Source organism: Dipodomys spectabilis, unplaced genomic scaffold (assembly GCF_019054845.1).
Source record: "Dipodomys spectabilis isolate Male_0828 unplaced genomic scaffold, ASM1905484v1 ptg000024l, whole genome shotgun sequence".
Taxonomy (NCBI): Eukaryota; Metazoa; Chordata; class Mammalia; order Rodentia; family Heteromyidae; genus Dipodomys; species Dipodomys spectabilis.
In genome coordinates, this window is record NW_024870701.1 from 20,352,679 (window position 1) to 20,424,767 (window position 72,089).

At 38.0% G+C, this 72,089-nt stretch overlaps 1 non-coding gene across 1 annotated transcript; it reads left to right on the forward strand.

The window, feature by feature from the left end:
- Nucleotides 1-26,748: 26,748 nt before the first annotated feature.
- LOC122104482 lies at nt 26,749-26,872 on the forward strand. The gene has a single exon (XR_006146942.1). It is a non-coding gene; the product is annotated as a U6atac minor spliceosomal RNA (small nuclear RNA).
- The last annotated feature ends 45,217 nt before the right edge of the window (nt 26,873-72,089 follow it).

A 72,089-nucleotide genomic window follows, 5' to 3' on the forward strand; every position in this document is an offset into this window, starting at 1 on the left:
ATTTTAAAGAGTAGTTTATGAATACATGATTCTGATCTTCATCAGAGTCATCCCCTTCAACATTCCCACCTTCTCCCCAAGGGGAGCGCTCTACTGCTTGAGCCACAGTGCCGGTTTTTTAGTGGTTTATTAGAGATAAGAGTCTCACGGAATTTCCTGCCCAGGTGGGCTTTGAACCACGATCCTCAGATCTCAGCCTCCTGAGTAGCCTGGATTACAGGCATGCGCCCGGCTTTACCATGAATTCTTGACTGCATTCTCTTCCCCCACCTTTCCATTTTTCATTCATCTATGCCTCTCCCCTTGGCTCCATCCCCATGGACCTCTTTCCTGGTATTCATTTTGTGGGGGACTTTGCCCTAGCCTTTCTCAAAATATAGTACTCTTTGAGCTCTCCAATTCTTATCACAGACTACCTTTTGTTTTTATCCTCCTCCCCTTTCAGTGAGTAATCTTTTTTATTCTTATATCCAGCAAATCAGGAGCTATCAGCCTGAAGTTTCCATGTTCTTACATTCAAATCCCTTAAGGAACCTGCATAAATATTCTTCTCCCCATGTTTCCCTTCTGGCTCAGGTGATTAAGTGTCTCCCCTCTGTCAAAGGGACTCTGCATCTGTGCTCTGCATCACAAATCCTCCTGGCTCCCCAAGGGCTTCACTTTATCATTTGTCCCTTTTTTATCCTATACCATGAACTCTTTTCACCCAGTTGTTCCCATTTGCATGTGAACACATTGCCTCGTACATCTTAAGTTGCCAGTAAAAACAAAATAATATAAAAATCAGACTCCCAAGACATTGGAGGTTTCCACAAACGACAGTACACTTTCTTTGCTTTCCTTCTCATCCAAACCTGTTCATAGAATTGCCCAACCCTCTTGACTTCAGCCTTTCTCAATGTCATTATATGTCTTCTCAACTAGCATCCCACTGAAATTGTCCCACAGCGCAGCAGGAGTGAACATGTGCCCTTTATCCTGTGTACTTTCCTCTCCTGACCTTCAGGACACAATCTTTTCTTATTTTCCTCTCACCTTCCTGGGTATTCATTCTCAGCCTTCCTTACTGCCCTCCCCCTGGCCCTCCGAATGTCGAATGTCTTTTTGAGGTTTCATACTCACACTTTCTCTATTTTTTTCTATATCCTTTTGCTTTATGCCCACAGCTATAATTGACATTTATACTTTGCTATGTTCTATATTTGTATCCTTACTATAGTCTTCCTTGAACCTTAAATATTTTAAAGAGTTCAAGAAAACTTACACTGCCCTATATTTTGAAGCAAATAGTTTTTCATTGTTGTTGGGTTTTTTTGTGTGTTTTTCTTTTTTTTTTACATTTTATGGATATATGACAGTTTCCATACATACATATGATGTGCTTCGATCATATTTGCCCCTTCTACTGTTCATGTTTTAAATAAAGACAGACAGTTAAGGGACTAATTAGGAAGGAGGGAAGTTTCTTCAGTTGTGTTAAATCTCTCCAAAGATGTCAGGGACATAAAGACTGGGCATTCCAAGTTGGCATCATTGCTCAGAGGCAGCAATTCCAACCATCATAAAGAGTTGATAACGGTACACCATACATTGGAATAACCACGTATTTCAGTTGTTTTGTACAGCTCAGGTGAATTGCACCTGCAGAGACAGAGATGTGTTTCCTTGAGGAATAGTAAATCAATGTATCACAGAGGCCATTTTGGAAGTATTCTATAACCCAAATTCCTGTACAGCAATTCAAGTTTACATCTAGCTGGGTAAATAGTTTTTACTCAATGGTGCTTGAAGCAATCTGATCATAACTCTCTCCACTCCCCTGGTGAGACATGGCTTGGCTTCCTCTATTTTCTTTCCCTGCCCCTCCTCAGGAACAGCCCTGTTTATTTCTCTTTCAAAATTATTTGGCGAATTATTTCTCTTTCAAAATTCTAGTAGTCATTTCTGATTTGTTGAAACTCAACACAAATAGGGCACTTGGACTTCACTTTGGTGCCATATTCTCTCTTCTTTAATTTAATTTTATTGTAAAGATGCTGTACAGAAGGGTTACAGTTACATGAGTAAGGTACATTTATGAGTATATTTATTGTCAGACATTGCCCCCTCCATTTGTTTTTCTCCTACTATTATTCCTTCCCTCTCCCCCTCACTCTCATCCCCAGCAGAAGTTGTAAAGTTCATTTCCAGCGTAGTGTCCTGTGAGTATCATTGTTGCAATGGGTCATCCTGTGTCCTTGTTTCAGCATTTTGTTTTTCCCCTTCCCCTTCCCAAATTAGATAGGGCATTGAGTCTCTGTCACTCACAGAATTGAATTATGACTTCCTTTCAAATAAAGTAATACCAAAGGGATTATTTTCCTGTCTACACCTTTACATATTTACATTTATATTAATACACACAGGTGTCAAAGATGAATTTCAAATTCAGTCTGAACTATAAAACAACAGAAATATATGTTTGCACATTTATTAAAAAACTAAACATTACCATCTTTAATTAAGAGCATCTGCCTTAACTCTGACCACCTATGGTTAAATCATATTTTCAAGTTTAGTATTCATGCAGAAGACCAACCTAGCAAATGTTACCATGTGTTAGTTGAGAGAACCATGTCAGGAAGAATATAGACATTAATTATGCAAATATTCAAGTTTCGCCCTTAGAAATATAGATTGCTCCTTTTTTCATGCTATAGACAGTGATTGTGTTTGGTGATTAACTGTGATCTCTCTTGCTTGCTCTCTCTTCTCTCTCTTTCCCTCTCCTCTCCCTCTCATCATTTGCTTATTATTTTCCCACAGATAACCAGAGGACGGATATTTGCCGTCAAGATAGCTCATGCCTTCAGTAGCTCAGCAAGGCAGTTTGCCCGATGCCTGTGATTCCATTTGTCACAGGAGCCTTTATGAGGGAACAGAAGATATAACTTTGCCTCATTTTTCATTTCCTGTTATCTCTCTGATTTCAGTCTTCAGCTGCTCTGTTTTCCTGTACCTCAACTGGAGCCGACATTATCAGAACACCAGCTGCTACCACCCCTGCAGCTGGGGCTCTTGTCAGTAGTTTCAGGAGGAGAATGCTTCCTTCCAGAGCAGCTGGGAGCTCCCTCTGGGCCTGAGCAAACCATATTATTATAGTAAAGTCTACAATATACAGAACAACTACTAACTAAGTAATACCAAAAGAAGAAACATTCCTGAATTTGTAAAGTATTTTTATTTTATGGAACACTTTCCCAAGTATATTCCTGTGGGCCTTCAGAGAACCCGAAGACAACAGAAGTGGTACAGTTGTGCTTGCTTGCATTCCTATGGAAAGCAACCTTTGGGTATCCTCCGAAGTTAGAAATGCCTAGCCTGTAGTATGATCCAAGCACAAGAGACGGAGTCGGCTAGGCAATCATGAGAAACTTGGACAGAAGATGCACAAGGGGAAAGTGAATGTTGGCTATGATGAAGAAAGGAAACAATAGCCAGCTGTTCTGGTTTAGGTATAATACGTACCTTCTCAGAATGAAGCAAAGGGAAGAATGGACAGAAAAAGAGACAAGGAATAAGGAAACGGAAATAAAACAGATCCCTTAGGGATTGTTTGAAACCTGCATTGTGAAGAAGAAGGAAGAGGAGGAAGAGGAAGAGGAGGAGGAGGAAAAGGAGGAGGAAGAGGAGGAAAAAGAAGAAGAAGAAGAAGAAGAAGAAGAAGAAGAAGAAGAAGAAGAAGAAGAAGAAGAAGAAGAAGAAGAAGAAGAAGAAGAAGAAGAAGAAGAAGAAGAAGAAGAAGAAGAAGAGGAGGAGGAGGAAGAGGAGGAGGAGGAGAGGAGGAGGAGGAGGAGGAGGAGGAGGAGGAGGAGGAGGAGGTGGAGGAGGAGAAGGGGAGGAGGGAGGAGGAGAAGGAGGAGGAGGAGGAGGAGGAGGGAGGAGGAGGAGGAGGGGAGGAGGAGGAGGAGGAGGAGGAAGAAGAAGCAGCCCAGGCTTTTCTTTTTTTCCTTATATTTTCTGGGAGCATATTTCTTCAGCCTGATAAATTTATCCTTGCCTTGTGGAAACCACTCAATCATCCTCCCTCCTTTGTAACTTACCTCTTCCATGGTCATAGATATCTTAATTACTGACTGTCATTGGTTCCCCAAACCATAATAACAGGAATAATAAGGATGGAGAAGAGGTCTTGATCAGTCTTAGCTCTTTCCCCCAGACTATCCCCCTTCCATCCACAAATCCTCTAGTATTTAGTGATGATACTAACTTTGATATTTCCTACACAGTTGGCTGCCCTTAAATGCCAGTCTTGATCATAGGCTCATATTTCTGAATCCAATAGGAACAAGTGTCTGGATAGTTTCTGTCACTCCTGGAAGTAACCATGCTAGCCTAAACTTGAGGGTTCTAACTAACTAGAAATGATCCTAATTCTGGCCTCCTAATAATCATTCATCTGATATAAATTTTAAAATCCTTGCCATTCTTCAACCTAGTATTTTTCCTAACTGAAGGCATATCTTGCTTGATTATATTCATTGTAACATTCCTTTAGTACCTGGTTTTACTCAACAGTTTGAATTTACTGTAGAATCTTTCTTGCCAGCACCTTAGTCATCCTAAATGGGATCTGAGAACCTGATTTCTGGTACTGTTTTTTCTCCTCCTCTGCCTCCTCCTCCTCTCCCTCTTTTCCTCTTCTTCCTTTCCTTCTTCCTTTCCTTCTCCTTCTTCCTCCTCCTCCTTCCTCCTCCTTCCTCCTCCTCCTCTTTCTCCTCCTCCACTTCCTCCTCCTCCTCCTCTTCCTCTTCCTCCTCCTCCTTCTCCTCCTCCTCCTCGTCCTCGTCCTCCTCGTCCTCCTCGTCCTCCTCGTCCCTCCTCCTCCTCGTCCTCCTCCTCCTCCTTGTCCTCCTCCTCCTCCTCCTCCTCCTCCTCCTCCTCCTCCTCCCTCCTCCTCCTCCTCCTCCTCCTCCTCCTCCTCCTCCTCCTCCTCCTCCTCCTCCTCCTCCTCCTCCTCCTCCTCCTCCTCCTCCTCTTCTTCTTCTTCTTCTTCTTCTTCTTCTTCTTCTTCTTCTTCTTCTTCTTCTTCTTCTTCTTCTTCTTCTTCTTCTTCTTCTTCTTCTTCTCCTGCTTCTTCTTCTTCTTCTCCTGCTTCTGCTTCTTTCCTAGTCCTTTCAGCCTCCTGAACTCAAGCTTGACTATTTGATATGAAAATTAGAGGTCATAGCCAATGTGATTACAAGATGATTCACATTTCTGTTTTATTTTGAGAACAATGTGCCATAGAATAGGTTAGGTGATGAAGAAAGACACAATTAAAAGTGTGTGGGGCAGGGAGAAGGCCATTAACGAACCAGTATTCATGAAGCCTTGAGAAGTTAACTCCACACGTATGATAGGTTAAGCCTGGCACAGAGCCTCCAAAAGGATATCTTAGTCTAATTGCACTGGGTTATAATGCAAATCTTGCAGATAGGTCAGCTTATCACAGAATGCAGCTGTGAAGAATGGGAGCTTCAAGATCAAAGTGCTGGCAGCATCAGTGGTTGGTTAGGGCCTGTACCTGGCTCATACTTGGCTGGCTTCCCTCTTTATCCCCACATGACAGAAGAACAAAGGAGCAGGAGTGGGGGGTATGAGTCTCTTTGATAAAGTCACTAATCCCATCCATGACTTTAATCACCATCATGCCTTTAACATTTCCCACAGACCCTATCTCCTAACACCATCACATAGCAGGAGAGGATTTCAACATGAATTCTCTAGGAACATGGACATTTAGTCTAGAGCACTAGACTTCTATTTCAAGTTCTTAACATTTCCCTTCTCCCAAATCCACTGGCATTGTTATCGTGCATTCTGTCATCCATTGCACAAGATAAGGCTTACGATTAATTGTGGTTTGATACACTACTGCTACTAAAGATATGTGACAACTTACCATAGAAAATGTCTCAAAGGAATGATTCTTGGACTTCAGCAAGGTCCTGAAGCTATGGATTGTTGATGAAGGAAAGATTATATGCCTGGTGTTATAACCCTGATGAGACTAGACAACTGAGGGAGAAAGATTGAGCATGGAGTGACTAGAATTGGGTCTTCCACAGAAACAACTATAACTATTAGAAGCTTCATTCTGTGATAGCTGCTCACTTGACATTCTCTCTGAACCTGAAGGGACTCTCAGTTTCCAACGTGGCTATTTATCCCCTCCAATTGCTCAATCCAAAACCATGTTTTGGACTTTTCTTGGAGCTTCTGGTAAGTTACTATGCTGACTTAGAGCTGTACCTCCTCAAGTGTGAAATGCAGTAGATAATTTTAGGTGGTGAACAATTCTGGCAAATAAAATCGAATCACAGAGCAAGAATGTTTTTTCCTTCTCAATTTTCCTTTGAACCTTCGGATGACATCCAGGATAAAGTATCAGTCTGAAGTTGTGCATCTTTAACACCACTGTAACACTTGCTTTTTCTCATTTCTTTACACACACACACACACACACACACACACACACACACACACACACAATGTATGCTTGAAGCACGGAGTCTTTTACAGACAATACTATGGTCTTAGAAGTTAAATGATTTTAGTTACATTGCACTTCTTTACATTCTTACTCTCCTCTTACAGAAAATAATACAGTCACGTATTTGATCTAGTGAAATCAAATTTCCCTATACAAATGAATTTCTGAGTGAGCAAGAGCAACTGAGTTTGAAGAAAATAAGTAACTGACATGGGGGAACGCTGACAATAATATGCAAATAATAATAGTAATAAACTAGGACGTGGTTCAGACTCCCAACATTTTCTTTGCAGAATTGCTCTCTCCCACCTTCCCTGGTATTTTGTTACCCTTTTGCCCAAAATAATGATTCAGCCGAAGTGTACTTTGATTGACTTGACAGTAAGTAGATATCTCTCTGGTATTCCTGCATTTCATGGTGATGCTACAAGTCTTACTAAAAGCTAGGCTCTACACAAGGGAATGAGCAGTTTCACATGGGAGCGCTTTGCGTGGCAAGAGCCAGCATAGATTGGGGCATGAAGCGTTGGATGGGGACCATAGTCCTTTTCTAGTTCCCTATTTTCAGCGTCTTCCAGGCACAGGTTTTAGGGGAAAAGAAACTGGAGTCCACAGACCATGTATTTGGGTAATTGCTTTCTCAAAATGAAATGGCATCTTCTTTTTATTTCCATTACTCTCACCTAATAACACCAGCATATTGTATTTCCCACACTGAAATCCGGGTATAAATCTTTGCAAGCACAGTGAGGCCTTGTTGGGGTTGGTTGTTGTTTCTGAATAGAGTATAAGGAGACATAAAATGTAAGTGAATCAAGCCCTCAGCTAGCATTTAATTGATAAGAACTAAAGCTAATATTAGATAACAAATAAATGGTCTGTTGCACAGGCATTTAATTAAACACCAAATTAATGCAGTAATGACCTACTGGAACTAACAGCCAGGAATGCTTTACTGCGCTCAAGCATCTGGACGCTTTCACCTTCCAGTTCCCCCTCCTCCTTCCCCCGCCTCCACGGACAGATACATTATAAAGAAATACATTCGCTCATATCCTATGTCCTCATGTTTTCATGTCCCAACTCATCACACATAATAATCTACTTTGCCCAGAGAAGCTTGACTATTTAGCTGACTCTCTACGTACAATTCTCCATCATATAATGCCGTATCTCAGCATTTGGGACTATTTGAAACCCTAGTCTTGTAACCCTTGGCTGATTACATGCTGCCTTGAAGATTAATTGCAGACAGTGTTTTAAGATAATGGTCTCAGGGCAGAGCATGCAAAATCATGAAGAGGAGTTGAAGAATCGATACATGGCTTTGTCTGGGCCTATCCGGGATCTTTCAGTCATACAATAAAACACATAATAGGTAGAGGAGATTAACTCCACTAAGATTTACTCCATTCACCCCTGGTGAGTTCCCAGGGCTCACCAAGGCTGAACTCTTTCTGCCGTCTTCACATTGACTAATGTTCACAGTTAAGAGTTAAATACTGAGTGCACTTTTACTTTTTGTAAACATTGGCCACAAGTGTCCAACCTGGAGGCTACCTACTTTGCACAGTAGAGAAAACTTCTGTCTTCTCTGTGGACATCAGGCAGAATCTTTTAGTGTCACTTTCCAGGTATCTCTGTTTATCCCCAGGTGCAGCAACCACCCACGTATGTATTGTTTCCATGCTAGTCTGAAACCTGAGTATAAGTGACTTTCCTGAAAAATTCTCTATGATTTTAATACAGTATAATTCTTCCCTTATTTCCTCTGGGAGAGAAGAAAGTAAACTTATCTTGGGTGGCATAGCATATATGGAGCATATGTGGAGCTCCCTGAGCTGAAAAGTTCTTAAATAGAAGGAGCTTTTAAAGATTATGCAGGAATTTTCCCCCAAACGAACACCCATCAACTTTACTACCATGATGAAAGTATCAAAGTGATTTTTTTTAATTTCATTTTTTTGTCGGTTGTGGGGCCTGAACTCTGGGCCTGGGTGCTGTCCCTGAGCAGTTCCGCTCAAGGTGAGTGCTCTACCATTTGAACCACAGCACCACTTCTGATTTTCTGGTGGTTAATTGGAGATAAGGGTCTCACAGACTTTCTTTGCCCAGGCTGGCTTTGAACTGTGATCCTCAGATCTCAGATCCTGAGTTAGCTAAGATTTCAGGAGTGAGACATTGGTGCCCGGCTATCAAGGTGATTTTAACAAACTGAAGTAAATAATACTTGGACTCTAGGAAGGGCAGTATACAGTGAAAAAATTCTAATGTATTTTATTGTAATATTATATAATTGTTATTAATGCATATGTAAATACAAGTCTAGATACATGTATAGGTATAGACTCACAGGTTTTGGAGTTAGATATACTTTTTTTTCCTTTGAGACAATCAAGATCCTCCTGCCTCTTTTCCCAAGTGCTGGGATTATTGTGTATACCAGCATGCCTAGAGAGAGAGAGATCTTCTTTTCTCCTCTATAAGTGTCTCCTATCAATTCTAATGGATCTCTTCTTTAACATGAAAACATCTCTTCCTTTCTTTTTTTTTTTGGGGGGGGGGGGGTCGGTCATGAGGCCTGAACTCTGGGCCTGGGCGCTGTCCCTCAGCTCTTCAGCTCAAGGCTAGCACTTGAGCCACAGCACCACTTCCGGTGAAAACATCTCTTCCAACACCATCTTCATCCAATTTCTGCATCTCCCTTTTGGGTTACTCACTGCCTCATTCATCCTCAAAACTTTTACACAGCACTTCACACATTCCTGCCTCTTGATGAGTCTAAAAAGCTAATCGTTATTTCAATGGATCCTTTTAAGACTTCATTTCCTTTTGTAAAGAGACTGAGAGTAGTACACATCAAATAGGGAGGTTTCTGGAAAAATTCAAGCTGAAGAGGGACTATGTCAGAGATGTGAAGTACATGGCATGCAGTATCTTTTAGTAAGACCAAACAAGGCTAGCCCTGCATGCAAACAGCAACATTCTTGGAGTCATCAAAAGATTATATCCATCTATTATATCCCATGACTTTGGTACTATTGGCTTCAGAGTATTGTATGAATTCTGGGTGATAAAAAAATAATAACAGCAGAGGCTGGGAAGGTGGCTCAGTGGTAGAGCTCTTGCCTTGCATGCATGAGGCCCTGGGTTCGATTCCTCAGCACCACATAAGCAAAAAGAAAAAAACTGGAAGTGACGCTGTGGTTCAAATGGTAGAGCACTAGCCTTGAGCTGAAAAGCTGAGGGACAGCGCCCAGGCCCAGGGTTCAGGCCCCACAACTGGACCCAAAAAAATTAATAATAATAATAACAGCAGTGAATAATAGTAATGCTATTGAGGACTTCCCATGTGTCAAGAACTGTTCTAACCTTGAAGAAAAAATTAGACTTTGAAGATCTTTTATGCATGCAGGTATGTGTGTGTGTGTGTGTGTATGTATGTATGTATGTGTGCCCGTGCATGTGTGCATGTACTAAAATTGAACTCAGGGCTTCATCTTCTCAGCTTTCTTGCTCATGGCTGGTGCTCTAACATTTGAGTCATACTTCAAGCTGTAAGAAAAAATAAGCTTAAAAATAACATTTTAAAATGTTTTCTTTTCTGGGCATTCTCTTTCTACCCCATTTTCTTGTTGATTCATTAATTCTAGGTTTATCTTGCTATAAAGAGAGATAAGTGGCTCATTACTATAATTCTAGCTACTCAGGGGGTTGAGATCTGAGAATCACAGTTCAAAACCAGCCTAGACATAAAAGTCCCTATGAAAGTCTTACCTCCAATTAAGCATTGAGCTGTGGCTCAAAATGGTAGAGAACTAGCCTTGAGTGAAAGAGCTCAGGGACATCTCCCAGACCCTGCATTCAAGCCCCATGACTAACAGAGAGAGAGAAAGGGAGAGAGACAGAGATAGAGAACCAGAACAGAGAAAGAGGGAGAGGAAGGGAGGGAGGGAGGGAAAACAGGTGGGAGAGAGAGAACTAAGTAAATGAGTTAACCATAGGTTTCTAATTTCTCAAATCATCCTTTACACTAGTTGTTGAATGTAACGCTCTTCTCACCTCTGTAAGATCAAATGAGAATTATTACAACTCCTTTTAAAATAAATATTTGAAGTACAAAAAATGTTTAAAACTCACACAGAAACTCAAAGCTACCTTTTAGGAAGAAAAGTTGACTTCTAGTACAAGGTGTTTTTCCATGTTGTCCCTTATTTTGAAAGGCATTACACACACTGTTAAACTAGCTGGGAAAAGGCACTCATGTAATAAAGTTCAAAAATAAATAAAGAAATATTAAATTGTCTCCTCTAATTTTCATTCTCCAGTCATATGTTTTATCCCAGGATAGCAAATTGTTTACAAGCAATTACAGTAATTAAGCATAAATACACCCCAGTGAGGCAAATATTATTATCCACTTTTTAACAGATGGGAAAGCAGAAGTGGAGAGTTCAGAATGACCTGCACAAGGCCAAATAGTGTGTCTGCGGCAGACAGGGAGGGCTTGGAACCTCTAGCACCTCCGCTTTGTCCTCAGATTCTCTGGTGATGCTCCCTCTTTAAAGAAGATTTGACATTCAGAAGAAGGGAAGAGAATATAAATGATGAAAATGGTTGGTGGCAACGGCAGGGAGAGAAATGCCAGAAGTAACGACCACAAGAGAAGAGATGGCTTAAGAGATGGGATGTGACAACACAGTAGCTCCCAGGCATGAGACAAAGTCTGTGATCACTCCGAGTTGCCCATGTTTGGCAGTGGAGGTCATGAATAGAAGAATGACCTCTACAAAACAAGGTGACCATTTTTTTTTTTTTGTTCTCCCAGTTCTGCACCTTCAGAATGAGCCTGAACTTAGAAAATGAAGAGAACTGAAACCACCAAATAATACTGTGCACTCACGATAGGACACAATCACCCTTTCTAAAAGGATTCAGAATTTGTAAGTCAAATGCACCGTTGAATTAATATTAAGAAAATTACATCCAGGGGAAAATAATGAAAGACAAGAAGGCTAACTTCTCATGCTGTGGCTTTCTGCCCCATTATCACATTTAACAAACAGTTGAATTCAAGCAGAAAGTGGGCAGCCAAATTGAGTAAGACAGGAATGAAACAATGGTGTGAAGCGTTAACCCAACACAACCAAAATGAGAAATCATCAGGAAAACTTGCCACATTCCTGAAATCCAGAACAGTGAAGCCAAGACACATTTTTTGATATTTTTTCCCCCTGTGGAAGTCTTTGGAGAAGTGTTAACCCTCTCGGTCATTACTTATCAATGTAAGGTAACTGTGGCCAGCAATAAAATAGAGGAGATTTGAAAGCCTCCCTCAACTTTATGAAGCTATAGGGAGAGGAAAAAAGAGTACTTAGACCCCCATTTCTGCAGCAAGTTATTTATGACTTTGGTTATTTCTAGGGAATCATATAGCCACTACATACTGCCTACAGGAAAGGGAGAGACCAGCAGAGATAAAGATAGAAAGAGGAAAAGCAGTCCTTAATCGTCAAAGTAAATGGCCTGTACCCATCTCAGGGAAGCGTGCTGAATGTGTCTGCCATGTCTGCTTTTCCCACAGGAGGTGAGATGGTATTAAGAACAGTGTGTATACTGTTGGAAAATTCTTTGTACCAAAAATGTCAAACCACATTGAAACAAGAGCGGGCGATTTACTACCTATAATGAAGTAATTTTAGTTGGTTCCAATAGATTGGTAAATCTATCGAGGAACAAAAACAACTTATGTCAGATAAAATGCACAATTTTAATTCTTTGGTATAGTGGCTATGCAAGACACTCAAAATTCTGTTTCTGTTTGAATAATTTAGGCCCTAGCCTGTCTCCTCTAACTCCAAACACTAATGAAACAATAAATGTTCTCACAAACTACCAGAATAATAACTGATCAGGCAAGAAGATAAAACATAATAGACCATAATAGACCAACATGATAGTTGAGCTATGTAGCCTGATGCCAAAAAAATAATTCCCCTTCAACAATGTCTTTAGATATTAATTGGAAATGATCTCAAAGATCAAAGATTATGACTGGAATGAGAGACCTGACTGGCTAGTCAGGTAATTGTGGCTCACGACTATAATCCTAACTACTCAGGAAGCTGAAATCAGTAGAGAGTAGCAAAGACAATGAGACTCCTTCTCCAAAATCACCAGCACAAACCTCCAACTGGAAGTATGGGTCAGATGGTAGAACACCAACCAAGCACTCTTAACTCAGCATGTATGAAGCCCTAAATTCAAGCTCTCATACCAGCAACAAATAAATAAATAAATAGAAAACAAATTGACTAGCTGTCATTCTTTAATTTCTATTACTTGGTTGATTATAACTGTGACTTTTTAAATTTAACATTGTGCATTCAAGTTAAATAATATCACCATCTTAAATGAATAAGTGAATGGATGATGCATGACTAAAATAGGTAGATGATGTTGAAGTCTGACCATTGTTAGTTTCCGTCTTAGACTGTTCTGCATGCCGCACACATATGACATATCAATTAGCACATGGTTCTGTCCTGGGGGAGACCTCAAACCTGAGTACACAGCATCCAGCAAGCAGCCCTGTGAGGCCAAAATGGACCTTTAAGCTAGTCTCATTTTGGAATCTGGCTTTAGAATAGCTTTGATTTCGCATTGGATCCCATCCAATAAATTACTTCTGGGTAAAAAAAAGAGGTGCATCTTCCATCCAAAATATTGGTTATTGGTTGGGATGGCATGGTTTCCTTCACCTCTGAACACAAACGGTTGATGAGTAATGGTGCTACTGTCTTCCAATTTACTAGAGATGGAACAGGTCCCAATGGAAGCAATTACTAATCCTAGTGGCTAGTAGATGAGCTATAGCTCTTATTCCTGGCCTGTATTTCAGCAATATGACCAAACATCCCTCTTCTTGAAAGCTGGTCTTCTTACCACTTGCTTAAAAAGAAAACAGTTCAGAAAAGGAAGTATCTAATGACCTCCCTAACTGTTGAGTTTCCAAATTTTCAATATGACATTTGAGCAAAGTTATACTTGTTCATTCTCCGTAGATTTTTCTCAAACTCAAATTGCTGCTTGGGGATCAATGAATCAGGCTTACAGGTTCTCAAATCTCTCCTGTACTTTTTCTTCGCATTCCATATCTTTAAAATCATTACCATGATATCATGGTACTACATACTTCTGAACAACAATTCTAAAAAAAAAAAAAACTTGTATCAAGTTGCTAAGCTCATGCTTCCAATCTTCCACTTCGACATCTGGAGGGCTGAGATGGCTTGGGACAGGTGCCACTGGCTAGATAATTATGAAGCCTTAATTGATTTATTTCTGAACCAGCTGCCACTTCTTCCATTTTTCTAACATCTTAAATTTTCTTTATACTACACCTGCCCTGAGTCACAATAATAGGGATTTAGTAAAAGAAAAATTAGCTTTTTATTGCGAACAAAATGAAATTGTGTTGGTTTAATTTATTTTGCTTTGTTTTGTTTTGCTTATAGGTATGTGAGGGAAACACTGATTTTTGTTCTTTTACTTGCATTATAACCCATTATCACTTCATCTTTAAATTATGAGGGTCAACTGCATTTAGGACTCTAGTTTCTCTTTTGACTTAGAAGATCTTCTGCCTAGACAGACATATTTCCTCTGTCCTAACAGTAATGGAGAAAATGTCTGGATGACCTTCAATAATTAGTCAAACCACTAGGGTGATTTGAGAAAAAAAAGCCCAATTTCCTCACATAGTAATAGCTCTCCCCAAGGCATATAATACTGGTCTCTAGTCTTAGGGCCTAGAAGGATGAGTTTTGTACCTAAATAGAATAGTGACTAATAGTATTATGGTCATAACCTCAAATGAGAAGCTGAAGCAAAAAAATATTCAGCATAGACAATGGTGGTCTTAATAAAATAGGAATCTAACCCTGCCACCCTTCACTGAATGTTGCAATGAATTTGCTGCTTAATGGGGCATCCAGGACTCTCAGGATCTGGTGCCTGCTACCACTCCAGTCTCATAGCTCAAGGTCCTCTGACATTGTCCTTACCAGACAAAAACACCAAACTATATATAAACTACTCTTTTCCAATGTCTTTAAACATTCCTGCACATAGGATCCCCTCCACTGGTGGTGTTGCTTTTCACCTCCCTAAAACTCTTGTCTCCCCAATATCTGTCATATTACATCTCTGCCATGTTAAACTTCCCTTCAGTCTGGCTTGCCCTAAGTTGGCTCTAGATGGACAGTGATAATACACAGTGTGTTTTTCCCCAATATTTGGTATTTTAATAAATGAAACTGGCTAGACACAGTGCCTTAAGCCTGTAATCCTAGCTACTTGGGAGGTAGTAATGGGGAGATTGTGGTTAGATGCTATCCCAGGCATAAAACTTCAATAGACACCATCTCAATCTATGGATGGGTATGGTAGTAAATGCATGTTTTCTTAGCATGGGGAAATCCAAGGGATGGTATCTGTGGCTTGTACCAATCATCCCCAGAGACAAGAGGAAGTACAATTAGGAGGGTGAGTCGAAGCTGACCCCCAACATAAAAACAAGACCCTTCCTGAAAAATAACCAACGCAAAATGAAGCTGAGTGAGTGGCTCAGACATAAAGTACCCAGTGTATGATGCCTAAACATTGGAGCATATTGTCACACAGTTGTTTGTTTCCTGGTAGTCTTTTATTGCAGGAGAATGGGGATAGGGTGATGAGTTCAGTATATACATCAGTCTAATTAAACAAAGGACTTACACTGGAAAATGTTAACCTTGGAGAACAGAAATGATTACTCCCATTTATTTCAAACAGAGACTCCTTGTTTTTCATACAAGCAAAAGCACACCATTCTGGGGATTTCAGATTTGACTTTGTCATGAATTTTACCTCTAGTAGGGGATTGTTTAGGTCTGTACCAACTGCAAGTTCATTATCTGATAACTCTGCTATATTCATTGACTACCTATGAGAGTTAAATAGATCATGACACTTGAAGGGCTTGGTGACCACAGTGTAATTACTCATAGAAAAAGAAATACCAGTGACCTCTGTCATTTTATGCTCACTTCTCTGCTTATGAGTTAAATTATTTTGCCTTTTGTTTCCTAAAAATCACTGTGCCTTAAAGGAATAGACTGACACCAACCAAACTTTCCTGTTATCCAGAGGCTTTCCAAATTTCCAGGATAAGATGAGACAAATGACACTGGGCGCAAAAATATTCATCTAATTTTACACAAAAGAGAAAGGCACATGATGCAGTTCTGTTCAAGAGTTATGAAAGCTCAAGTTAGGATGAAGAACACTCTGTGAAACCAATGTAATCTCAGTTTAAATAAGTAAAACAAATGTTTACAAGAAACTATGCTGAAAACAAACCTTACAACTTGTGAGGGAGGGAGGGAGGAGTAGGGGAGGTGGGGAGTAAAAGGGTGGTAGGGGATAAACAAAGAAGGAGTCGACAATGCTCACTAGGAAATGTTCTCATTAATTACTCATGTAATTGTAAACCTTCTTTTTTTTTTGGTTGGTCATGGGGCTTGAACTCTGGGCCTGGGGGCTGTCCCTCACCTCTTCAGCTCAAGGCAAGCACTCTACCACTTGAGCTACAGCGCCACTTCTGGCTTTCTGGTGGTTTATTGGAGATAAGTGTCTCACAGTCTTTCCTGCCCGCGCTGGCTTTGAACCGCAATCCTCAGATCTCAGCCTCCTGAGTAGCTAGGATTACAGGCGTGAGCCACCAGCGCCCTGCTTAATTGTAAACCTTCTGTACACTATTTTCTATTTTTTACAATAAAAACATATTAAAAACAATTTTTTCTTCAGATATTTTTAATAGTCTTTAGACACAACAAAACTATGGGCTAGCCAGGCACCACTGGTTCACACCTGTAATCCTAGCTATGCAGGAGGCTAAGATCTGAGGACTATAGTTCAGAGCCAGCCCAAGCAGAAAAGTCCTTGTGAGAGTCTTATCTCCAATTAACCACTTGAAAACCAAAAATATAGCTGTGGCTCAAAGTAGCAGAGCACTAGCTTTGAGCAAATTTGTTCAGGGACAGTGCCCAGGTCCTGAGTAGTTCAAGGCCCATGATCAACAACAACATAGATAGATAGATAGATAGATAGATAGATAGATAGATAGATAGATAGATAGATAGATAGATAGATAGATAGATAGATAGATATACATATATATTTAAATATATATATATATATAAATGTATATATATATACATGGGAGGGCAGAATATAGAACCAGTACAAGTCAGTATCTCTGGATCTCTGGAATGGCATCCATGACCTAAAGTTTACCTTAAACTAATAGTATCATCATTCATTATAAACAAACATAAATAAAACCTAACAAAAAAAAGACCTAATAATACCTAATGTAAGATTACATATTGTTAACTTGTACCCTGATTGAAATGGTCTTAGTTTTCTAATAGTTTTCTATTTTTATATTCTGAGATCAATTAAAAGAATATCACATTTTAAGAAATAGTTCTTAAAGCATCTTCTTAAAGTTTGTACCAGTTCAGCACAAGGGCACAATTCTCAAAATATTCTTTCTACTACCCCATTTTCCATTTTTCCATCCAGGGTTATTTCACATCTCTTCTCCTTAAAATTCTTTTGCAGTACACACTAGAAAGACGTTCTTGAACTTGTCCACAGCTATTTCTAATTTGTCTGATCTTCATCAGTCAGTTTAAAGGAGCATAAAATGTCATCTGCCTCATCCGTCACTGTGTGTGTGTGTTAATGTATTTATCTGATTCACTTCCTCTGACTCGTCTGAGCTTGATGCAGTACTGAATCTTTCTCATCTCCTAATTTATTTCAGTCACTCCCCGGGTGTACTGGAGCTGAATTTCTCAGGTAGACTTGTCTGAAAAGATGCCATGCTCTAGCAATTCCATAAGCAATTATCATCCTAATAGCTTGCAAATCCTGCTTTGTATATTCACTGTTGGTCTATGCATGACAGAGGGTCATTTACCCTTCAGCCTTTGACTCAGTACTTTTAGAATCTTTCCCAATGGAGAAGTGGTTGCTTGACTCCTTCGTGCCTAGAGATAGCTGATGGTGATAAACCACCTTTTGAGTCTGTCATGGACACAAGTACTAGGATTTGATGGCTATATGGCCACAATAGCCAATACTAAAACCTTCAATGCGGCCACCTTGTATAGCTGATACGTGACCAAATGGAGTGTCCAAACCTACTGTTTTCAGATAACCTAGCACAGAACATTGACCAGACTTTCTACTTTGTCTCACTCTCCATCACTGACACCATGATAATTATTTTGACAGAGGCTAATGTTTACTATTAGCTTATCACACTTAGGGCTCTACGGTGCTATATTGTCTTATGCATACTTACTACAATGACTAAGATAGATACCAACATAAAGTAGCTACTGATGACTCACAAGTGAATAACAGAGGTAATAAGTGCCATGGGGTTTCAGAGCAGAAGCGAGAGTCAGAGAAGGCACGACGATAACAGGAAGCTGGGGGAATGCTATCTGGGCTGGAAAGACAGTTATAACATGTGCACAAGTGATAAGAAGCCTAACAATGGTTGCCATCTTTAGTGGGAAATAAACCATAGGCAAAAGGAGTTTATAAGGAAGACTCATATGGGAGAGCAATTAAAAACAAATACCATAGAAATGAAAAGCAGGTCAAGGAAGGTTTTCAGCTGTGCCATGTGAACTTTCACCTTAGAAGGCAGACCCTTTATTCTAGGGCTACTACTTCTAAGGTATGAAAACTTTCATGTGACTCAATCCTTATTAATCCAGCGAAGAGTTACTACTGGATGCCAGAAATACTTTCTAGGTGTCCAAGGCACGTAAGAAATAGCACAAAATTCTCACAATTCAGATAATAATATTTCAGTAGAGCTTCCATAATAAAACACAACACACTGATTGTGTTAAATAGCAGAAATGTACCATTTACAATACTAGAAGCTTGAAGATCAAGATCAAGGTGTTAACATGGTTGGTTTTCTCTGGGCCATCTCTCCTTGGCTTGTCTTGACCTTCTGTATGCCTAATCATATGGTCCTCCCTCTGTGTGCAAAGTTCCTGCCCCTGTTATAAAGTTATCACTTAACATTAGAGAGGGCTATTTCAGCACCTTCTTTTTAATGCAATCACCTCTTAAAAAGAACTTTTGTCAAAATCCAATTATACTGAATATAATGACTGCATTTGGTCAGTGTATATTGTGTAAATATTAAACTACATCATTTGGTGGCAGGGATAGGAGGGAGGGAAATAAAAAACAATGGAAGGGTAAACATCCATCAAGATGCATTATAGTTGTAACCTTACTTATGGAATTGTAACCTCTTTGTACAACTTCTGAAAATTTATTTTTTTAATCCAGTTAGTAGGTCAGTTATAGGGGTTTTGGATTTGACCATGTGAATTTTGTGGGACCATAATTGAACTTAAAAATATGGACCTAATTTCTAGTGATGAAAACAGAGTCATTTCTTATTAAGAATGAATTCCTTGGGAGCCTATCCAAGGTTTCGCTACCACACTAAAGATTTCTGAACTAGGAATCATGCTCAGGTTAAACTCTCTTTTGCTTACATGTACCAAACCTTTCTTATTTTCTTATTGACACTAGCCAAGCAAAACCAAAGGAAGAAATAGGGATACAAAGAAGTATGGCATGCCCAATGTGCCATACTTTTTTTTTCCTCAAGGTTTCTTATGATAGTCACTTTAAACTGACTTCTCTTGAAAAAAGTATCAGGGTAATACACAGTGAGATGTAACCTTAGATCTCTACTTCTAAGTATGGCTCTGATTGCTATGCTCAAATGCAAAATAACAAGAGAGGAAAGGGCTTGGAGAAGAAATATACTATGTGTAGCCTAAATTTCCTAGTTTCAGCAGCCTGTGGGTAAAATGGGTCACATTAATGTGAATAATCCATTTCTTTTCTGGCCTGCAGTCACACCTGCAGAACTTCAGGTTCTCATTCTTCATTCTCCTTCCCCACATTCCAAAGTCTTTGATCAGTTATTTCTGATAGACCCCCAGTGAGCTTCACTTCATGCTTTTTTCACAACAAAGTGTATGTTTGTGCTTTTTCGCTAAATACCTTGTAGGAAACCACTGGCCAGGATATTTGGTGCCAGTGTCTACTACTATAGATTTGGTATTTCCTGAAACAGTTCTGGCTCAAGGTCATCCTGTTGCCCAACTCTTCCCAGCTCCTTGCACAGTTGACTAAGCTGTGCCTTGAAAACATAGACAAAATGTTCTCTTATCTTATCAGTTTGCCTCTGGTCATTCAGACATACAGGTGACACAGTTACTGTCCCAAGTCTCACATAGCCACTGGGGAAATGAAGAAAATGGTGCATTTTGATTCAACTTCCTACTCAATCCCCCAAGGCAAGACCTCAATTACAACTCTAGAGATGGGTTCTCAGAGGAATCTGAGTACAGGATTAGATACACGCTTTCCTCACACAATCAAAATTCACCCTAGTCCATCTGATATTAACAATACTGTTTTGTACAGGAAGATAAGTTTTCAGAGCAGGTAATGAAGTCACTCCATATCATAAGTTATCTAGATATTTCTTCATTTCCTACAAAATGCTTGCTACTGCACTACTGAAAACAAGATTTTTTTCCTAAATATTCTTCTTTGCTCAGAATGAGTCTAATCTATCTTAATCAAATATTTTAAGCACTTATAGTATAAAAGTGATTCCAAAAAAAAAAAGAAATCACAAGTTCTAGGTTAAAAAAAAAGAATATTTTCTTTTGCAAAACTAAATATTTTCTTCCCCCCAAGAGTCAGTGGCAACTGATTCTACATTATTTTCTATAAACCATGAATAACTCCCTTCTTTTTGTCTGAAACTAGTTAGAATTAAAGATAGGTAGGATATGTAAACCATACAGGAAGATTTAACTAATCCCATGTCTTCATGGCAGCAATGAATATCCAACTTGAACCTGAATCTCTTCTGGCCTCATCCAGGCATGCCAGTTAACTACATATGCCGAGGAAGTGATCCATTGCTTGTCTCTGTTATCTAATATATTTGGGTTGAAGCACCAAATAAGGGACACTAGTCAAAATAAGCTAGCAAACTCTTAACCATTGGGAAGATATTTGACTGAGTACTCTCTATTGTTCACTGCCATTATTAATAATAAAAATGGTCCATCTTGAGGCTGGGAAATTGGCTCCGTGATAGAGTGTTTGCCTTACATGCATGAGACACTAGGTTCGATTCCTCAGCACCACATAAGCAGAAAAAAGCCAGAAGTAGTGCTGTGGCTCAAGTGGTAGAGCGCTAGCCTTGAGGTGAAGAGCTCGGAACAGCTCCCAGGCTGAGTTCAGCTGCCCACCGCCACCCCCCCCCCCCATGACCAAAAAAAAAAAAAAAGGTCCATCTTGAATAGATTGGAATAAGAAAACAGAAGATCCCCTAGAAGTAACAGACACAAATTTTGAAATGATAAAGTCACTAAATTGGCTTAATACCAGAAATTGCAGAAGAACAAGGTACACAACAGAAGACCTGGGCCAGGCTTGGTAGCATATGTATATTCCAGCCAGTGCGGAAGCAGAGACTAGGAGGATCAATCTCTGAGGTGAACTTGGTAGAAAAAGCAAGATCCCATCTCAATCAACTCAAATGTGATGGTTCCCATCTGTAACTGCAGCAATATAAAATGTCTAGGTAGATGGATCTCAGTCTATGATTGGCCATGGGCCAAACTGAGCAAAATTCTATCCAAAACTAACTAAAGCTTCAAAAGGGCTGGAGCCTAACTAAAATGTCAGAACACTTGCTTATAAAACACATGACCCTTAATTCAAACCCAATTCTGCAAGAAGAAGGAAGGAAAGGAAAGGAAAGGAGAGGAGAGGAGAGCAGAAGAGAGGAGAGGAAAGGAGAGGGGAGGGGAGAGGAGGAGAAGGAGGGGAGGGAAGGGGAGGGAAGGGGAGGGGAAGGGAGAAGGGAAGAAGAGGGAAGGGAAGGTTGGAAAAAATAGAGAGAGAGAAATTTTAAGCCTAAAATAATCACACACTAAACATTTAAAAATAAATCAACATTCTCAAAGATCCATGAACCAATCTCAGCAGCTCTAACATATGTAACAAAGGTTGCTAAGGAAAGAGCAATAAAATAGATAGGAAAATATATGAAGAAATGATGGTAAAATTGATGAAAAACAGCAAATTACAGAACCACCTATCCATGTAAAAAGAATAAAAAGAAGTATAACTTTAAAAAACTAACACTTAAAAAATAAAGAAATACTAGAAATATATCTATGGAGCTCAAAGACAAAGGAAGAGGGAAGAACCCAAAGGAAATGAAGCTAAAACCAGAAAAGACACACCAGACCATCCCAATGATGAAATGAAACAGAGTGGATAAGGTTCTCTAGTAGATAGTTAACTGACTTTCATAAAAGTCTTGGAGAAAACTCAATGACATCTTTGCAAACTTTGGTGTTGAAGTAATTTCAGGTCCATGTACCAGAAAATAACTCTTGTGCTACTAAATACAACAAAATGATGAAAGGAGAATCATGTAATCAAATGTAAAACATGAAAATATAAACTATAATATATCTATAAAAATGGCATATGAGGAAATATTTCGAATTTAGTGGAGAGGAAACTTTCTTTCAATACACCAATTATTTATATAAGGAAAAAAAAGTACTCATTTGATCTTATTAAGGTTCAAACCTTCCCTTGGAATGACACTATTAAGAAAATGAAAGGACAAGCTGGGAGAAGATATTTCTTTAAATAGGGAGAAAATATTTGTACCTAACTTCTCAGATAAAAGCCTGTAATCCTAGCTACTCGGAAGGCTGAGATCTGAGGATCGAGATTCAAAGCCAGCCCTGGAATTGGCACTGTGGCACTGTGGCTCAAGAGGTAGAACACTCACCTTGAGCTGAAGAGTACAGGGACAGCGCCCAAGCCCAGAGTTCAAGACCAACAAAAAATAAAATAAAATAATTACCAAGTAAGAATTGGAAAAAAATAGACAAAAATCCCAACACACACACACACACACACACACACACACACACACACACACACACACACACACACACACACACACACCCTAACATCTTTAATCAAAAAGTAAATGCAAATTGAAATCATAATAAGCAATTACTAAAAATAATGTTTTATTTCTTAATGTTGATGGTAGCCAATTCGAGTGTCCCTTGTGATTCCATGCTTGTACCATAGGCATGTTTGTGCAACTAACATTTTTATTTCACTAAGATTTAATGAAGAAGGCTATGAAATTGTAGAACATTAACACTCTGTTCATAAGGTAAAGAATCTCAACTGGCTTAAACAAAGTATGGCCATGTATATTCTATGTAAAAAAGTGTACTTAACATAGTGAGACTTGAGGGACTATAAGGAGAAAAATGGGAAAAATAAATTATGAGCACAGTACACATAAGAAAGCTGCTATTGTTTGTTGGCACCAAAGAGAAGTATTTTATTATGATTAAAGAGTCAATTCATCAAAGTACTGGGGAACAAATAATAATTATCAGAGGCACAGCAGGGCAAACTAACTGAATAATGAGGAGTGCAAAGGAATACATATATAGATATAAACAGATATATAGATATATAGTTAAACACACGTCATGTGAATTTTAATTCTATTTTTAAAATGGAAAAAACAGCAACAACAACAAAAGGGAAATAAATATACGAGGCTATCAAATAAAACAATCAATATCACAACTATTAGCATTAATAATTCATTATAATTCCACAATATTTACCCCAATTCTAAACACAAACTCTTCAAAGGATGAACTTTTTATTCCTACCTCTATTTGAAGCTTGTTCTTTTGCTTAGATATTTTTTTTCTCTATTTGATTTTATGTTTGCACTTAAATGAGGAATACAAATATTGAACTTAAAAATAAATTGATACAGGGTTGAACCCATGTGTGATCAGAAAAATCGAAATCATTTTTCTTTTCAGACAAAAGTATTAAAATGAATTGCCATCCAGCTAAGTGGAGACATTACAGTGACATGAGTAATAATCCAGTTGCTGCAAAAGGCTGCAGTGTTTGCTGATTACTCTATGGTAAGTGTGTCAGAAACAGAGCTTAGGGACAGATTTCATCCTCTAAAATTATTTCCACTGAGGAGGACAAGCTGGCACCTTGATGATTATGGGAGAATAAACAAAACAAAATAACTCAGGCAGCTGACATAGGCTGGGGACCAGTACAAACTACCCACTTCACTGGACCTGTCCATCCAGTCTTCTCTCTTAATTTACTTGTTGATTTATTCCATGAATGAATTTATCTTCTACTTGTCCCCTACTCCCACTTCAGGTGTTCAGAGTTAGAATAGGTTTCCTAGTTCTTATACTCAGAAGAATGAGACAAAACTCCACTATACTGGTCACAGAGGAGTGAGCCCTTGGGTCTGCAGAAATAAACTGCACTGGCTACAAGAGAATGGTTAGAGGATACCAATGATGTTAAGGAAATAACAATGTCTCTAGGGTTAAAATGTATATTATTTAATAATATGTAACTTTTATTCAAATATCTTCTGAGAATTGAGATGGTTGTGGTGTGTGTGTGTGTGTGTGTGTGTGTGTGTGTGTGTGTGTGGGGCACTTGTGAACTTCATGTAATCTACACATAAAAGACCATTGAATCATCTAATGTTAGCACATGTGTGCTCACAACTGGACACTGAGTTAAGTAATACAAATGTTTTCACCATTCATTTCAACAAATGCTTGCTCATTACATATGTATGCAGCATCTATGATATACCAAGCTCTGGATTAAATACTGTGGGAACTATAAAAATGAATTAGTTATAGATTCTTCTCTAAGCACCTTATTATCCAGGGTCAGAGGAAATTTTTAAAAAAGCTCCAAATTTAACTTTCAATTATAAAATGATGTGTGTTGCAAGAAGGCAGATAGAATATGCAGAGGGAGCTGGGTGTTGGTAGCTTGAGCCTGTAACCCTAGATCCTCAGGAGGCTGAAGAGTCAATTCCAAGCCCAGCCCAGGCAGACAAACTTAGAGACTCTTAGCTCTAATTAACCAGGAAAATGACAAAAATGAGGGCTGTTGAGTATATAGTAGAGTGCTGGTCTTGAGCAACAAATGTTAAGTGAGAGCATAAAGCCCTGAGTTCAAATCTCTGTACCAGCCCACAAGAAAAGTGCCAATGGAGTATTCCAAAGAGGAAACTAACTCTGGGAGTGAAATTTATAGAGGACATATATCAAAGAATGCATTATAGATGATTTAATTTTGGGGGGAGGGGTGGGAATTGTTCAGATTATCATCAGGTCAGATTTCACTGGAGATAGCTCTTGGAGACCATCTAAATTACAGAACTGCAGCCAGGAGGGTGAGGCAAGCTGACAAACATGACAACTTATCTAGTTCGAATTCAGTATAAGTTTACATACTTTTCCTGGAGATGAGGCCTGGAATGCAAAAGTTGAAAACAAATGTAAATGGACCAAAAATGGGAAAATGCAAGAAATTAGAGTGTGGCAATGACATACATTGAGCTGCAAACATCCTGTACTGTTTGCTTCTTATTCCTCAGTATCCAGTAGAGAGACAGGCACTTGGTTGATATCTAGTAAGCAAATATGTTTATAGTTTATATTTCCTGAGCACTATGTGCCTAGCCCTATTCCAGTAACTTTGCATGGGGAAGCTTATTTAATTATCAGTGCATCTCCTGGGTAGTATTAGATAGATAGATAGATAGATAGATAGATAGATAGATAGATAGATAGATAGATAGATAGATAGATAGATAGAATTGACATACAGTGACAGTACATTTTTCTGGGATATAGTGCAAAATATAATGTGGTAATACAGAAAATATATAATATCAGATATGGTTAAGGGGCATGTTTGTTACTTAAGAAATTGTGTCTGTGTCTTTGTGTTGGGGACATCCGAAGTCACATTTATTGTTATGAAACTCCATTAATTGATGTCAGCCATAGTTAACCTACCATGCTATTGACTTAAAAAAAATTCTTTCTCCTATCCAGTTGCAGCCTTGTGCAATTAACCATCTTTTCACCATTCAGCCATTTGAATATCCTTCTTATGCTCTAGTAACCATTATTCTATATTTGCTAAGAAATTTTAGTTTCCACATTTAAGTAAATAACACATGGTCTCATTTGTATGGGTAACCTATGCTGTTTTGGACATCATTATCTCTGCTTTGCAGATAAAGTAACTGAGATATGATATTTAAGTTAAAAACTTTACGGTCATACTGCTTTGAGATAAGAGAGAAAGCATATTAGCCAAAGGCTCAACTGGTCATCTCTACCTCTCAATGAATAAATATCTGACTGATAAATGAAGACCTTCATACTCTAAAAAACTAAACATTGTACTCTTTCACCTCATGAAAAATTGGCAGATGAAAGTAGATATATTCCACTGGATTGAATCACAGCCTTGGAGGTTTGTTTTCTCGGTGATAAAACAAAAAAAAGGAGTTCTTGATTTCGGTCACATTCCTTCTATCGTGAAAAGAACATGGCAGGTATTCAGTATTTGTTTCCTCATTGAACCACACAAACTGTACCAAGATAGCTCCCAGAGTTTACTGTCAGGTATTTACAATCCAGAACCAATGATTTGCTAAGATACTGGCTACAATGTCTGACATCCTGTGCCAGGAACTACCTAGTTATAAGACAATCATGAAGATGGACCTCATATAGGAAAATAGAATAGAATTCTGGGGATTCTCAGGATGTATAAAATAACATCCTATCGGAATTCTTCCTCACATTGAGATAATAATTTTTTCTGTTCCCAAATAACACAAATTCTTTTACTCACTTAGAATACGGGACTGTGACATTTCTAAAAAGAGGCATCAATCCAGCCGTGTTTGGAAGTAAGTATGGCATGAACTGGGCAGGGCAATGATGTTAGGAGTTAGAAGTCTATGAGTTCTGTGATAGTTAGAAGAGAATGTGGCACCAGATCCAAATCCTACTCTGGTCTTCAGTGGGTGAGGGGCCAAAGTCAAGCTTCCCACTGCTTGGACATTATTTTTTTCATAGTTAATATGAAGACAAGAATAACAAGTTTAAGGGCAAAAAACTATTAAGGGAGTGTTGTGTGAAAGGAGAGAAGGTTGGAACTCCCTTTGACAAGGATGGAAGAGGCCCTCGGCCCTGACAACATCATACAGTTGAGGCATTTCACCTACTTTGTGGTGTCTAACCATCTTGATGGTGGGAGTGCAAACTTGTTCAACCACTTTGGAAAGCAATATTGAGGTTCCTCAAAAAAATTCCCCTATGCCAGGTGCCGGTGGCTCACGCCTGTAATCCTAGCTACTGAGGAGGCTGAGATCTGAGGATCACGGTTCAAAGCCAGCCCAGGCAGAAAAGTCCATGAGACTCTTATCTCCAATTAACCACCAGGAAGCCAGAAGTGGTGCTTTGGCTCAAGCGGTAGAGAGCGAGCCTTGAGCTGAAGAGCGCAGGGATAGCACCCAAGCCCAGAGTTCAAGCCCCATGACTGACTTTAAAAAAAAAGAAAAGCTCCTTTATGACCCAGCGATCCCACTTTGGGGCATTTACCCAAATGATCACAAACAAGGCTGTACTAAAGCTACTATCAGAGCTATGTTTATTACAGCATTATTCACCATAGCTAAAATATGGAACCAACTGGGATGCCCCTCAGTAGATGAATGGGTCAAGAAAATGTGGTATATAAATACAATGGAATTCTATGCCTCCATCAGAAAGAATGACATTGCCCCATTTGTTAGGAAATGGAAAGAATTGGATAAATTACATTAAGTGAAGTAAGCTAGGCCCAAAAAAACATAGGTCTCATGGTTTCCTTATTTGCAATAAATAGTACATGTCTAGTACAAGCAGAAAAGGTCAAAAGCTATATACATTTGACCATATAAGATGATGCTAAGTGAAATGAACCCCAAGATAGGGACACAAGAGGTTTTATCTTTGTTGCTGTTGTTTTTAATGTACTTATAACATACTGTGGGATTTTTTTTTTTTTGGTTTCTTTTGTTTGTCTTTCCCCTATTGTATAACCTTTTTTTCACTGTAATTGATTCCAATGCCCTACAAGATTCTTGTATATACATTTTTCTAATTTGGTGAAGGGAAAGGATATAACAAAATGATGAAATAAGATTCCAGGTTGACCCATTGTAACAATGAGATGTACAAGACACTACATTGAAAACGAACCTTACAACTTCAGGGTGGGGGAGGGGTAGGGAGGAGTTGGGGAGGTGGGGTGGGAAAGGATGATAGGGGAAAAACAAAGGAGGAGGTAACAATGCTCAATAGGAAATATACTCATTACCTTACTCATGTAACTGTAACCCCTCTGTACAGTATCTTTATAATAAACATATATATTAAAAATTATAAAAGAAAATGTGAATAAATGTACAGCCACAAAAAAATTTTAAAAAAAACTATTAAGGGAGTTTATACACAATAATGTATTGTGTGCATGTTTTTCTAAGCAAAAATTAAAATGAATTTCAAGTTAGGCTATTGTTGGAAATGTGTTTCTATCATATTGACTCAGATGAGAGAGCTAAATTATCAAAGTTTAGCACATAAAATATTGTCCAATCCAACTGTGGATGGAATTAAACTCTCAAACTTTACTGAAGTCAAATAGATAAATGACCCCTATGTTTCCCAACTCCTGTTTTCTCTATTTCTAGGTCCATTGGAGAAGAAGAAAACACAAGCAGGACACTGAAGTGTTCAGTCAAGCACTAACATTATTTTTTAATTAAATCCAACTATATGGTGGCCAAGTGGATTCCCATTTCTTGTTACATGTTCCTTTAATACAAGTGTATGTGTATATGTTTGTGTGTGTTGGGAGGGGGAATATTTCCTTTGCTAATACAACAAAGAACTGCTGCACAGTAACTTGGACATTGAAATGTCATTATTATACAATTCTGATGACCAGAGTTCTCATCAAGATAAAATTAGGCTGTAGGGCAAGGTGTTGCTCTTTCTGGAGATTCCAAAATTGAACTTTTCCCTTATTTTTCCAGCTTGTAGAGGCTGCCCAGCATTAAGATGGCTGTTACAGTCTATCTCTAAAGGAGACATTTGCTTCAGTCTGACCTCTGCTTCTCTCACCAAATCTCTGACTTTCCTGCTTCCTTTTTGCCCTCTTAAGTAGCTTTGTGATTTTGATGTGTCCACTCAGATAATCCAGGATGATCTCTTCATCCAGAGATTCTTAACTTAATCACATCTGCCAGCTACAAAGTCCATTTTTTTATGTAAGATAACCTATCCACATGTACCAAGGATTCACTAGTTTTCTCTACTGCCATTTAGTGAGTATCAATTAAATAGAAACACAATCTTTGAAAGGCCATTACTCTGACAAGCATAGGTTGTTGGCTTTTATTTGTTGTCGTTGTTTTATTTTCCAACGTGTACTTACCTCCTGCTCAGGGTAGCAGTATCACTGGACTTTACTCATGTATTAACTTCTGAAACAATCTCATCATGAGCAAAGGTGCTCACCTTGTGAAGGAAGTATTCTGAGGATGCTCAAAATGGAACAGGCCAGTCCCAGCATGTACTGCACAGAGCCTTTTCATTTTTAGGACTCAACCTGGCAGCTGCTCACACTGGCTTCTAAAAGCAGCCAGAAATGCAGGTAAGGAAGTGGCATGTTCAGAAGAATTCAGCTTGAGAATGGATGCTTCCCATCAAACAAACATAGCAATGACCTTCTGTCCTTGAAAAATCAGCCCTGGATCCCACCCTTGGATTTTCTTTTACAGACTGCTCCATAATCCAGAAAGCTATGTTTTCTTCATGCATATTCCTATACCCCCAGCCCAAGAAAAATGGTGCAGAAAAAATACTTTTATTATCTTTTATTTTGCCCTCTGAAATCTAATTCTGAGCATGAGGAGAATTGTCTGCACAGAGCCAGATTTCATGTTCATTAATGTAATTGGACATTAGCACCATGGCTACATCCTCCCACTCAGTAGTGAAAATGACCCTCTTCCCAGATTATCATCAATAACAGCACAGTGATGGCCTGGCTGGGACTGACCAGGTTGTAACTAAGCTCTCAGTCCCTTGGGCAATAGGTGATTTTTATTTACAGTGACAAGATGATCTTTACACTTGTTTCTCTTTGGACTGTACACACAGCTCTATCCATAAGTCACAACACAGCCAGACTGGCTCTTTCTGCCCTGCACTTTACCTAACTGACGAAGTGTCAGCCTTAATTTCTCCACCATAGAAAAGTTTCATCTCTCTTGCCCTAGGGATGTTTTCTTGACCTCTCCAGACGTGTGATTGGGAGCAGTTTGGTCTTTCCTCATAAGCTCCAAACATTTTCTTTCTTTTCCATTGCAATTATTATCTCCTGTGACATTTACAAGGACTGGTTCTGCAGTAGCTAGAGCTATAAGCATACAAGGAGCCTTGGCGACCCAGAATTCTTTTCTGCTTGAACATGCCAGTTAATAACTACACAGGCTTTCAGCGTGAATTTGTGATTGGAGCTTTTCAAATAGGTGCCTTCCTTCAAAAATAGCCTTTGTCAGTAGGAGCCTTCCACAAAATGTTTGAAAAATTATAATCAAGCCTTATTATGTAAATAAAATAGATGATTTCATGTAAACAAAGCATTTACTTTTTCAACTCTCCAATTCTCAGGTAACTATGATTTGTGCTTTTTGTTGTACATGATTGAGGTTCACACAATGTCTAGAAAAGAGCGTATTCTGGATTTTAAATCTGTGTGTGTGTGTGTTCTGGGGCTCAAATTTAGGGCCAGGATGCTGTCCCTGAATTTCTTTTCTCTAATGCTTTCTTTTTTCTTTTTTTGGGTGGGGGTAGTTAATTGGAGATACATATCACAAATTTCTGCTCAGACTGGCTTCAATTCTCAGATCTCAGCCTCTGGAAGAGCTAGGATTGCAGGTGTGACTCAAGGCCTTTTTGAAAATAGCTATGGGCTGGCTAGAAGTGGGCTGGACACATCGCTCATAGGTTATGCCCTCTCTGATGAGTCACCAACTTCTTCAGAACTTCATTTCTCTAATTGCTTAAGAAAAAGCTCATCCTCAAGCTTTTCTTTCCCACCTCTGATATCCTGGAAATAATTCCTGGCTAACACCTTGGAACCTTTGTTAATAGCTTTATGGAAGTGTTGCTTGCCTGTGATAAATAAAGAATTCCAAAAATAAATAAAGAATTCTGTACTTATTACAGCTGACATTCCATCCGCATATTTTTGCTACCCAACTACAGAAATTCATACTGGAACCAGATGTGTGACCTTATGCACAGAAAACTACATTCAGAGCCCCACAGGTTTTGAAGGTAAGCAAAAAGATGGCACCCAGTGGGTTTATTTACTGAGGTCATTCTAGCAAATACTTTACTTAACTAAAAACATTAATACTTTAAAAGTATTTTTATTTTATATATTCTGTCTCCAGACAGTGAGATTTTGCTTTGATACAAGTTAAACTCAGCTCATCAGGGTGATTTGCCTTGTTTTTTTTTTTTTTTTTTTTTGTAATGATCCACTGATTTTTCTTCATTTTTTAAGTTCTCTTGAAGGTAAAAGAAAAATGTTCCCTTAACCTCTATACACATCTCTTCTATATTCAAAATATTTTGCAGAGTTTCATAGCTCCTACATCATTCCACAGGCAATCTATATCCTTATATTCTGTCTGTTATAAAGTCCCAGTGAGATCCTGGCCTCTGATTGTAGGCCTCCAAAGAACAAATTCTTAGTGAGAGTAGAAGAATAGTCACTTTGAAATTTAACTTCATCGCCTGAATTATTGGCAATCAAATAAGGAGGATATTGAGAAAAGAAAACATAGTGTGTGTTTTTAATTGAGGATGAGTAAGTGGCCAACAATTATTTAATGGGTGCTTTAGAATTTCAGTCATATGCAGAGTTAATCACAGGGTTTGTCAGTATCTACCTCAGCATAGGAAACCAGAGTCAGCAGCATCAGTAGCATCTGAGACTCTTTTAGAAACAAATTGTCAAGCCCCTTCCCAGAGTTAATAAATCACCTCTCTGTGTTTTAATGATTCTTCTGGATGATTCAGATGTACATTTGAGCATCCAAATCAAACAATTTCTACTCTTAGAAATTGTAAGTGGCCTTACCTCACTAAATGAAGCAAAGTAAAACCTTATGACTTATCATGGAAACATGCACCAAATTAAATTGTGATTGCATTATTTATTTATTATGATTTTGGAGATCTACTAGAAAGGATATAAGGTTTGCCAGCTAGTATCATGTACTTATCAGGTATAAGTAGAAATGTCTCAAGGAAAATGTTCATCAAATTTTAAAAATGAAAAATTAAGATTAATAAACATGATATCTATGGTTCAAGTCTGTAATCCTATCTACTGAGGAAGTTGAGACCCAGAAATCACAGTTCAAGGCTATCCTAATGAGGAGAAGCATGTAACTGTAGCCTTTATTGACTGATTTTATTTGTGCTGTTATCACTTTAAAGTACAGATGATCTATTTTTCTGCCAGTGAATATTCACTTATATACCGTTTGGGTCAGTGGTCTTGAATAATGAATAAACATAACAAAAACAAAAAAGTCTTGAGAAGATGTGGGTTTGAATTTGTGGGTTTGTTTCTGCATGGATATGCATTATGAAGGGTAAAAATGTAGGAAAAGATCTATTATCCTAAAAGGTACCACCAAGGTTCCTGAAAGTTAATTATTTCTTTTTGAGAAATTAGCTCCAACTTGTCACTAATTTATTGACAAGCAGTGATTTCCTCTAGTAGACATTGGAAGAAATTTTCTTCAGCTGTTTACCTGTGATTCAGGTATATATAGTGGTACACACACCAGAGTAGTAGGAGTTTTCATTTAAAGTTATGCAAACACAAGGACTGAGGTGAAGGTAAGAATGATCAAGAGATGTGAGAGTTGACTAAGAAAAAACAAGTCAGTAAATCAATGCAAAATGTTTAAACACGTCTTTGTTTTCTCTGTGTTAGGCAGAGAATTGTCACATGCTCTTGCTGTTGTGGGAGACATCTAAACAGAGAAGGGAGGAGGAAGGAAGAAAAGAAGGAAGGAAAAAGGAAGGAAAGAAGGAGGAAGGAAAGAAGGAAGGAGGGAGGAAGGAAAGAAGGAAGGAGGGAGGGAAAGAGGGAAGGAGAGATGGAGGGAGGGAGGAAGAAAGAGAAAGAAAGAAAGAAAGAAGAGGGAAGAAAGAAAGAAGGAAAGAAAGAAGAGGGAAGAAAGAAGAGGGAAGAAAGAGGGTGACAGGCAGAGTATGAAGAAAAGAAGGAAAAAGGAAAAGTTAAAGAAACTTTATAGAAAGAAATAAAGAGATGAGTTTTCATGAGGTAAATAAACAGGTAAAGCTCCCCAAAAGAGTAAGACTTAAGCCTTAAGTGAAAATGTTGGGAAAGAAAATGTTTCTTATAAAATAATGACTTATCTATGAAATAATTGTCTCCTGATTAGACCAGAAGTGAGGAACACAGATGCAGACTTCTTTTATTTAAAGCATCCTGATGATTTAGCTACTGTCAGTGAACAGATAAATTATACCACCACTTATCCCCAATCTCTCAGTGGCTTTCAATACTGCAGAAAGGACAGTTTTACTATAGGCAAATTAATCCACTTCTTTTTTAAAAATAATAGATTTCTATTGATGTATTTAAAGTGTCTGTCAATTCCTGTGCAAACTGCCAAGTCATGTGTTAAATTTAAAAAAGAGCTGAACGCTTAAAACTCATCAGACTGTAATAGATGAGCTTAGACTTGTAGAAAGAAAGAAAAATGAATGGATACAATGTACAAGAACTAAATTAACTACATTCCTCCTCCCCAATTCTGTAGAATCTGGAGGATGATTGTTAGATGTCATCCCAGAGAAAAATGTTTTCTAGACTTCATCTCCAAAACAACTGGCAAAAGACAGGACTGAAAGTGTGACTCAAATGATATAGTGCCAGTCCAGCAAGCACAAGACTGAGTTTAAACCCCATACTACAGTCTGTGTTTTCCTCCAAAACTAAACTTGATGAATAATGTTTAAGGAATTATGAGGGGAAAATAACTACTGTTTTTTTTTAAAGCTTAAAGCAACACAAGTCACATATTTGTTTGAGGAATTATCTTTGTAGAATATTAACAGGGATTACATAAAAAAATCAAAATTCACTAGAAACCCCTTCTGTAGAGATAAACATTTGAGATTTTTGCTGAAAGGTTTTTCAGGATCCTTATCATGAGAACTTATTAAGAGAAAGATTCAGCAGGCAGCATTTCATAAAGACCTTTGATCCGATGCTTTAATAATCCAGCAAGATATGACCCGTAGAATTCCTGTGGGAAACAGGTCATGGGCATTAAGGAGGTCCCTGGCACAGAGGTATGGAGCATGTATCTCCTTGGAACAGCCCAATGAGGGGAATTCTAAGCTGGGTAGAAAATAGAACTTGAGAGCTAGTGAAAAGAAAAAAAAAATAAAAAATAAACTAAGCCACAAAAACAGAAGAAGATATTTAGAAATATGTAGAACATAAAAGGTGTCCTGCAGGAAGAAGTAAGTTAGTGAAAGGAGTGTAGAATTACTTTATGATTCTTTTCTAAAAGAACACTTGAAAAGCTGAGATTGAGAATGAGGAGATTTAAACAATAGAGCTAAATAATACATGAAGAAATAAATGCAAAATGATAAAAAAAAAAAGCATAATATGCTCATAAGAATGAGAGATAATGATGTAATTGTTGTTGGGAGTCAGAAAAGGAAGAATTAATATTAAATGTATGAGTCAAAAATATCACTAATCTCAGTCCAGCAGAGAGAATCATATCTTCCTGCTTATCTATCTGTGTTCAAATTCACTGCTGTGTTTCTCTGTGTGGTTCCTCTGCATGGTTCCTCCATGTTTGAAGATCTGCACTCAATGGTATACATCAGATTTCTGGCCATTTTTCCAAACAGATCATCCTGGCTGTTCCACTTTGGGAACTGATCTTTTCCAGATATCAGTCGTGGAGCCTCTTGCCTTATCATTCTCTCTTGACCCTAGTATCTTGTTATTCACTTAAACCTCGTTCTTTGTTAATGTCACCCTATCATCATAAGCCTAACAGGTGTTCCTCAATATTTTCTCTTTCACTTTCTCCATATTTAACCATATACAGAGGATGGCTGTACATTCACGTATGATATGGGCTAGATTCTCCATGTGGGGCTTATTGAGAGGTAGCCTCTCTTCATACAAATGAAAGAAATGACTGTGTTCTTTTCCAGGCTCAAAACAAAGATAAGAAGAGAGTAGAGAACACCATGAATTGTGGGATCATAGTATAAGAGGAATTGTGGAATCCCAAACTCTGAGCTTAACTGTGTCACAGGTGATACTAAATGCATGAAGAAAGTACATTGCGAGTTACAAGAATAGAAAAGGACATGCCCAGCCTACAAGCAGTCCAATTTTAAAGCACTCCCTTGGTGAAAAGAAAGCATTACCTATGGCTCATATTTAAGCTCAGAATTGAAAACAATTAAGTGATTAGTCTGGTCCAAACCTTTTAGTATTTGTGATTCTAATCTGCAAGTACGTATTCAGCAAGAACTCTGCCAAGCAATTGTGATATAATGCTAACTGAAACCAAACTCCTAAGCACAAATAGCTTATAATCCACTTGAAGAACAAAATATCAGTGAAAGGAAAGTGAAATTTCAAGGTAAGATAATACTTGAACGATTTTATGTGCCTGGGCTTTGGCCAACCGGATTTTAGAGTTTCAGAGCAAGTGGGAAACCAGCTTCACAGACATGGGCTATGAGGACATTGCCTCCTTCCCACCCCCCACCCCTGCCCTCGTTCATGTGGCCCTGTCCTGTCCATTCATTTACAAAAAAATGCACTAAAGCCAGGTGCCAGTGGCTTACGCCTGTAATCCTAGTTATTCAGGAAACTCCTGCTTATAATCCTAGCTACTCAGGAGGCTGATATCTGAGGATTATGGTTCAAAGTCCTCCCAACCAAGAAAGTCCATGAAACTGTTATCTCCAATAAACCACTCAGAAACCCGGAAGTGGTGCTGTAGCTCAAGTATTACAGCACTAGCCTTGAGCTGAAGAGCAGAGGGACAGCGTTCAGGCCCGAATTCAAGCCCCATGACCGACCCTCCCCCCCCCCCAAAAAAAAAAAAACTGCACTAAGCAATGAAATACTTAGGCTCAAATGAAAGTGTAGCAGGGCATATCAAACTTTTTCTTCTCACAACTTTTCTTATGACTAAGCTTGTGTTATAGAAATGTAAATGTCAAGAGTACCTTCCTTTGAGAAATGTAACTATAAAGAATATAAGATGTTACTTTTACATTTTCCAGAAGCCAAGTGATATAAGGCTTGTTGACACACTGGATATTTGAATCCATAAATTAGTAGAAGGAAAATTCAGTGTAGTCTGAGAGTAGTGGGAGCAAATTGGATCTGAGTTTTGCTATTCTTTCCATTTTTCTCTACCTTTGGTCTCCTACACTGTGAGGAAGGCTTCTGGGTCACTCCTTTTGAAAACAAAGTCATTGAACTGCATCTGGATACTGATGGTGACTAGTGAGATACGATTGCATTTCTACTCAATGTCTGGGCTCATAAGGTGAGGAAGATGGACCAAAGAACTGATTTTGGCCATAGAAAACCCCAATATACACAGAGGAATCATTGTTCACTTCAACTGTCCTAGAAGGAATTGAGAAAACTATAACCCTTGTTCCCCTTGCCTGTCTTTTTTTCCTCATGGATTTTGAGCACACTTTTCACTTTTGCCCTCCACTCAGGTAAAGGCTTGGCAACTCTGCTGCCCTCTGCCAACTCTTCACTTTGATTTGAAGCCAGGGAGCAGACATTATAAGGACGTGTAAAAACAGAGCGTGGCACATTAGCATTTCCAGTCAACCACATGGAGAATCTCGGCATTTTCAATATATATTTAAAATAACCAAGCAAGACAAGCTGCCTGCCTTCCCTCAGAATTGCCAACGTATGCTGCGAGATCTCCTGCATTTTGCATTGTGTCAGTCTGTGTCAGAGGTTTCAGGAAAGGTAATATAGAAGATGAATGAAAGTCTATCATTGCAGTGCCAAGATGAAAAAGTGACAGCTCATAATGAAAAGAAAAATAGTTTCCATTTTGGGCCTCTGTAAGTAAGAAAGTGACAGAGTCTTGGGAACTGTGAGCCTGAAAAATGGTCCCTTTGACAGACAGGCCTGTACGTGAGAGGACCCCGGATATAATGCCACCTATAATAGAGGGAATAATGATTATTTTAGGCATTGCATGATTTTGAATAAATCCTTGACTACTCCCCCAGAAAATGGAGTTGAAAGGAATCCAGGAAGAGTGGTAGGTTTAATTTAAGGAATATATGACCACAAGTTTTTTTTTCCCTTTTTAGCCTAAGTTGGTTAAATTTATTTCTGTCAGAATTGACTAAAAGCCAATAATATTAATAATGGGGTTTTTTTTTACCTCTGCTGTGATAAAAAAAATGTCATTCTAGAACCTTGTGGCGAGGTTTTGTTTCTTAGTGATCAGATGTTTTAGAATTAAGTTCCATGTTGATGATCATAATTCATTCAGAGTTTGAAAACTAATTGAACTCACCTAAGTACAAGCATAGATCATAGTGTAACATACTGATACATTTTTTAGGAATTTAATCTCAACTTTCAAGATGTGTGAAATTGTCTGAGAAATCCATTTTTCTTTAGTAGTTTATATTGCTTGGATAGAGGCTCAGCTATTAGTCCACTTATAATAAAACAATAACTTAATCTACATGATTTTTTTATCTACCTGGACACAGGAACAAGAAATGCATTCCCAACTCATTTAACAAACACCAGGTCAGTCAATCTTTCCTTGTGCTTTTGCTCTACTAAGAGCACATGCTATTGCATCGATTTTCTTAAATGAGGCTCTACAAAATCTATTTTGGAAATGGGTCTCCCAGAGTTTCCATTCTCTTGGTTTCAATCATAAACTAAAAGAAATAAATGATCACTAAGAGAAGTGATTGCTACCCATTGACAGATCAAGAGTGAAGCCTGAGGGAGAATATGAATTTATTTATCAGAGTCAGAACAAGGAGAGATGGTAAAGATCCCCAACCTGGATTGTGTTCAGCACTACTGGTGGCAGAACACCGGACGTTCCTTACATACCCTTTTCATTTCAGAGCAGATGTAGCAAATGACCTGATTCCAAGTCGCTAACAATCCCCACCCCTGAGCCCCAAATATGTTCCTGCCAGACCTAGTGAAAATACAGGGAGGAGCTATCCTTGTTTCAAAGTGATTGTGTATCTATCTAATGGTCATTTGCTCTCACTGGACAGACCTCTTGGCAACCTTCCCCCCTAAAGAAAGTTGAAAAAAAAGGAGCTCCACCAGCAGCTTGTTCCTCAGTTTTCTCCCAGGGCACTGTACTCCACAGAACTCACGAGGAGTGAGACATTGACCACTTATCCACAGGTGGCACATGGCAATGAAAAAGTAAACAACACTTTAGGAAGAGTTATTCTGCATCTAGCACAGCCTCTGACGGTTCTTGTGAACAATTCTTACATTTTCTGAACTTCATTGATAGAGATAAGTTGTCTCTGGTCCAATTGTGAAAATTAAGGGAGTTAACTTACATAAGACTCCCAAAAAAATAGTAGGTGTTCAAATAACAAACTTTCCCCAGGGCTCATGGGTGAATTTTACTTACTTTCTTTTCCTGAATGAATGTCACATAACACATACTCTGGAAGCATTTGACGAGAAGAGAAAGGAAGGAGAGACAAGAAAGGAGCATTTCAACTTATTTTGCAATGGGAATTTTGGACAGGGTAACGTTGGAGTATATAAATGGGTCCTTGGTTTGTTAAATTTTTATTTTTAAGCACACTGTATCTCTAAGTTACAGCAATGCTGAGACACAGTGCTTGGGGCAATTACTTCAATCCACCATCCCAGGCAATATTCCGAAGCAAACAAACCAAAATAGGAAAGATAATGAATAACACCAAAGAAAGCACATTTTGGTATAGCCAGTCTCAGATAAATAAAGACTAAAATTATCGGCGAGTACACAGGAGCAGGTCCTGATGCTAAGATTTATTAGTCAGGGACAATCTGTCTAACTAAGTGCAGGCAGCTTCCGCTCTCAAAATAAGAAAAAAAGAAAAAAAGAAAAAGAAAAACAGAACAGACAAAAGGTAATGGGAAAAGATTGTATTAGGCTGTGAACAATACAACTCTGAAAAGATGGTGAAGAGATGCCCTGAGAGATCTTCCATCTCTCACACTCATTCAGCAAGGACAAACAGTACAAAGAGAACCAGCATTTTCTTGAGGTGCTGGGGAAAAGGAAATAATTTCCTGAATGGAGATTACTGCTAATCAAAAAGGAGTGCTTTGTTCACTCCTGGGGGCATTAAAATGCAAGGTACCAGATCTCAATTCTGACCAGGAAAAGAGACCATGAATATTTCTGACATACATGGCATTTCCTGCATACCCTGTCTTCTTATTTGTTTATTGATATCTGGTCTGTTTGTTGGCTGTATCCCTTCCCCATCATGCACTATGTTTTCAGTTGGAACACTTACCACTATAACCAACACACACACACACACACACACACACACACACACAGACCCTCCCATGTTCTCCATACATGTGTGAGCTGCTTTTCCAGTCATCAAAATTCAAATCACCTTCAATGTATAACTTAGGCTGAAGTGTTGTTACTCCTTTCTGCATAAAGTTTTCTCAGACACGATAAATTCAGAGTGCCAATTACCAACACACTGATTTGGCAATCACACACACACACACACACACACACACACACACACACACAGAAAGGCAGGCAGACACAGAGACAGAGAGACAGAGAGAGAGACAGAAAGAGGGAATCTAAGAAATTTAAAACACCATAAGAAAGATTTATGTTCATAGAGAGGTGATGTCAGACTAGAAAGAGGATGGGACTTCCACTGAACCTGAAAGCAAGGATCTTACTTAGATAAGCCACAAGGAGAGGGAAGCAATTTCCTAAGTTTCTACTAGAGCATTCTGCCCACAGACAGGGGAATTTCCTCTTGTTGATTCAATCAAGATAGACCTCATATTTAGCAGCTTTTTGGTGTGATGAATCATACATACCAGGTGGAGGCTTTCAAAATTCATATGGAATATCCAAAGCTTCACTTGTGACTGCCTGTCACTGCAGCCTTAATCAAATGTGTAGATCTGTGTTCATCTCGAATTTTATGCCTAGCTGATGGCTTAAATAATAAGATAGAAAGATTTAAACTTGAACGTTGAAAATCTAAATTGTGACGATTGTGCAGATCTTCCAGTTGTTAATTTGTCACTTCTCAGCAATCCCACCTTTTAAAAAGTTTTCGTTTGTGATAGGGCAGGTGGGTCACTGAAAGGGACTTTGTTTCCTTGTCATCTGGGCAGAGGGCAGTATCAAGGACTGCCCTCCAAGTTCCCAAGTACTTTTTCTTGGTCACATTTTTTTTTCCAATTTATTACCTTACATCTGCTTTTATGCCTTTTCAGGAGTTTCTTTATATTATGTTTTCCTTGTTCACAATGCTAATAGGTTCACTGTCTCCTGATTAGGCCCTGATCAATAAGAAGGACTTGTTTTTCCACAGGGAGAGCATCTTCTTTTAATCTGTAAGATAGAGATAAATGTAGAGGGAGTAGTGGAGTCAGAGGTGGAGAGTGCGAGGAGACCGAGAGTGATAGCAAGGGAGGGAGAGGGAGACTTGGCCATTAGTCTAATCTTCTAAACTCCTTGGACGTTTTATTAGCTTTCACTTTTCATTCTTGCTGTGTGATCTATTCACTTGTTTCCTTATTTTCCTTTTCTTTTCTTTGTTTAATTCCAGTGTCTTACTGATGTACTTGTGCCAACTAATTTCTGGCTAAGCTCAACCAAGGAGGGGAAATGGCTGAAGAAATTGGAAGGAGGGTGAACACCCACTGGTTCCCTTCATGGAAGGGAGCATCACTTCATCTCTCTGGGGATAGCCTCTATGTAGGTCCAGTGCACTCCAGGCACCCTGAGCCATGGCCTCTGCTCATACACATTTTCTTTGGGTCCCTCTAGTCCTAGGAGAAGTAGCATTATTAACATCTGGCTCTGTATTTTAATCAACACCTTGTTAAGTACTTGTCTAAAATAAATTCCCAGTATTGAACTACCTGGTAGAAGCTGTTTTCCTAATTGGCCTGGGACTGATATATCTGCCGAGGTTACTCTCACATAATATCTACGATAATAAATATTCTCTAATGCTGTCAAATGTATTCTACTTCTTACCTCACTTTCCTAGACACGATTGAGGCTACTCGAAAGTTATGTAACAATTCCTGTTTTCTTCTTTCTGAATCATTTTAGTGATTATCATAAAAGTAATTATATTGTAAAGCAAATCGGGATTTCTTCACAATTTGTTTTATCTTTGCAGGAACACCACATGCTCAAGGAACAAACAATTAGAAGCTCTCCTTTGATTCCATGTGTTTTTTTCCCTCACATGTCTAGAAATTAAGACAAACACATTTCTTCCTCTTTGACTTATGAATCTCTGGTCTAAACCCTCCCTCTAACATATAAATAAATGAGAAGTAAGGGAGGATGAGCAACAGGAAGAGAAAAAGGGGACAGACAGAAACTACAACTGAATGCTCTTCTTATAAGATTTCCCTCTAAGGTTCACAATTCAGATATTTGCTATAATTGCATTTTTCTTTGCTTTCTCTATATTTTTGTGCCAGTTTTGGGGTTTGAACTTATGGCCTGGGTACTATCTCTTAGCCTTTTCTACTCAAGGCTAACACTATAATTTGAGCCACCGCTCTACTTCCAACATTTTGCTGGTTAACTGGAGAGAAGAGTCTCATGCACTTTTCTGTCTAGGCTGGCTTTGACTGGGATCTTGAAATCTGGGATTTCCAAGTAGCTAGAGATACTTTTTTATCCCCTTGGTGCTAGTCTTAGAGCTTGAACTCAAGGCCTGAGTGTTGTCCCTGTGTTTCTTTGATCAAGGCTAGCACTGTACAACTTTGAGCCACAGCTCCACTTCAGGCTTTTTGTTTGTTAATTAAAAATAAGAGTCTTGCTGACTTTCTTGCCCAGGATTGCTTTGAACATTGATCCTCAGAACTCAGCCTCCTGAGTAAATAGGATTACGGATTTGAGCTACCAGCACCTGACAGAGCTGGAGATTTGATATAATTTTCATCCCCAGGTAAAATTCAGGTAATATAATATAATATAATATAATCCAGGGAAGTCCAATATCTTACCCCAAGTCACTGATATGCCAGTGCGGTAGACATGGGGTGTGAATACAGGTTTGCCCATACTTAAGGCCCTATTGATATGCTATAATAGAAATGGGGAGGGAGAAAGCCTGGTATCTGAGATAGAAGGACACACTGAAGACATCAACAGCCCATTGTAAGCTACCAATAAGGCCAACAGAAATTTTAAAACAATGAGATCTAGAAGGAGGAATCCTGAGGGGAAGAGGAAAGGTCAAGAACAACCTGCCTACTTCTAACCTTTCAGAGGGAGAGAGGAAGCACACAGATAACAGTTGTACAGAAAACAGGTTGGAAGAGAGAAATGGCCTCATGTGAGAAATGAGCTTGAACTTCACAATGGCATCCACAAGGCCAAAATGTCTTTTTAGCATATGCCATCCCCCTAATAGGCAGGTAATTGCTTTGGTACCCTGGCGGAGAGCAGCTTCAGTTTGGGGTACCTTATTAAGATGTTGTCAGACCCAGGAGAGTTCAGAGAGGAGCAGGGAGATGATTACAGGGGCTGGAGGGGTTGATTTATGAGGCAAGATGCAAAGACTGGTGCTGTTACCGCTTGGATAAATGATAGCTAAGGGAGGCATAATGATATCTATAAATATTTGTAGGGCGGAAGTGGTGAGAAGAGAAGGGATTCACGTGCTGCTGATGGAATACAATACCCTCTGTTTCCCTTTGCTGAACTGCCAGGAAAACCTTCCTGACACAGTGTCATCAGAACCGCAGAAAAATCAGCCACAGGAGAGAAGATGCAAGTGACAGCCAGGGATGGCAGAGGACCGGGCTGTAGGATGAACCACTGGGGATGTGAGAGCACATCTTCAGCCCTGACTCAGGAGGCCCTGGTAGCAACTGGAGCCACTTCAGGGTACAGAGCTTGGGTTTCCTCTTCACCTGTCCCTTTGCATGAGTCTGAGTCTCAGCTTCTTTCCCTGTGCCTTTGTTCCCGCTTTGTCCCAGTCTCAGTCTACCTGCTCTGTGTCTATAATTAACGATGCCTCTTATAGACAAGGTGCTGGGCTAAGAGTGTAGGCCTTAAAAAAAAAAAGACAAGGAGACAATTGTCTTCTAGGGGAGAGTTAACTTGGAATTCAGCCAAGCAAACACATAAGTAAACAGTGTCCTGAGAGCAATGATAGATGGAAGGCCAAGGTATGCTGGGAGTAAGGACAGGAAGCTACTGATACAGATTGGAGGACTGTCCTGAAATATGACAGAACCAAGATGCTGCAGAGCCATGGCAGGAAGAAATCTCCCCACCTTTCATGTTTAGGAAAATGAAAGAATGACTATTCTACTCCCTGGCATTAAAAAAGTAGTTTTGGAGGAGTTTTTTTTTTTTCTTTCTTGCTTGACTTGCTTGCTCGGTGAATGATCTACCATTTGAGTCACACCTCAAATCCTGCTTCTTTGCTGGTTACTTTGGAGATAAAGTTCCTTGAAATGTTCTGCCTAGGCTGCCTTTGAATCTAGGTTATGGGATCTAAGCCAAATATAAGTTATCAGTACCTGTTTATTCTCTAACTTCAGACAAGATCTGTTATTCATTCTTTTCACAAAATTCATTGATGCTTTCCCAGTTTCTCTGGGACAGACTCGAACAGAGGTCTTCTCTTTTTTTCCCTACTGAACATTCAAGCATTCATTCTCCAGTTGCCTATTCTTTGTCTCATAATTTAGTAAAGGAACTGAAAAGCTATCTCCTTAAAAGCCGACACATTGTCTGAACTTTTCTTATGGCAAATCAGTCTATCTGTACTTGTCTACTACTTTCTATAAATGTCCAAGGTGACACCACCCTTCCAAGAACTCCATTTTTCAGGTCTGAAGTGTCCTTTCTATGGAAGTACCCTGAATGAAATTGTTTCCTTATGTGTAAGCACTTCCCCCAGCAATAGTGGGGTTTGAACTTAGGGCCTTATGCTTCCCAAGCAAGCCCTCTACCATTTGAATCATGCCTCTAACCCTTTTGCCTTGTTTATTTTGCAGACAGGGTCTTGCATTTAAGCCTAAGCAAGCCTCCACTGCTATTCTCCTATATCCTGTGTAGATGGGATGAAAGGTCCAGGCCCAGGTTTTGAAATGAGTGAGATGGGCTCAGGAATGTTTTATGCAAGCTTGCCTTAAATTGCAATCTTTATGATTGCCAGCTCTTTAGTAGCTAGGATTATAGAAATAAGTTGTTGACGGTACAGTACCTAAACTAGCAGAAGAACCTTAAAGTATAAATTGCAAGAGAAGAAACAGAAAGAAGAGGCACATGGGGAAGAGTTTCATGGAGAAAAAATGCCAATATAAAAGTCAGAAGGGACAGGACAGGCCCCAGAGGCCCACGCCTATAATTACTAGCTATTCAGGAGGCTTCAATCTGAGGATCACAGTTCTTAGCCAGCCCGGGGAGTAAAGGCTATGAGACACTTCTCTCTAATGAAACATGGAAAAAGCCAGAAGTGGAGCAGTGACTCAAGTAATAGAATACTAGCCTTGAACAAAAAGAGCCCAAGGACAGTGCCCAAGTGCAGAGTTCGAGCACCAGGACCAGAAAAAAAATTCAAGAGGTCAGTTACAGATTGTATTTGTAAAATTAGCATGGCCAGAGGGCCATGTTTGTTTAAGAGGTGAGAAATTAGAGTGAAAATCTACCATTTATTACATAACATAACCTTAACCTGACTTAGTTTCCTTACTACGGAAATGGAGGAAAAATTGTAACTTCTTCATGTTCAATAATTGAGGGGTGCTCTTTGGGTAGTGTGCAGCATGGGGTACATAAATAAGAAATAAGAATTTAAGTCAGTGATGAATGGATGTCTCCATGTCTCCTCCCATAGTACCTGTATCATCACAGACATTTCTGTTTCCATAGTGCAATCAAAGCCATCATCACTTGATCTTGATGATCTCAATGTGTACTGGTGAGAGGAATGTACCACTGTGGTATCCATGAGAAGCTTAGCAGGGCTGAGCTGGTGAACAGTCTACCAGGGCTTACACTGGACACCATGGACATGGTTAGGCCTGACTCTGGGTGAAGCCCCATGGCCAGCCCATCCTACTACCACATGCAGCAACTGCAGGAATATGGCTAGAAAGAATAAAAATACATTTCCCAAGCCAACTACATTCAATGAAACACATTTTCATATGTTTAATGGAACCAAAATTTTTATTTTAACCAATATTTAAGAGGCAAGGAGAGATAACAGCTATAGATATCATATTACTTTTATCATAAGATTAGAACACTATTTTCCCCCAAGGCTCCTCCCTCCTCCTCTGAACCCAGAAAAACAAGTGATAATAGATGGAAAGTCCCATCATACAAGGTTCCATCTTTTCAACACTTTCTTCATTGCACACATGCACCAGAGATCCCATTATTTAATGCTACTATGTTGTTGTTGTTTTTTTCCTCAGCCTGGCTCTGGGAGCTCCAGATTCTTGGCCTCACAGACAGAAGCATAAGCCAAAGCAATAAAGGAGACAATTCTTTATTATCCCTGGAAGCTACTCAGTGACCATGAGAGAACTGTGGTTAGGTCTGTGAGTGTTTCTTTATAGATTCAGAAAAAAAATCCTGAAGTTTTGGGTTTAATGTCTCTATCAGTTTAATCTATTCTGGGGTCTTCCTGTTCTCTGCTTTTGCTAGAGGTGCGGGGGGGAGAGGAAGGGAGGGAGGGAGAGAGATTCTACAAATATTATAATCTTTTAGAAGAACTAGGTCAAAGCGCAATAAAACCAATACCAGGAAATGGGTACAACCAAGAGGGAAGGTGGGACCAAGGAAAGAAGATGGGGGAGAATGCAGATAAGAATTTGTTGTATTGTATGTACCATAAAACTAAGAAAATTAAGGGAAGGTGTGGATCAAATGGGGATAAGAATGTGGAAAGAGGGGGCACTGATCAAGATGTTTTGTTTTCATTGTTATATGGCACCTCTTTTGTTCAAGTACTTAAAGAAAATAAATTTTAAATGAACAACAAAAAGAGATTCTAGGGGTTGTAGCTCAGTGGTTAAATGCCCTAGCTACCATGCACAAAGCCCTGACTTCAATACCCAGTACCAACCTCAGCAACCAATCAATCAAAATTTAGAAGAAGATATTCTAGACGGTAAACTGAGACAGCAGATGTAGAGGGATAATGAGTCTTTGAAACAAGAATGTTCTTCCCTAAGTGTTCTTTATTAAACAACTTCCTTTCCTTCTGTCCTTTTCTGCCATCTCTGTCAAAAATGTTCATTTTCTTGAGAGGTAAAAATTGAGGGGAATGGTTGGGTGGGAAAGATGGAAAAGAATAATGAAGAGGATGATGTTGATCAAGATTCAGGGCTGGGAAGGTGGCTCAGTGGTAGAGCACTTGCCTTGCATGCATGAGGCCCTGGGTTCGATTCCCCAGCACCACATAAGCAAAAAGAAAAAAAGCCAGAAGTGGCGCTGTGGCTCAAGTGGTAGAGCACTAGCCTTGAGCTGAAGAGCTGAGGGACAGCGCCCAGGCCCAGAGTTCAGGCCCCAGACTGGACCCAAAAAAAAAAAAAAAACAAAAAAAAAAAAGATTCACCTTAAAGTAGCATGGTGAATTGAAACACCTTTGTACAATTACTTAAAGTTAAATAAATACATACAACAACTCAACTCTGTCTGTAAGTCAATCCTCAAATCTTCACAGCAACCTTACCAAGCTTTACAAATGTGCGAATTTAACCTATCTGAGCTGCTATTTCTCTTCTGTAGAAGTGCACTTAAAGTCTTTCTAGCTTCTCCATATATAAATTAAAATTCCACAAGTTTTCATGTACCCTCCATTCACTGGTCTTAGAACCAAGTAGAAGTTTTTATTTCACCACCAACAAACTGATAAAACTGTGAACATTAATGCCCATTTCTGTTAGTAGAACTGCCTTTGTAAATTGCAGACTCTAAGATAAACCATGAAGTTAGATTTCTAAATAGTGTTCGATATTTTTATAGCATCATTTGCTAAGCTTCCACGCGGCTGGCCAAACGCACTGGGATGACCATTCTCCTGGACATTGTGGAGCACAGTAAATATGGAGCAGAATTGGAAAAGTCCAGACCAATCCTGTGAGAGTAGTCTCTGGTTTATAGCAAAATCAAGGTGAAAATTCCCTGTGGCAATGTAGGACAAGGACAGACACAAGGTTAACTTAGCATAGATTAGATAATACATTCTTCTTTCCCTTCCTACTACCCTCATCTTGGACTCTGTACCAGTGAGTTTCAATCAGGAAATAGAGATAAGAAACATACACCTCTTCAGAAAGCTGCAGGAAAACGGCCTCCCTTCTTTTCATCCTTACTCTAATGCTGAAATCTATGGCACTTGGAACTTGTGAGTGCATCACAGATGCTGAGCAGGTGAGCTTTAAAAAATAGGGTTCCATCTGAATAATCTGTCAAGCTACAGATGACAAAAAAACTATTTCTGACTTCAGCCGGAATGAGTGATGACTTTGATAACAAATTAAAACAAGCTTGGAAATTGGAAATTACCAGAATTAAGCTATCACCAATGAATGACTGAGCTTTCCCCCATCAGTACATTTTCTTCTATATTAGCCATAAACATGAGCTCTTCATTAATAGAAATTGGTTCATTGCTACTGGCCACCAGGGGAATCTGTTGGATGTGTAACACTAACTTCCAACCTGATCAAGAAGACAACTTGTTCTTAATGTGAGTGCTTTCTTGGGAACTTAAAAATTCTTTATGTCCCCTTTGGTTTCTTGCATATAAAGCCAATTGCAATGTTCAACTTTTAAATGTTCAAATATTTTCTCTGTATGGGATGTTTATGGCATGAAATAATTTCTGCATGATTACTGTTTTTAATAACCATCTAATTACCGTATTAATCAGAGATGTCCTTTTGGCTTATAGAAGGCACAAGGGACAGAGATAAGAAACAAAGATAATCCTGTTAGAAACCATTGGCACACAACTTCTCAGCTTCCTATTCAGCAGACACAAAAGTGTAGCTAAGTGGTGGAGTCAATTCACAACAGATAGACAGTGGTCCAGTGTCCGTGATCTGTAACTGATTCTCCAATGGTTCAAGAAGAAATATGTCTTATTATTTTCCAAATTACTATTTGCAACATTCAATTGCACCAGCCTTTTATATTATAATATTATATATTGAAAAATGTTACCATTTGGAGGAAATTTTATTCACATTTGTTCCTGTTAGTGCTTTTATCCTGATCTCTACCTATATACAGTGATCTTATACATCGATGAAGGAGAAGAGTTAGTATTTCAAAGAGACTGTTAATTCTTTAATACTTGTCCTACCTTTATCAAATTTCCATTTTGTTACATGACTTTTACCACGATTTAGCTAGCAAGTTTTACTTGTTGTATTTTTGCTGTTGGAATACTGGTGTTTAAACCCAGGATCTGATGCTTGTGAGGATGGTGTTATACTACTTGAGCCACACTTCCAGTCCCAATTTTTGTTGGTCATTTTAGCGTATAGTGAACCTTTCTGTCAAGGTTGTAAAGTCCTCCAGACCTGAGCCTTCTAAGTAGCCTGGATTATAGGTCTAGGCCTGTTTTGTCTAAATCACAAAGATAATCTTGCTAGAGCCTCCTCCTCATTCTCCATAGCAGATATAGAAATGTTAATAAAAATCTGTGATAGTTGTACCTCACTCTTCTAGGAAAAATCAAGTGTGTGTGTATGAACATATACATATATATATATATATATATATATTCTTAGTGTCTGAGGAAATAATGAAAAATAACCAGTGAGAATTTTTTTCAGTCTTGGGTGTTTCATTAGTAGAATTGCACTGATTTTTTTTGCATTTGATGAGATGGTAATTTTCCTGCTTCTCTTTTCATACTGAGCTTGATGGACAGGCCCTTCTTTAATGTACAAATAATCTTTATGACCCTTGTAAGCAGGTCTGATGGTACTCAGCTGAGTAATGTACCAGAACTGAAATTTCCATCTACTTGATGTTTTGCACAGAGGTTTGATGAAGTCTCTGTCACCTGCTATTAACTTAATATCAAGTCTTAATAGGGTCCCTTTCTCACCATCTCCACGCTGTTGGGGTCCAAATTAATTACTAAGTAAAAATTCTGCCACATAAATCCTCTCTCTTCCCAGGGAGGTTAAAAAAAAAAACTTTCTAACTTAATTTGAGAGCTTAGAGAGCATTGTGTGGCCGATTTGCCTTCAAGACACGTCTGTATATCAACGAGAAAACCAGAGATTCCTGCAAAATAGGGCTGACTTCCTCATGCTCAATGCCTATCTATTTTACTTAGCACATTCATAATTATTCTCAAAAATCACTTCATTTTTCACATAGGGCTTGTAGTGCTTAAGGATTTGGTGGGAATAACACAATGGTGCCTGAAAATCATCTATTCCTTTTTTAAAAATTTTTATTGTAAAGGTGATGTACAAAGGGGTAACAGTTACAGAAGTCAGGTAATGAGTACATTCCACTTTGAACAGTATCATCCCCTTCATTCTCTCCCAGTTTTTCCTTCCTGACACATTCCCCCAAGTTGTAAAGTCCATTTCCAACATAATGTCTAGTGAGTATCACTGCTGAATTGGTTCACCCTTTGTCCCACCATTTTTATGTGTATTTTTTATTGTAAGGATACTGTACAGAGGGGTTACAGTTACGTGAGCCAGGTAATGAGTCCATTTTCTATGGAGCACTGTTAACCCCTCCTTTGTTTTTCCCCTCCCAGCCATTTCCTCCCCACCTCCCCAAAAGTTGTAAAGTTCATTTTCAACATAGTGTCTTGTAGATCTTGTTGTTACAATGGGTCATCCTGTATGCTGCTCTTTTTTAATGTACTATGTGGTGGTTTTTTGTTTTGTTTTGTTTTTTATCAGTAGTAGGGCTTGAACTCTAGGCTTGGGAGCTCTCCCTGCACTCTTCAGTTCAAGGCGAGTGCTCTACCACTTGAGCCATAGCACCACTTCCGGTCTTCTAGTGATTTATTGGAGATGAGTCTCATGGACTTTCCTGCTCGGGCTGGCTTTGAACCGTGATCCTCAGATCTCAGCCTCCTGAGTAACTAGGATTACAGGTGATTTTTTTTTTTTGTTTCTTTGTACGTTCTTCCCCCATGGTATAACCTCTGTAGTCACTGTATTTCATTCCGGTGTCCTGCATCTTGTATATACATTTTTCTAATTGGGGAGAGGAAGGGAAATAACAAAAGGCTGAAATAAGGATACCGGATGTCCCACCATTTTTGTGCTTCTCCTTCCCCTCCCCAAATTAGATAAACACATATACAAGACAAAGATTTCTTTCTCCTTGTGTGCATGAAATCAAAACAAGGGAAAGAAGGAAAGAAAGAAAGAAAGAAAGAAAAAAAAGAAAGAAAGAAAGAAAGAAAGAAAGAAAGAAAGAAAGAAAGAAAGAAAGAAAGAAAGAAAGAAAGAAAGAAAGAAAGAAAGAAAGAAGGAAAGAAGGAAAGAAGGAAAGAAAGAAAGAAAGTATATATATATATATGTATATATATATATATATATATATATATATATATACATATACACTCAAACATAAATCAAGCTAAGAGACTGTTAAGGAGTAGAACGGGAGAGAAAGGAAAATGAAAAAGGTTGAATAGCTGTGTAAGACATTGCAAGTATATATGGACTCTGTAGGTGGTGAGTGGAGGGGACTTTTGGGAAAGGATTGTGCTGGTGAGGAGGATAAAAGAGATTGCATACTGACAAAACTAATGATATGCAGCCATGAAAACAGAACAAGTAAACTTGTTGGAGATACTATTTTTTTTGAGGAAGAGAGGGCAGAGAGTGTGATCGAGGAGATAAACTGTCTTTGAATATATTGTAAACATGTCTGGAAATATAACAATGAGATCTCTTCCCCCCTCTTGCAGCTAACATAAAGCAATAAAAATGAAGAATCAGTCCAAGCACAGTGAGAGAGAGTATGAGAGGATAAGAAGTGGTTGATCTCTCTTCTGGGAGTGAAGGCAGCATGCCGAGGGTGGCTGGAAGAACATGGGGCAGTGACAGACACAATCAGAACTGAGAAGATGCTGGAGGTTTTGGCAAATGTTTGTAGAGAATTGTAGATAAGTTACAAATTTGTCCTTTCAGATCTCCTAGGACATTAGAATAAAACTGGAGGAAAGACAATATCACAATCTGCAAGTCAGAACTTTGTGGACAGAGAAATAATGACTTAAAAAGCTAAGAGGTGTTTAAAATTCCATTAACACATAATATCATTATCTTTACTTATTAGGGAAGGAAGGAAGGAAGGAAGGAAGGAAGGAAGGAAGGAAGGAAGGAAGGAAGGAAGGAAGGAAGGAAGGAAGGAAGGAAGGAAGGAAGGAAGGGAGGGAGGGAGGGAGGAAGGGAGGGAGGGAGGGAGGGAGGGAGGGAGGGAGGGAAGGGGAGGGGAGGGGAGAAGAGAAATGGAAGAAAAGAAAAAGAAAGAGAGAAAAGAAAAGAATGGAAAGGAAAGGATTGAAAGAAACACTTTTCTGGAATCAGCAACTACACTTTTTTTTCTTTTTAAAGTCTCTTTAAGTAGTTATATTATCTTAAAGGACTTGCTATTTAACAAAGCGGTTTATGAATATATCTTGATCAATGTCATCCCTTTCAAGCCTCGCAGAGATCTCATTGGCTACATTTTGCTAGTTCAGGTTTTACATTTGTTTTATTCCAAATGACAGATCCTCTTCACCTGAATTTCTATCATTAGTTCCTGGAGCCAATTTGCCAATTCAAGAAAGGTTGGGAAGCATCTAGAGGTTGATGTGCTCTCAGTCCGTTAGCCAGCAATTAACCATCAGATACAAAAATGTGAACGCTTAGCTGCACTGTCTCATGTGCAACAAACCAGGGACACGTCAAAAATCCCCCATTTTCAAGATCAAGCTGAAATTACCTTTCAGCTTTCTCTGCCTAAAATTCTGATCTTTGGCTTCTTCCTTTGTTTTCCCCTGCTCTCTTTGTATTTGCCAAGCAAATTCCTTGCAAAGAATTCATGATCTTCTTCTGGGAAACCCAACTATGACACACTGCTACTACATAAAGCCAGCTGAATATCTGGATTAAATGAGCACATTGTGTCCAGCCCCAAATCCACCATCATGTTCCATCTGCCATTTATTTTTATTTCTGTTAGGAAATAATAAGATATTATTATTCCCATTGACCTGCAAGCACATAGCATTCCCATTCGTATCCAAGCTTAATACTTCGAAGACATTTTTAAACAATTTCTTCTTTACTTAATGCCCATTTATATTATATATCACAGTTCGTGAAACATTCTCATTTATTTAATATCATGTGAGCCCCACACTTGAAAAATCTATAGGTCAAATGTGACTATCTTCATCTTAGTGTAATGCTTCAAAGGATAAAGGAAATTAAACAGCAAGTGGAATGAATAATTGGAATGAGTACCTGTGCTTTTGACTTTGATTGACTACTTTTCTACAAAGCCAGATGTTCTTCTTCCCAGACATCTTTCAAACGTCTCTTTTTTTTTCTTTTTCTTTCACACAACCTTGGTTTAAGCCCTGGCTATCCTTTCTCAAGGTATAGCAGTCATCTCCTAAGTGATCAGCTTACCTCTCTTTCTCCTTTGCATGACTGTAAGCTTCTGCTAAATTATATTTTCCCCCTTTCATATGATCTAGATTCTATAAACATTTTCTTGCTCATCCTCCCTACCTTATTCTATGCTTTATGTGTGACTGTATCACAGTCACACATAAACAAAACTCCCCAGGTTGAAAACAAAACAGGTTGGAAAGATAACAATGCATATGAGGCATTAGAAAGGCTCTTGGTTGAACTGTAGCTTGCTCTAATGTCAAAGTCAGATTGCAGGCCTCATGAACTTATTGTCTCCAAAGGAAGAGATTGGATGATTTTAAGTTAGTAATAGCTGTTGGAAAAGTGATCAGGCTCTATTCAATGGAATTTCCAGGTGAAGCGATGAAGCCACTTTCAATCTGTACCTGAAATCCATCATATGTAATAGTCTATCTCTCTTCCTTCACAAGGACCTGGTAGTCCTTTGTGCAGAAGATGGTAGGATCTTGAGATGGAAGGATACTGGACCTCAATTCAGTGGTGCAGACAGGAACTTTATTATACATTGAAATTAATGAGAAGTGGTCTGTTTAAAAATATATGTGTATTAGCCTACATCAGTTATATAAGAAGTGTTTTTATTGTGACACTTCCACACAGGTATTCAATGTGCCCCATCCATCTTACCCCATCATACCCCATCACTCTTTTGCATACTCCTTCCCCCCTTCCTAGAATAAAGACATAATCTATGCTTGTGTTAAACCTTGAGCTTACTTTGGGTGTTCGTTTTCATATGAAACAACCTGCTAGGATATCCGGGATGATAAAATAGAATTCTAGCACATAACAGGGTACTACGCACTATTCAGTACTGATTAAAGTAAATACAAACACAGATTTTTATCATAAAGTGATTTTGATTAATAAAAAGTATACAGTTATCTACAGATATCAGTATACAATGCTGATATAAATAATATAAAAGAGCTATATGCCAGTGGCTCGGGGGCCTGAGATCTGAGGACACAGTTCAAAGCCAACCCAGGCAAAAATCTCAATGAAATTTCATCTTCAATGAATCAGTGAAAAGCTGGACTAAAAGCATGGCTCAGGTAGAAGATTGCCAGTCAATGAGTGAGTCCTGAGGTAAAGTCCTAGTACTGGCACATACATTAAAAATAAATAAATGAAAAATAATTAAACAATGTAAGAGATGTAAGAAATAAAAATCAAGGCAAGAATGGGTATTATGTTAAATATCTCAAAGTATCTCATAATAATTATGCTTAACAGCTATGAGTTGAATTATTCAATTATATATAGCAAACTGAATAGGAAGTGATAATGAGTTGAGACGTTTTGAAAGAAACTCATTATAATATCCTCAAACTGTTTCTTTTTTATTTACGTAAATCATTAAGTAAATGGATGAAGGATATAGCTATACTCTTTAAAATAAATTTAGTGTTTTCTTAGTTAATGGAATAATAATATCATGATGATTGTTCATCCCCTGAGGGGGTAGAAAATGTTAGTCAACAATTTTAGGCAACTGTGCAGAGAGAGGAAGTCAGTCTTGTTGGTGTTTCATCTACAACAATCAAAATGGTTCATGTCATCACTACTTCAATGGCTCTGGCCTGTAGTATCAGGTTCTCATGGCCTTACCCCTACATCAGCCAAGGCCATTTTCCTAAACATGACACTGACAATGTTACAAGCCAGCAGAAGCCATGGATCACAAACTTTCAAAACGACTTTCAGAAACATAATCTTCCCTTCTCTGCTGGCGTCTACAGCTGCCAACTTTGTCACCACAGAAATGCATCAGCTTCCTCCTTCCAGCTCCACAACTGAGAATTCACGGATCGGTTGCTCTAAACCCAACCCACCTCAGTCTGGGTCACTACCATTTCCCTTCCTACTACTCATACTCTCCAAGTGGCTTGTCTACCCTTACTTACCCTGATGTCTGGTTCAGTAACACCATCTAATAAGATCATGGTTTTGTGTCAATAAAATCCCTTCCAGTTCCTTTTCTAATTTTTCTGCCCTAGTACTCATAAATCTATCTTCATCATGCCCTACAACCGTGTAGCTAAAATTAGACGGATTTCCCTGTAATAAGCTTTCCAGCATTGACCCTGGCTCCAGAATGCCGAGCCTCTGTCTCTGCTCAGACTATCATTTATTAATCCTCTAGTACTCAATCTTCACAGGCACACATCTATAGGTCACACTTACTCTGTTAAAAAAAGAAGAAGAGAGTAGTTAAAACAGATACTTGTCAAAGTTAGTCTAAGGGATGAACATTAATGGATCTTCAGTGCCCCCAAAGCAGAAATTCAAATCTCTCATACCCAAATGCAGGAGATCCCAAGCTCTGAAACTCATGTTGCACTAAATCCCTAACTCCAATCCCTGCCCATAAGAGGCTTGGTGTTTTGTTTTGTTTTCTCCTGCAAATGATATGTTACAAGTATGAAGAATATTTTCAAAACTAACCTCTTCTAATACTAAAATCAACATGAAATCATCTTAACGAGGAGGAAAAAAATGACATTGTATCAATTGGAATGCATATCTTCAATCACAAATTAGAGGGTTTAAATAGGTGTTTATCAGAATTTTTGGCCAGCTATTTGCACAAATAGTAGAACATATTGAGTCAAGGTAATTAACCTGAGGCTTAAATGTAAATGATCATAATACCTTAGAAAGCTCAGAGGTCAGATTATTTTTTTCTTTTGCATTGTGATTGCCATCAGTATGAAGGTTTTATAGGCAAACCCTTTTTTGCATATTTATAAATGCTACCTGGGTTCTATTGCATGAATATACATACATAAAACATACACAAAAGGGGAGATTTGAGAGAATGAGAATAGCAAGACAAAGAAAAAAGAAGGGGAAAAAGCAGTTAGCTTTTCCCAAGTCCATTGGAATATCTATACTTTCTCTGAATGGCATAAATTCCAACGTAGTAAAGACTGACCTTAGAAATATAAATTGTAGAAGTGACATGAGACAGATAAGTTATGAAATCGAGACAGAGACAAGTGGACAGGTCTTTAAAATCCAGTTTGTGAATTTCTGATCCATAGCATAGCACAGGGACAAAGTTCTCTCTGTAGCTGGTGTCTGTAGAACTGGGTGTTTCCACTTTCTTAGTGCAACTGGAAGTGTTTATTGTTATGGATGGTGTGGGTAGATCTCACCTTCTCATCACAAAGCAATCCCTAACATACAAAGACATCTCACCCAATTTGTCTTATTTCCTCCAGGAAATTCTTCCTCCTCTTCCAAATAAGACTTCCTTCTTGTGGATTCAACTACAGAGATCCTTCTAAGGCAAGATGGAGGTATTGGTGAAGAAAGAGGAACCAAGTACCTTGGCATTTTGTTTTCATATGATAGGCACCTACTGAGACCAGCTAAAGGGCATCGTGAGCTGTCCTTGACTCTCCAGAGCACAAATAGTATTTATCTCTGGGCAGCGGGCAGCGCCAACGTGGGTTTTTGTCAACCTGTCAATTTTTTTTCTTAAACAGAAAGCAGAGTTCAGTAAATAAAGATAAATGATTGTGCTCCTTCTCTGCAGACCCTGGAGCTAAACTGAACAGGCCTCTTATGGTTTGGCCCTGCTTCATTGACTGTTCAGACAGCCCAGTAATACGACAGATGTACCCAGCCGTTCCCTCTTCCCCGCTGTCCATTAGATTATGTTCATTTTGTCTGAGATGCCATTAGAAGTCTCAAGGTCAAAGAAGTCATTGGGAAGAAAAGAGGATGACTAATTTTTTTGTTGCAGCCCTTCAATGCCCGAAGAGCCTCCAGACAGGTGGGCTCTGGCTTTGTGAGGGGCACAGAGAGGTGGGGAAGGAGGGGGTGCTCTATGCAATTTACTAGAAATAAAATGCAGGTGTGCAATTAACCTAAACACACTTCTGGCAACCAGCACGGCTTGGCATTGGAAATTTTATTTGAATCAAGGGAGAATATTATTTGGGATATTTTGCAAAGTGACAAATGAATGATTTACCTGCAGCAATGTATTGAAGGAGAGCTGGTGAAGCAAAGGAGCCTTTCTCTCTATCTCCTTCTCTCTCTCTATCGCTCTCTCTGTGTCTTCCTCCTTTTCTTCCTTCCTTTCTTCTCTTTTAAAAAAAAAGAAAAAAAAGGTAACAATGGTTTGGTTCTCACCAGTTTTTCCCTTGAGATTTCTTGAGGATATCATGCAAATAGGGAATTTGTCCCTGCTTAACAGCTGTGATTATGCACGTAATGGTCCTTGAATTTATATAGTGTGTTACTCCTGAGCTCAAAGCACTTAATGCACATGGCCACATCATTAACATTTAGAATCACAGAATGTGAAAACGATAAGAAACCGTGGGTCACCTGCTTCAACTCTTCCACAGAAAGAAAATATGCCTAGCTATTATATAATGTTTTTTACTTGCTTTGTGCATGTGAGGCAGATTATCATTCTAAATAACAGCTACATTTTCTTCATGTCTAAAAGCTAGAGCATCTCATAAGCCTGATACAAAACACAAAGCTGTACAATACACTGGTATTTAGAATTACAGAGATGAAGAATTAGAAATATAAATACTGGCTGATCTCTCCAGAAATGTAATCTGTCTGCCCCAATATCTAGAAAGATGGGGTCCAAGCAAGAAATTATTATGAGGAATCTAGGTTCTTTTATTATAATGACATAATGACATCTATTTTCATTTATTTTTTAAATATTTAAAATAAAAGATTGCTGGGGCTGGGAAGGTGGCTCAGAGGTAGAGCGCTTGCCTTGCATGCATGAGGCCCTGGGTTTGATTCCTCAGCACCACATAAGCAGGAAGAAAAAAGCCGGAAGTGGTGCTGTGGCTCAAGTGGTGGAGTGCTAGCCTTGAGCTGAAGAGCTGAGGGACAGCACCCAGGCCCAGAGTTCAGGCCCCAGGACCGGACACCCCCCCCCCAAAAAAAAGATGGCTGTTTGAATTATTTTTCCACTGCTTAGAAGAAAACACTTAGGAAAATTTCCCAGAGAGTTTATCATTTAACATTACTCAAGTCTAAAAAAATAGAGTATTTTTAATTATATTTTATTGTCTTTAAGTAGTTGTGCCAAAGTTTTACCATACAACATGTCGGCCTGTGAGTACAATGCATCTTAATCAATATCACCATCTTCATTGGTTTCCCTCATCACTTCCAACTCTATCCATCCCCTCAATTTTCCAAGCTTCATAGGCTATACATGGAATATACTGTAATATGACTGCTCTCCCCTCTTTTTCTCTGTTCATTCATCTTCCCTCCCTCAGACATACCTCAGATACACCTCAGGTATTAACTTTCTGGTATTCATTTAAAATAATACTTAATTCTTGCCTTGTGACATTTTGTTGAATTGAGGTTGTACAAAGGAAAAGTGCAACTTATTTCTATTCAACCACATCCAATAAGAATAAAGTTAGCCTCTTATTGGGCTTATCACTTTGAGCAGAATCAGAAAATACAACTTCTTGTGAGTTAGTGAATATTTTGAGCAGAGGACAAAATTCAAAAAAAATACCAAAAATAACTATATATTTAGGAATATAAACACTGACATGCATAATTCAGAATGCAAGAGATTAAAAATAAATTAGGTAGTAAGAGGGGAAATGAAATTGGAATTTCTGGGATTTAGAAGATCTTAGAGATCATTTCTTTTGCAGACAGGTAAATTGAGGGTCAGAGATATCACTGTTTCGTAATTGTCCAATGCAGAAGAAATGCTTCTGTTCACCACTCATGTCAATACCAGTTTTAAATCATTTTGTATTATATGTTGTTTTCTCCACACTATAAAGAAATAGATTACTAAATGATGACACAGATCAAGCTGCATTGTACACATAAACTGCTTTGTTAAATGGCAAAAAAAATTCAATGCATATCCTAAAATTAAGATAAGTAAGGAAAGGAGTGGGTTGGGAAGGGTGGTGAAAATTATGAAAGTGTGACACTAATCAAGATGCACTGTATTCATAAACTGCATTGGTGATTGGCAAGTCCTTTGGACAACTACTTAAAGATAATAAAAATATTCCCCCACCCCCAAGAGAATAGAGCAGAGTTCAAGAAAATAGACATGTTTCTTTAGCACAGAAGAAAAAGCCAAGACACAGGGCTCTGTAGGTTATAGCCAAGACAGTTGGTGAAGGAAGATCATAGGAAATGACTCAATTTAATAAACAATCCAGAAGTTCTCACTGTCGCCTCTAGGCTAGAGGATGTGAGAATGACAAGAATAGGAAATATAATTCCTTACTTTAAAGAACTCACTCAAAACTAAAGGAGTAAGAAGTGCTCAACGATGTTACTAATTCAAGGTAAACCTAGTTCCATCATATAAAGGCAAATAGCAATGCTTAAAAAGCTGAAGGCACCTACACCAAAATGACTCTCAAAGCTCACCCAGATTTAGCTCCTGCATCTGAAACCCATGCACACACCCCCATTTCCACCTCCAATGGCTGTGTTACACTCTACTCAATTTTAAAATTCATCTTTTCTCCTGAACCTCTGATCCTTCATTCTCCTCTTGACGTGTACCATCTCAGCACTATTCTCCAGTTTCCCATTATGCAAGTGCCAACTCTACCACCCACACCATCAACCCACTCCTTATATCCAGAAATCTGTGAGCAATGCTTCAGTGCTCTGTCTCCTTCTTTGCATAGATCTAACAATCCCCAGTGGTTTCAGCTCTTAAATAAGTCAAAGGATCAGGACTCAGTATCTTTAACCTGGTCCAAGATACCATTATTTCTATCCTGGTATATAGTATGAATATCATGGCATGGGCAAAATGGTTTTCTTGCTTCCTGGCTTGCCCCCTTCCAATCTAATGTTCAGTAGAATGTGCTAGATTTTTCTTCAATTCACAGCCAGTTTTACGTGTCTTTTTATACTGTAGCATTTAGGATTAAATGAAAAACTGCTTAACATGTTATAAAAATTTCCTCTGATGATTTCTTCAACATCATTTCCCACCAATTTTTATCTTATATTTTTCCATTTATTGCACTAACATTAGATTCTGCAGGATTCCTTGGTATTTCCTGTTTATTTCCCTTTAAATATACTGCTGTGGTAACTGAATCTCTAATATAGTCTTCCCATGGAAAGACACATATGCCTAGACCCAAGAACAATACAGAAATATACACATATCCCGCATGGCTGGGCCAGTTCTTTTTTGTTTTGTTTTATGCCAGTCCTGGGGACTTGAACTCAGAGCCTAAGTGCTCTTTGAGCTTCTTTTGCTCAAAGCTAGCAGAGCTCTACCACTTTTGTCTCAGCACCACTTCTGGCTTTTTTCTGATTAGTTTATTGGAGATAAGAGTCTCATGGCCTTTCCTGCCCAGACTGGTTTCAAACCCCAATCCTCAGAGTTCAGCCTCCTCAGTAGCTAAGATTACAGGCATGAGCCACCAGCACCCTGTTGCAATTCTTCTATTGATTTCAGGCTAACCATCGCTTCTTCCAGTTTTCTTGCCCCCTAGATTGAGTCAGTCCTTAATTCTAAAGTATCTTACTTGCTCTATATTATGTACTACATTTCGTAGCAGTTTGCTTAAATGTATGACATGGGCTGAGGGTATGGTTCAGTTGCAGAGTGCTTGCCCAGCATTTGAGGGGCACTGGGTTCAATCATCAATGTCTTGGGGAAAAACAAAAAACAAAAAGCAACAACAACTAAGTTCATATCTTCAGAGGCTTGGAATATCAGACCTGTGCCTTGCTTTATTACTAGTGCTTAAGCTTAAACATAGACACAATGATTAATATATATTTAATGAATCAATGAATACATGGTGGTTTTCAGAACATTTGATCTCAGGTAAGGAAGTACCTAAAGGTAGAAAATAAGTCAAAGTTTAAGTGAAAATTAGGGGGATTAGAAGTGATTTCAAAGGTCCTTTGCCCAGCAGGATGCGCCATGACTGGATCAGACCATGGCTGAGATCGTCATTTTCCTGAGCATTAAATTCATTCAGAATTGTTAATGGGTCTGAAAAAAAATAATTACAATGGTAACAAATTAGAGGTCTGTTACACTAACTAACTTTTCTCTATTAACACAGAATTTACTTTGAGGAGCCGAAAGAGCCAAGTGAGCAGATTTCATAATTGCAGAACTTTATTTTCACTTTGCTCTAACTTTCCCAGTGAAACAGAACATAAAGAAAGCCTTTTGCAAATGGATAATTACACACCACATCTCAGGATTATGAGATACTGTGTAACCTTTTCTCCTTTTCTAATGTGACTGAATGCCATCAGAGTACTATTGTTGCCTTATGGGGGAAAGGAGCTCTTCAAGTCACTCTTCATAACTTATAGCATTATTTCATGTTTATTAACATAAACCCATAAAACTTATCTTTTCTTCAGCACCTGAAGAGATCTTACAGATGAGCTAATACAAACTTCCATTTTAAAAAGCTGAAACTAAGGTCAAGAAAAGTTAAATGCCTCTTTCTGACATGAAAATTCAAGAATAAGAGAAACTTACATCAAGTGAACAGTAATGGCTCTCTTTAAAAATCTGTGAATTAGAGGGTCACCTTTAGGTACAGAAGGAGAAGCTAAGAGTTGTGACAGATGTCAAAGCATAGGAAAATCAAAATAAGCTTCACAAGTTTCCTTGGTTGGTTCCGATGGTTTAAGATAGACCTTTTATTTGACACTTTATCCCCTGCACACATAGAAAGGGAAGACACTATGTAAGGAATACAGAATTTGGAACTGCAGATATACTGCTGAATCTAAATGCATTACAGACTCAGCACATTACAAATAGACCGTTTCCCTTGAGGAATACATCAACTGATCATTAGGTTCACTGACAGGCTGCATTTGGTCAACTTTAACAACTTCCTCCATTTTCAACAACGTGTTAAGAACTTAATCATGCACGTGGGTAAACTCCTTGGAGAGTTCTGTCATGATACGTCTTCAGATATATTTTTATTACTCTGATCAAAGGGCTAAGGGCAATTTTGAGTCATTTCAAATCTTTAGATTCAAAATATTATCTCCCAGTTCCTCAATTTGTATCTGGATGATGTGTACCTGTATTGTAGCATGCATTATGGGCAAGCATAAAATTTAATTTGTTGTTTGAAGGAACATAAACCAAACAATTTGTTGAGCATATATATATATATATATTTTTTTCTTTTCCACATGTTAGATTTAACTTGTCCATTTGAAAATTAGTCAGGAAGGGCTGGGATGTAGCTCAGTGGCAAAGCGTTTAGCAAGTATAACATCCTGGGTTTGATCCTCATTACCAAAAAAGAAAAGACAAAAAAGTACAGTTAAAAAAAATCCAGATGAAAATTAGGAAGATTAGTTCACTTCACATTATTAATTGGTTAGAGATACTTCAAACTCCTGATTCAATTCAGTAACATTGATGAAATGTTAGCTCCTATAAGAATGTGTGTCTTAGTGGCGCTGTAGCTCAAGTGGTAGAGCGCTCGCCTTGAGTTGAAGAGCTGAGGGACAACGCCCAGGCCCAGAGTTCAAGCCCCACGACCGACAAAAAAAAAAAAAAAAGAATGTGTGTCTTCACCTTTGTGCGTGCATGTGTGCTTGCATCTGTGTGTGCGTGCGTGCGTGCATGCGTGTGTGTGTGTGTGTGTGTGTGTGTGTGTGTGTGTGTGTGTGTGTGCGTGTATGTGTGCCTAGTCCTGAGGCTTGAACCCAAGGCCTGGGCATTGTACCTGAGCTCTTTTTGTTCAAAGCTAGAACTTTGCCACTTGAACCACAGTTTCATTTCTAATATTTTTTGGTGATTAATTGGAGGTAAGAGTCTCATGCACTACCAGCCAGGGCTGGTACCACAGTCCTCAGATCTGAACTTCCTGAGCAGCTAGGAGTACAGGCATAAGCCACCAGTCCCTAGAAACTTTGTCACTTTCGGATGAATTCACCAATATAACTCTTGCTAAATGAACTAATGATCTCTAGACTGCTATATTTGGTCATTATTGATTTTTCTTTTTGCTGTTGGTGGTGGTCATGGGGCTTGAACTCACTCACCAGTGCTAGGCTGTTATTATTTATTTTAAGCTTTTATCTGGCCACTCCCTTCAACAACACTCAATACATCTAATTACTTCTGATTTGAAACCTTTCCTTTGTTGGGCCTTTGGGACACTTCGTCCTTTGTCTTCTAACACACTAGTTACTGTTTTTCATGCTGCTCTTCTAATTTTCTTTATCTTACCATACAGAATACAAGCAGAGTCAAGCAGTTCCTTGAAGCCTCTGGCTTTCAACATAAATTCAAATGCTGTTGGGTCTCCATCCTGGATCTTTGCCTTTAAATTTCATAATCTAATAAATATGTGCCTTGTCAGCATCTATACTAAATATCTGGCAGGCAATAGACTTTAACCTGTATAAAGTTGTACCCAGCTTCCCTGATGACTTCTCCATACCTAAATGACCATTCCATTTCTCCATATGCTTAAGTCTCATGTTTGAAGTTAACATTTATTCTTCTATTTAATATATAATTGGCCTTCAAACCAAAAGGAAGTTCCATTGCAGTCCAAATTAACATCATTTATAAGTAAGGATATCATAATCACTTAAAAAATTGATCTCCACATGTTTAATGGATAAATGGTTCCCACAGGAATAAATGGTTCCTCTTCCCTTTGCTATCCCATAATCCTTCCTCTCAAAAGAGATTCCCCTACTCTCTGCTTTTCTTTGTTTATTTTTTTCTTTTTTTTTCTTATGGTTATAAAGGTGATACACAAATGGGATATAGTTGCATAAGTCAGGTAATGAATAGATTTCTTTTGGGACAATGTCACCCCTTCCCTTGCTCTCTCCCAGTTTTTTCCTGAAGTCCCAACCCATAAGGCATATAGCTCATTTTTAATGTAATGTCTAGTGAGTACTACGGCTGCATTTGTTCACCCATTGTCCCTAGATTTCTGTGTCCCACCCTAATTGTCCCAAAGACAAACAAATGAACAAACAGGACAAAAAGAAAACAAAAACAAAGAAAAAACCCTCTTGTTTCCATTTTCTGGAGTTCATCTCGATAAATATTATTTTGTATGATCAGAAGCACATGGGCATTGTACCTATTGTTCTTGCCCTAAGTATTTTTTCTCTAATGTTTGTCTTCATACCACTTACTTTCATCCAACATACTCTTACCATCTGTCTTTCCTCATCAACCCGACTATAAAGGTAAGCTCCAGATAAACATAAAATTTATTTTGTTCTCTGTTAATCCTCATTGATAGAACAGTGTCTGGCACATAATAAGTATGCAATACAAAGCTCACGTTTCAATGAACAATATACAAATGGTAGTTATATTAAATAAGTGTGAACTTAAACCCAAAAATAACATGGTTCTATTATAACAGTGCTGCAAAGAAACAAAGGAATTTAGGTTCTAATTGTTAGCAATGTGCAATAATTTGAGAAAAATTATACAAGTTATCCAGCTTAAAACAAATTCTTCTCAAGCTTCATGGTATTAAATCTGAAACTTCACATATAAATATTAAAAGATCAGAGGAAAAGAATCTAACTGATTCATTGGACCCATGGCAAAGGTATTAGCATGTTGCCCTCTCCCCTATTTGACTTAGCTTATTTTTTCTTATACTGACACTTTTGTAAATATGATTGTCATGTAAGACCACTTCTGATCTTCTCCATTGCAATGTAAATGAGTGATGAAAATTAATCTTGAATGTTGTTGTGGACTTTTTCTTTTATCTTTTTAAATAGTTGTGCATTTTCTTTTAAGTGTGATCACTAGTTCTGAAGTCTCCAATTGCTTGTAAACATTTCTTTTCTCTGAGTAATTCTATAATTAAGCTTTCCTTGACAGCAATGGCCCCATCCATTAACCCTCTGAAACTTTCAGCATTCTAGTAAGTACTGTACAGTTTAGGACTAAATACTTTGTTTCTAACAGCTATAGTAGTCTGATGCATTTACATAACAGTATATTACTTTCACCAAACAGATATATATATTAAATATTTATTACTATATATTCATGCTGGCAAATATCCTTGATTTGGATGCTAAAAGAACTAAAAACACATCTAAAATATGTGGCTTTTCGCTGGAAAATTGTATTCTCTGTACATCAAGCCTATTGGTTTATAAAAGATAAGGTCTATCTCTAGTTGGAGGGCTTCAATGAGGAATAGGAGAGATCATCTGGTGGTCCTGTACCTTGTAAGCTGCAGGTGTCTTGGTTGTTGGTAGGATGTGAAGCAGAGTAGAGTCATCAAAAGACTTAAAAAATATTGATTCTCAAGCCTTAAATCAGGTTATGTTTTCCTCTCGTGTTAAAATCTGTCCATATGATTACTTTTCAGAATTGTCCAGGTGACTCCAAAGTACTACCAAGGTTGACCATCATACTACTACTACTACTACTACTAGTACTACTGTCAACCTAAATCTAGAGTCCTACACCTCCATTTACCTGTTATGTGATTACAGATAAGTAAAATTATTCGCCCAGGCTTATGTGTCTCTGTCTCTAAAGTCAAATTCATAATAGTGCCTTCTTTACAGTATTTCCAAATGATTCAAAGGGATAATCCACAGAAAGTACATAAAGCTCTGTAAGTGAGAACTAAGACTTTTATTTTTAAAAAAGACACACTATTTCATTCTTCTGATGGACAAGGATTAAATTTTATATTCATTTTTCATTGCAGTGCACATTTGTTACTGTTTATAGACCCATTAATGTCTTCTTTGAAATTATAATGCAAAGCCTTGAAGAATCGAGTCTCAGCAACACAAATTGGAGAAAAATTGGCTGAACATCACTTGGAGAAAGATACATATCTGGGAAAAATGAAAGAATAACACCACTGAGAGAAATGAGCTAGCATGCACCCTATGATTTTGCCCTCAGCCTCCGGCTAAGGACAAGCAGTTGGGAAGCTGCTCTAATAAGAAGATAAGAAGAAATCAACATTGAGAGAGAGAGAGAGAGAGTTGGAGGAGTCTCCATCTTCACATGCAACAAATAACAACTACAGAGTGGAAAATCCCTGATAGTTTACTGGTACCTCCTTGATGTGAAACCCAGAATGCTGTGATATAAACAGACATGAACAGAACATTAACAAGATAGTATTAAAACTCCAGTGGTAATTGGTGCTTCAATCTTGAGAAGAAAAAAAATGTAACACAAAGAACATACTATATAATGGCTGAATGATGTTTCCTTCATTACATTGGCACTTCACAAATTCAGAAAGGAACACTGACTTCATGTCATTTGTTTTTCTTAAGATATTTCCAAGAAGAAAAACACCAAATAATTATATTCTTGTTAAAAAAATATATATTCTTGTTATACTCCAGAACTCCCATATGATGTTCAATATGACAACTAAGATAAAGTAGAAAAGGGTGGGGGTAGGGGCTGGTGGAGATGGTAAGGGATGGGAAGGGGAAACAAAGGAGGAGGCAACAATGCTTGATAAGAAATGTACTCATTACATTGCTCATGTAATTATAACCACTCTGTATGGTATTTTCACAATTAAAAAAAATTTCTCTTCACTTATCTAATATAGTTTACCTCTATTATCTAAGCTCTTTAACTAAAAACTCTAGCTTTTAATCCTTGAACTTTGTATGCTGTTATTCTCACACTGACTACATAATATGAGGAAAGAGTTTTTCAAAAACTGAGCATGTAGTAACAGTAACTAAGTTGACATACGGTGAATTGTTCTGTTTTCTGGCATTTTTTATTGAAAAAACATGATGCTTGCTACATTATAGTAATGATGATGATTATTTCCAACATATTTAATAAAGTGCTTTAGATTTGACTATTTCTATTAAATTAACCAGATGGTGATAGCACATAATTTCACCCAGAAATGTACATTAATTATTAACAATAAATGTAGGGCAAAACAACAGACTTCAGTAATATAACTGCACATCTGCAAAAGAGATTGTTGGCGATTTGAAAATGCTAATTCTGTGATTAATCTTCCATTTGGCTACTGAACAGCAGAAGAGATGCAAAAAGGAGTGTTAAGATGAATGATGGCACATGCAGATTTCAAATCATGTTCTGATTTCAGATAACAGAAGGATGCTTTGGTAGGCAGTAGAAACTACTCCTCCTGCACCCCGTCCCCCCAAAAAAATATGAGTTTACTTTAGTCCCAAATCAAAATCAGCTTGGAAGGTATATTACACTGTCTTTCTTTTTTTCCCAATCACCTGCCCTCTGGAAAATACAACACATTCTTTTTTTTTTTTTTGTCCTTCTTCCAACCTCCATGCTACAGCTTCTTACTTCACAGAACCACCATTTTCTCAAAGCCTGAAATCACCTTTCCATAGTACAAGGGAAATTATTCTCTTTGTGTTACAAAGCCATGGTGATTTTACATCTGGAAAACAACATGCAGTTCTGGGCATTCCACCTCAAGGGAGACATAATGACTGTGGAAAAGTTCCAAATAATCAAGAGGACTGATTAAGGACCTTATGTTTGAGTACAGACAGAGAGAAGAAGACACTTCTATCCACACACAAATACAAGAAAAAGACAAAGTATTAATGCTAAAAGTAAGGAATTCATTAATTCAACAAGTCTCACACTTCAAGAATAAAGATAATCAAGAAGAGTATATATGGTTAGTTTTTTGAGATGAGTATAACATATTGCATAGCTTTACAAAAGGAGACTTGGAGACATTTTAAAAATTGTACCTTACCAAATTTGCTGATCTTTACAACTCCTGAAATAATATATGTATAATTTTAGAATTTTTATTTGAATTCCCAGATAGTACATCTGCAATCAGTTATAAGCTATTTTGGAGAAAAGGTTGGCAAAAGATGATGTGTAACTTAGTTTTATAATTTAATATATAAAAATTTTAGACTTAGATTGTCAGTAGTAAGGAATACTCAAAAGAGTCCATGAATATACCTTAATAATAATCACAGCCTGTAAAAGTAGAAAAGTTTAACTAGAGTGTCAACACAAGAGAAAAGGTATTGTTACAAGCAAGAATAAAAGTGATGACATTGCTATCATAACTTAAGGATCAATCTCACAAAAAATGATACAATCATACAATGTTAAATTTTATACCAATAAATTAGGCAGCTTGGGCAAAATGGATAAATTATTAGAAAGAAAAAGAGAAAAATACCAAAACTGACATAAGAAGAAGTAAGAAGAAACTGCAGTGGATCCTCAACAATACATTGAATTAGTAATAATAATAATAATAATAACAATAATAATAAACTTTCCACAAAGAAAAATCAAAATAACATGATTTAGTTAGTGAAGTATGCTGAATATTTAACATAAATTTAATAGAAATACTTCAAAAACACTTGGGAAAAAAATAAAATTGGATAAAAAATATGCTGATTCATTCCATGGCCAGAATTTTCCTGGCTCCTAAATCAAAGATAACACAAAGAAAGAAAATTATAAATCAATATTTCTTACACACTGGATGCTATTTTTTGTCATTATAGCATTTTAACTCATAAATATATTATGAAGCCTGTACATCATTGAAAGGGGAACTTATCTCCAAATGCAGTATCAGTTGACCGTATGAAAATCAATTCACGTAATAAACCACTTTAGTCGAATTGGGCACAAAAACCAATAGATCAGAAGAAGGATTTAACAAAATCCAATATCATTTTGTGATTTATAAAATAAAAAAGAAAAATAACATTCAAGAAAATAGAGATGGAAGAACATACAAAAGAAACAAAAAAATCACATAGCACATTAAAAACAACAACAAAACACTACGTTGGCAATGATTTGTACAGCTTGGGGTGAAGGAGAGGCAAAGTAGGAGAAAAATGAGGGAATGGGTAACAGGTTTGATAAGAAATGTACTGATTACCTTACATATGTAACTGTAGCCCCTCTGTACATCACCTTGACAAAAAAGAAAGAAAGAAAGAAAGAAAAAAATAAGGATGGAACAGAAACAGCATTAACTTGATAAAGCACATCTACATAAAATCCACAGTAACACAGTACTTGTGAAACACAATGTTTGTGCCTTCAGAGTTTGCACTTGAGCTACTACCCAGGAAAATTAGACAATAGAAGAAATGAAAGGTGTACAAGTTAAAAAGAAAGAAGTGAATCTACCATTTGTAGATGATATAATCTTATACAGAGAAAATCCTGATGCCTTTTCCCAAAAGGACTTTGCATAATAAAATTCCACAAGGATATAAGATGGAACATCAATAAGTAAAAATCAATTGCACCTCTGTACATTAACAATGGTTAAAAAGGGAAAATTTTAAGATGATTAAACTTACAATAATATCAAAAGCAGTTTATACTAGGAATAAAATTACTGATAGAAAATTGTACAAGTAACAAGTTGTCATGTTGAAAACAAGCTTTACAATGTTGGTGAGGGGGGGAGGACTGGGGGGGAGGGGGGAGGCTGGGAAGAGATGTGAAGTGTAAACAAAGGAGGAGTCTGCAATGCTTGATAAGAAATGTACGCATTATCCTGCCCATGTAATTGTAACCCCTCTGTACAGCATGTTCACAAAATAAAATAAAATATAATAAAAATAAAAAAAGAAACAAAAAAAAGAAAATTGTACAAGTAGCAAATAAATGGAACACTTTCCAAATTGATATACATGTTAGCATGTTCCCCATTCAAAATTCCCGTTAATTTCTCGACAAGCAAGCACATCTTATAAAAGTCACATTGAAACTCAGCAAGTCCTAATAGCCAAAACAATTTTGATAAAGAATACAGTTGTAAGTCTCACACTTCCATATTTCAATTTTTACTGAAAAACTTAGATGATCATTGTTTTGATCAAAAGTGCAATTTTATAGAATATGAGTTATATCTCAATTTTTAAAACAATATATTGCCTACATTTTGTTTCTATGTTTATTTTTTCTTGGGTACAACCTACACTGGAACTTTTTTCAAATCATTTGTCACTACCTCTTTTTAGGCAACTGGAGAAATAGGAGATTCATTGAACATTAAGCTTTCTGACATGGTTCCTCATAAGGTGTCAATCACATATTTATTTTTAATGTTATTTTATTTTATTGTAAAGGTGCTGTACGAGAGGTTACAGTTACATAAGTAAGGCAATGAGTATATTTTCTTGCCAAACAATGTTACCTCCTCCCTTGTTTGCTCCCACTTTCCCTCCCTCCGACTCTCCTCCCCCCAAGTTGTAAACTTCATTTCCAACATGGTGTCTTGTGAGTATCACTGTTGCATTGGTTCACCCTTTGTCATTTGTCTCCCCATTTTGTGATTGCCCTACCCTTCCCCAAATCAGAGAAACATACAGACATAGGGTACCAAAGTCAAAAACAGTGACAAATGATGCTAATAGAAATGAACTCCAAGAAATGAAAACAAGAGGCTTATCTTATTTTATTGTTTGCATAATCCAATAAAAACAATTATGCCTATACATCTCATCTCAAGTGTAGTGAGTCAAACTAGAGGCATTAGTCCAGCTGAAATACCAAATGTGTTTTTTAACATTGGTAGTTTTTAAAAGTTTCTCAAATCAAGATGATCTAGAACTATCTATATAATAGTCTTTTGGAGGTTGAAAGTAAAAAATTACCTTACTCTCTGGACAATCTTCATAGAGTGTAATAACATACATTGTCTCAGAATAGTGAAAGAAACGGGGTAAGACAGAGATAAGAAAAAATTAAAGGAGATGTTGGTTCACCCAACCAACAATCATTAGAGTATTTTATTATGATTTAAGTACTAACCTAAAAAAGGAAGAATTTAAAATAGGCAGTTCTAAGTAAAAATAGTTAATTCATTATTGCAAGTAATAATACAGTTCCAAAAGATGTGTGCCAGAGATACTGTGTTTGTCTCTTTTAGTATCTACTTAACCCTCTCTGATGTGGACATTGAATTTTACATAAAATAGCATGCAGATCAAGGAAGTTAGATAACTTGCCCACAGTAAATAAGTTTGCAAAAGACAGAATATACCTTCTTTCTCCAGGGGCATAATTATTATATCATGCCATGCTAGGCACAAAATTCCTTACAAAGCAGGGCAGGTAACCCTAACCAACCAGGAATTCAAGAGAGAATTAAAATCCCAGCAGGAACAATGAATTCTGTGTTATAAAAATAAGGACATTATCTTTTGGGTTACCTAGTACAGAAGCACATCAGAGAGCATGTACTGGCTGAAAGCACTGATGTTACTTACCTCTGCTGGAACAAAGCTCTTACAAGGAGAAATGATCTTAATGACAGAAGGCCATCATTAGTTTCAGCTGAGAAGGGCTGATGATAGTGGGTCATTAGATACAAAGCCTGTGATATAATGTGTTTGGGGGTACATGTCGCAAGTCTTTATACATACTTCAGAAATTTAGATCTTATTTTTCCCCTGAAATATCTGCTAGCATTCAAAGGGAAATCTGCCTTCCTTCCTCTAATAGATAACAAATCTGGCAGGCAAAGAGAAAATACAAACATTCTTTAATTCATTTTTTGAGTGCAATAAATGTTACCTTTATTTGATAACTTCTAATGAGGACAAGAGACATCAGTGATACAGACAAACCATTGAGTTGAGAACAGAAATATCAACACAGGCACAATCTCCTAATTTTCTCATCTTTTTGTACATTAGTTGGTTAATGGACTTGAGCCAGGATATCTACACAGACAAAACAAAGTGGATAATTGAGCAATTATCTGATGAATTTAAACACTAAAGAAAGCAACTTGGGATAATTAAGATTTCATTTTAAACTGTTGGAGCATCTTTCTTTGGGGGAAAGTTATGAAGACAGTTTTGGACATAGGTGTGTGAATATGCCTCTGCTCACTGTATTTTAGAACCACCTAAACAGGATGATCAGCACTCATGAACAATCACAGCCTTTGGGCTGTTGGCTGTAAAAGCGTAACTAGGAAAGTCCTTCTACAGCTGTCAGTAGATAAGTAAGAGTTGGTAAAAATCTTAACTTCCCCGCTTTTCTGGAAGTGTAGTGAAGGAGAACCACACCTGTGATAAACTCTGGTTCATACTTGCATTGCACGGATACAATATACGATCATCGTAGAGCCCTTCACATAAGCATCCTTGCTTTGGGACCACCTCTCTCAAGGCAAGAAGATGTGGTGGAGAGATACTTGGTAGGAACTAGGTCTTGCCATAGAGCACTGACTCATAACTTGTTTCCATGGAGCTTTGAAATCGGACAATTTCTTTGCATAGAATCAGCTTATGTAAGTTGCTCTTTTATCTCAGTCTTAGTCTTACTTATTTTTTAAGTATTTCTTACTCCAGAAAATAT